At 44.9% G+C, this 72,089-nt stretch overlaps 1 long non-coding RNA gene across 1 annotated transcript; it reads left to right on the forward strand.

The window, feature by feature from the left end:
- Window positions 1–17,520: 17,520 nt before the first annotated feature.
- Window positions 17,521–41,754, forward strand: LOC132811742 (uncharacterized). The gene is made up of 4 exons (XR_009643374.1): window positions 17,521–17,572; window positions 18,208–18,314; window positions 21,811–22,863; window positions 41,011–41,754. It is a non-coding gene; the product is annotated as an uncharacterized LOC132811742 (long non-coding RNA).
- Window positions 41,755–72,089: the final 30,335 nt, after the last annotated feature.

Below are 72,089 nucleotides of genomic sequence, written 5' to 3' on the forward strand. Positions count from 1 at the left end.
AGTAACACCGTCATCAATAAGGCTACAGGTTGACCTTGTGAAGGTTTATGAAACAATGTAGGGCCTAACTAACGTGAATTGCCAAGGGTAGGTGCGTCCAAAGCTAGAGGCATAAACGTGATGTGAGAGAGCAAGAATTTAAAGAGGGAGCTGAGAGGCAATATTTTCCACAGAGAATGGTGCATAGACGGAATGGACTGCCAGAGAAAATGGTAAAAATAAGTACAATTATAACATGGAAAAGACACTTGGGCAGGTACATGGAGAGGGGAAGGTTTGAAGGGAAATGGGCCAACTCATTCCGTTTAGGAAACCTCGAACAAAGAATCATGCAGCACAGAAACAGACCCAATGTCTTCGGTTGTTGGAGGAGGAGACTATCGAGACAAGGCATGTTGTAGAAACTGACGCAAGTTACAGCGACGTGGATGGGATCTGGACTGGACATTTCAATTATGTCAAGAAATTCGTGAGAGGAGAGGACATGACAGAGATAGGAACTGTTATAGGTGTTAGAATGATTGAAGACACTGATCCACAAGACGATACATAGATACAGTGTTGGAGCGGGATTAGGGAATAGAAAGATCCCAGGCAGCATTCCCACCATCTATTTGCAGGCCTGCATTCCCCTCTGTTGTCCTGGTGCTCACCAAGACAGCACACGTCTGGATTGAACACTGGGAACTCCAGATGCTGTCTCAGTACAATAAAACTTAAAGTAGGGGTGGTGATTGAGCCTGAGGGGAGTCTGTACTGTGCTCCCCCTCCAGCACTATATCTGTGTCATGCCCAGTTCGCTGATGTTTGGAGCCCTCTCACTGCTCTTTGCTCTGTGCACTGTGAATGATCTTACCTCACTGCAGGATTTATTGAAGGCTCCCGACCTCCCTGACCTTTGTCTCTCTGGCTGACCAATCATCTTCCCAACCAGCAGTTGGCAAGTCTCTTGAGTCACGAACTCCCTGAGTATCTGTAGAAGACACACAAATAGTCAGAATGGGAAATTAGACTGATATTTGTGAGGGTTACACATGTAGAATGGCACTGAGCCCACAGAGATGTGGAAAATCCCAGTCTCCATTCCGTGCCTGCACTGCCTCATCTCTCTGGCTTGGAAAATTTTGTTGGCTCAGGAGCTAGAGTAGCTGCAAGAGTAAGAGACGTTGATAGAGGCAGTAATTAGACCCACACGGTGAGGGACCCCACATGGAGGGATACTGAGTGATATCACCAGGGTTCAGGATCAAACAATTGTGCAAAAAGATAGGGTTTCGATTCGTGTTGCACTGGGATGTGCAACCTGTGAACAGGTGAAGTGATGGCCTAGTGGCATTATGTGAGGCAATTTATCCAGAAACTCAGCAAATGTTCTCTGGACACAGGTTCAAATCCCACCATTGCAAATGATTGAATGTGAATTAAATACTTCAAAAAAGATATAATTAAAAACAAGTAAGTGAGTATTAAACAATTGCTGATGTTAAGAAAAATCCCTCGGGTACATTCCTGTCTTTAGTGAAGTAATCTAAGATGGGACTGGGATATCACAGGGATTACAGAACAACAGCGGAGGGAGGGACAGGACAGGCAGCTAAATGCCCCAGGGGACAGATGCTGCAGGAAGGACAGAAGGGGAGCTGAGAGAGGAGGAGAGCTGCTGGTTCTGATTGGGCGAAACATCACAGCAGGGACTGAGAGAGGATATTCCTGCGGGACCGCCCAGTGACGCTGTGTTCATGGAATTAATCAATGACAATGGGTCTTCCCTTTCCTCTGATTGTTCTACAGACCCCGATAGCTTAGCCCTCCTGCACCTTGACCTTCTCAAGATGGCGGCCCTCAGGCCCGCGCTCCCTCTTCCCTCAAACAAATGGCGGCTGTGACCCTGGGCCGCTTCCCTGATCAGAGACCGCCACCTCCTTCCCCGGGCCTGGAGGGGCTTTTTCGGTTTTTTTTAACATTATCGGGGACTTGTGAATTCTCTCCGCTCCTTTCTCCCAGCGAGGCTCCCACACACCGGCTCTGAGCGCCGCTCTCTGAAGCCGATCGCAGCCGTTGCCGGAGAAAGCAGCTCCATGTCTCTCTCTCCCTGTCCTGATCAGTGTGACACTGCGCATGTGCCACATAGGAACCAAACTGCGCGTGCGTCTGAGGTTATCGGTGAGTTTATAGAGAATATTCATATCTGCACGGAATCATGGGAGAAATGTTTGTCATTAACAATTGTTCTGTCGAGTTAGAGATGTACAGATATCTAGCCTGCAAGTAGGTTGTTCAGTCCAACTTAACCATACCGGCCAGGTGTTTAAATTCCCAGTCGTTCTGGGAGTTTGATATGAAGTTTCTTACTCGATTTGTGTAAATCGATTGGAAATATGTACGTTATCAGATTACTACTCAACTATTTCTTAAAATCTCACATTGATTTATGAGAGAGGTTTAATACTCTACTATGTAGTGAGGACGATCAATCTGCAAAACAGTTTGCTTTCTGACCAATCCTGAAGCGTTCGCTCCCGACAATGCTTTGGCCCCGCCCCTCACTCACTCTGGTTGGAGGACCGGCAGCTGCTTGGTCCTCCAGTTCTGCCCCTCCCTCCCATTTGCAGAGTTGATTCGGGCGTGACTCAGCAGCTAAGCACCCGAAATATTCAGGGACAAGGGAAGCTAGAGTCGATGAAAATATCCCGAATCTTGGAGCAGGAGGCTTGGGTTCAATTCACAGCTAGTGCAGATGTCTCAAATAACTTTGAACAGGTTCATTCGGAAAAAAACAAGGGAAGTCAGAAACAGAGTAAAAACAATAGAAACTGCATACAATTCGGTGGGGCTCTCAATGCTCAGATGATTTTAGTCTTTACCAAGTGTTTCAGGGCCCTAATGGCTCCCAGTGCAGACTGTTCCACTCTAATTGTGCACAGCCAGGTACCACCATTGTAGGGCAAAGTGTTGTGGTAGGATAAAGAGGTGTTTTTTCTGGAACTCCCTCGGTTTTGGAGGTGAAAATAGGTGAGAAGGAGCAGGGTTTTGTATGGAGTTACCTGTTCCACTCCAGTTGCAGTATCTTAATCTTGCCCTGACTCTACCTCGTACATGTTTGGTAGAGATCAGTGACATTTCGTACGCCCACAATACAAGATCTGTCACTCTGTTTTAGACAGCAGAAATATCTTGTAGCACAATAATCAAAGAACAATATAGAGCAGAACAGGCCCATCAGTCCTTGATGTCGCGCTGACTTGTGAACTGTTCTCAGCTCGTCCCCCTACACTCGCCTAAATCACCCATTTGTTTATCTGAGGATTGTTTTAATCTTACTGATGTGGCCGAGTTATCTACATTAGCAGATAGTACATTCCACGCCCTTACCACTCTGAGTAAAGAACCTGCCTCTGGCCTCTGTCTTGAATCTATCACTACTCATTTGTAGTTTTGCCCCCTCATGCACACTGACGTCATCATCCTAGAAAAAGACTTCCACTGTCTACCCTATCTAAGCTCTGATCATCTTATATGTCTCTATCAAATACCCTCTTAGCCGCCTTCTTGCCAAGGAGAACAGGTTCAAATCTCTCAGCCTTGCTTCATAAGACCTTCCCTCCAGACTAGGAATCAACTTGGTTAATCTCCTCTGCACCTTTTCCAATTCTTCCACCTCCTTCCCGAAATATGGGCACCAGAACTGCACACAATATTCCAAGTATGGCTGCACCAGCGTTTTGTGTAGTTGCAGCATGATATTGTGGCTCCGGAACTCAATTCCTCTACGAATGAAACCTAACACGCCGTATGCCTTCTGAACAGTAGTATCCACACGGGTGGCAACTTTCAGGCATCTATGTACATGGACTCCAACATCCTTCTGCAAATCCACGCTACCGAGAATCTTTCCATTGACCCAGTACTCTGCCTTTCTGTTATTCTTCTCAAAGTCCATCACCTCTCATTTAACTGCATTGAGCTCCATTTGCCACCACTCAGCCCAATTTTGGAATTTATCCAAATCCCCCTGCAACCTGTAACATTCTTCCACACTGTCCACTACTCCACCGACTTTAGTGTCTTCGGCAAATTTACTAATCCATCCACCTAGGCATGCGTCTAAGCCATTTATAAAAATGACCAACAGCAGTGGTGCCAAAACAGATCTTTGTGGCACACCACTAGTAACTGGACTCCAGTTAAATATTTTCCATTAATCAACACTCGCTGCCTTCTTTTACAAAGCCAGGTTCTAATCCAAACTGTGAAATCTCCCTCAATTCCATGCCTTTGCATTTTCTCCAACAGCCTACCATATGTAACCTTATCAAAGGCTTTACTGAAGTCCATGTATATCACATCAACCGCCCCACCCTCATCTACATGCTTGGTTACCTCCTCAATAAACTCAATGAGGTTTGCGAGACACGACCTGCCCTTGACAAAACCATGTTGATTATCTGAAATCAAACTGTTGTTTGCAAGATGATTAAAAATCTTATATCTTATAATCCATTCCAAAACCTTTTCATATAACACATGTAAGGCTCACTGGTGTATAATTACCTGGGTCATCTCTACTGCCCTTCTTGAACAAAGGCACAACATTTGGAATCCACCAGTCCTCTGGTACCAAACCTGTAGACAATGACGACTCAAATATCAAAGCCAAAGGCGCTGCTATCTCTTACCTAGCTTCCCTAGCTTCCCAGAGAATCCTCTGATGAATCCCATCCAACCCAGGGGACATGTCAACTTTCACTCCTTCTAGAATTGATAACACCTGTTTTGAACTAATCTAGATCCTTTCTAGTCTAATATCTCCTACCTCACTCTTCTCCTCTCCAATATTCTCCTTTTCCTGAGTGAAAACCGATGAGAAATATTCATTTAGCACCTCTCTGATCTCCACAGGGTACACACTCAACTTCCCACCTCTGTCCTTGATTGGACCTATTCCTACCCTAATCATCCTTTTATTCCTCACGTACCTATAGAAAACTTTAGGGTTCTCCTTGATTCTATTTGCTAAAGACTTCTTGAGTCCTCTCTTTGCTCTTCTTAACTCTCTTTAAATCCTTCATAGCTGATCTGTAACTCTCCACCTCCCCATCTGAACCATCTTGCCTCATCAACACATAAGCCTCCTCCTTCTTCGTAACAAGAGATGCAATTTCTGTAGTAAACCACGTGTTCCCTTACCTTATCAATTTCTCCCTGTCTGACAGGGACATACCTACGAAGGACACACAATATTTGTTCCTTAAACCAGCTCCATATTTCCATTGTCTGCATCCCGTGCAATTTGCTACCCCATTCCATGCATCCTAATTCCTGCCTAATCGCATTATAATTCACCTTGCCCCATCGATAACTCTTGCCCTGTGGCATGTAACTATCCCTTTCCATCGTTAAACTAAACGTTTGTGAATTATGGTCACTCTCTCCAAAGTGCTCACCAGAACTAAATCAAACACCTGGCCTGGTACATTACCAAGCAGCAGATCCAATGTGGCCTTCCTTCTTGTCGGCCCTTCATCATACTGTGGCCGGAAACCCTCCTGTACACGCTGGACGAAAACTGATCCATCCGACGTACTAGAGTTATAGCATTTCCAGTCAATGTTGGGGAAGTTAAAGTCCACCATAATGACCACCCTACCCAGAATAATTTTGCTGATCCTCTCTTCCACTTCCTTGCAACTCTGTGGAGGCCTATAAAAAACTCCAAGCAATGTGACCTCTTCTCCGCTGATTCTAACCTCAGCCCACATTACCTCGGGAGACGAGTCCTCATAAAAAGTTCTCTCAGCCGCCGTTATACTATCCTCGACTAACATGACATGCAAGGACCCATTGCAGTGCTTCAAACTCCATGAGGCAGCCATACTCTCTGTGACAGACAGACTCAGTCTGGAACCTCCTCTGTCCTTAAAACCTTATATACTGCCTGCGTTCCTCCATTTCCCTTTTGCATGTTCCCTTTCCAACCCACCCCACATGCATCACTCCACAATTGGAGCTGTCAAGGGCAGAAGTATGTGGAATAGCCTCCCTAACCTTCTCTATTCTCCTTTAAGATGTATTTTAAAATCATTCTCTTTATTCGATGTTTTGATCATCCATGAAGCACCTTCGGAGATTTGCCATTGTGAAAGATTCCATACAATGCAAGTAGTTATTGTTTTTGCCGTACATTAGGAGAAACAGGAATGATGCATTCAAAATTCTAACAAGGAAGTCACGGATAGGCATAGTGTGCAGGCCACCAATTAATAACATCACATTGGGATGGGCAATAAACAAAGAAATAACTAATGCCTGTAAAAATGGTATGGTTATTATCATGGGTGATTTTAATCTACATGAAGATTGGTCAAACCAGCTCAGTCAGGGTAGCCTTCAGGAGTTCATTAAGGTATCCATGATAGTTTTTATTTGACCAGTATGAAATGGACCTAACAAGGGAGCAAGCTATCCAAGATCTGGCCCCTGTGCAATGAGACAGGAATAATTAATGACCTCAGAGTTAGGGATCCTCTTGGAAGAAGTGATCACTGTATGGTTGAATTAGAATACATATGGAGAGTGTGAAGATATAACCTAATACCTGGGTCCTGTGCTTGAACACGGGGAACTAACATAGAATGAGGGAGAACCTGGATAAAGTAGACTGGAAACAAAAACTTTATGGTGGGAAGTGGATGAGCAGTGGAAGATTTTCAAAGACATTTTATAAAGTGCTCAGCAAAGGTATATTCCAGTGAAAAGGAAGGACTGTAAGAAAAGGCATACTCAGCGATGGGTATCCAAGGAAAGTGATCAAATTGAAAGAGAAGGCATACAAAGTGGCCGAAAACAGCATGAAACTAGAACTGAAAAGCCTTTAAAAGGTCAACCGAAAGTCACAAAAGAGCTATAAAGAAAAGTTAGATATAACATGAGAAAAATAAACTAGCACAGACTGTAAAGACAGATAGCAAAAGTCTATATAAATATTCAAAGTTTGTTATATATATATATATATATATATAACGAGAAAAGAATGGCTAAAGTAAATGTTGGTCCTTTGGAAAATGAGAAGGAACATTTAATTATGGGATATCACAGTGGAGGATGCTAATATCTTGCCAGTAATTAACAAAGAGACAAAGGTAGGTGAGGATTTGGAAAGTATCATTATTATGGAACGGGTAGTTTGAGACTGTTCGGAAGTAATTGAGCTAACGATAGAAAAGTCTCCTGACCCTGATGGAATGCATCCCAGGGTACTAAAAGAGATGCCAGGAAAAATAGCAAATGCACTGGCAGTAATTTTCCAAAATTCACTGGACTCTGTGGCAGTCCCAGCAGATTGGAAAGCAGCAAAACGCTGTTTTAAAAAGGAGGTGGACAAAAAGTGGGGAATTATATACTAGTTGGTTTATTCCCTGCAGTGGAAAAGATGCTTGGACCTCTTATCAAGGAAGAAATAGCAGGGTGTCTTAGTAGAAATTGTCCCATTGTACAGACACAGCATGGATTCATGAAGGGCAGGTCATGCTTGACAAATCTTTTGGAATTCTATGAAGACATTTCGAGAAAGGTGGACAACGGGGACCCAGTGGACACAGTGTACCTGGATTTCCAAAAGTCCATCAATAAGATACTGCACAAGAGGTTGTTGCATGATATAAGGGTGCATGGCATTAGGGGTAGAGTATTAGCATGGATAGTAGATTGGTTGACTAATAGGAAGTAATGTGTGGGGATAACTGAGTATTATTCTGGCTGGCAATCATTGACAAGGAGTGTGCCTTAGGGATCGGTGTTGGGACTGCAATTATTTACAATTGATAGAGATGATTTGAATTTGGGACCACACGTAGGGTGTCAAAGTTTGCGTATGACACTAAGATGGTTAGCGGAACAAAGTGTGCGGAGGAGTGTGAAACTTTGCAGAGGAACATATATATATTGGGTGAGTGGGTAATGGTCTGTTAAATGAGTTAGAATGTTTGTCAAAGTAAAGCTATACACTTTGGTTTGAGTGACATTAAAAAAAACTTGAATGTTAAAAAGTTGCATCATTTGCTATGCAGAGGGACCTGAGTATCATTCTGCATGAAGATTGGTCACCAGGTACAACAATCAATTCAGAAAGCAAATGGATTTTGTCCTTCTTTGCTGAAGGGGTTGTGTTTAAAAGCAGAGGTTATGTTCCAGCAGTATTTGGGTGCTGGTGAGGCCATACCTGGAGTACTCCATTTAGTTTTTAATCTCCTTAGTTGAGAAAGGATGTACTGGCACTAGAGGGGGTGCAGCGGAGGTTAACAATGTTGATTCCGGAGTTGAGGGGGTTGGCTTAACAGAGACTGAGTAGATTGGGATTATATTCATTGGAATTCAGAAGAAAGGAAACATGTAAAATAATGAATGGAATGGATAAAATAGAAGTAGAGAGTTGTTTCTACTGGCAGGTGAATCTAGGACAAGAGGGCATCACCACAAGACTAGAGGCAGCAAACTTAAATCTGAATTGAGAAGGAACTTCTTGACCTCTATGGAATTCATTGCCCAGGGAAGTAGTTGATGCTAGTTCAGGAAACGCTTTAAAAGCTAAGTTAGATTTTTTAAAAAATAAATAATTAATTAAGGAACTCGGTGAGAACATGGGTAAATGGTTCTGCATCCATGAAATGATCAGCCATGATGTTATTGAATGGTAGAGCAGGCTCCGAGGGCAGGATGGTCTTCTCCTGTACCTAGTTCTTTATGTTATACATTCCTCCCTCACTCCTGACTTGGAGGTGCTGGTGTTGGATTGGGATGAACAAAACTAAAATTCACAGAACACCAGCATATTGGTCAACAGATTTTTCTGGGAGCACTAGCTTTGTTGTTTCTTCATCAGGTGGTTTTGAGATGGTGTCGTGTCATTTATAACTTTTGTCCCTCACTCTTGTAACTAATGAACAGCAACAAAATCCGCGAAGCAGTGCGCATGCTCCAGGCAACAATGGGCCCCGGGGATTGATGTTAGTGGTGGACCAATGGAAAGCTGAAAATGTGTTGCTGGTTAAAGCACAGCAGGTTAGGCAGCATCCAACGAATAGGAAATTCGACGTTTCGGGCATAAGCCCTTCATCAGGAGTTCCTGATGAAGGGCTTATGATGAAAACGTCGAATTTCCTATTCCTTGTATGCTGCCTAACCTGCTGTGCTTTAACCAGCAACACATTTTCAGCTGTGATCCCCAGCATCTGCAGACCTCATTTTTTTTCCCGTGGACCAATGGAAAGGCAGGGACAGAGCTGGAGGGCCTTGCCGGGCAATTATTCCTTTGACCAATCAGAGTGAACGAGGGGCGGGATTAGACGTGATCATGCTCGAGGTCGGCGCGGTTGGTGCAGCATGTGCGGGCGAAGAGCTGTCGGTAAGGAAAGAAATAAACAGCCGGAAGCGGTGGAGGGGGAGAGAAGCATAGTGCTGGTATGGGCTGAGAGGTTTCAGAAACATTTGGTGCACATCGTAAAATACAAATTTGAAACTTAGTCCCATTTTTGCAGTAAACGGGAAAATGTCTCATCTGGCGATTGACTCGAGTAAGCGCCGCCATCTTTATTCGGGGCAACGATTCACTGGACACGTGCAGCCGCCAGCTTTGTAGGGGGCAAAGTTCAGAGGGGAGTATGTGCAGCTCTCCCTGATAGAGAGTCATAGGACAGGATTTGCACAGAGCACATTCAAACCCAGAGAAATGGATTTTTTTTCTGGATTTGTTTCGTTATTCATTTAATTGATTTGGATACGAATAGAGGCGGTACAGTTGGTAAGTTTGCAGGTGACACCAAAATTGTTGGTATTATGGTCAGTGATAAAGGTTGTCTCAGAATACAATGGGATATTGATCAGATGGACCAATGGGCTGGGGAGTGGCAGATAGGGTTTAATTTAGATAAATGTGAGGTGCAGCATTTTAGTAAATCAAATCAGAGCAGGACTGACACACTGAATTGTAACATCTTGGAGAGTCTTGCTGAACAAAGAGACCTTGGAATGCAGGTTTATAGTTCCTTGAAAGTAGAGTCACAGGTAGATAGGATAGTGAAGAAGGCATTTGGTATGCTTCCCTTTGTTGGTCAGAGCGTTGAGTAAAGGGGCTGGACAGGACATTGGTTAGGCCACGTTTGGAATATTGTGTGAAATTCTGGTCTCCCTCTTATCAGAAGGAGGCACTGAAACATGGAAGGTTTGAGAATAGATTTTCAAGGATGTTGCTGGATTTGGAGGATTTGAGTTTCAAGGAGAGGCATAATAGGCTGGGGCCATTTTCCCTGGAGTGTCATAGGCTGAGGTGTGATATTACAGAGGTTTATAAAATCAGGAAGGGCATGGATAGCGTAAATAGACGAGGTGTTTACTTTGGGTTGGTGGAGCCCAGAACTAGAGGATACAGGTTTAACGTGAGAGGGGAAAATTCAAAAGGGACCTAAAGGGCAACTAAAATAGTTATATTTAAACATGATTTGAATAGGAAGAGTTCAGAGGGATGTCGGCCAAGTGCTGGTAAATGGGAATAGATTAGGTTAGAGTATCTACTTGGCATGGACGGTTGGACGGAAGAGTCTGTTTCGGTGCTAGTCATCTCTGACTGTGGGATCATAAAAGTGAACACGGCTCTAATTCCTCTCTGGTCTCCTTGATTTCCACTTGTTCATTAGCTTCCTCAGTCTCTCATGAGTGTATTTTTGCTCTGTTTAGTAATTTACTATTACGTTCACAGACCCTTTTGTAAATGAACTGTACACTGCTGCCCGGCTCGTGACCAGATGCTGCTCATTATCAAGTTTTTTTCCCACAATATCTTTTACAGTCAAGAATTTTTTTTTTCCCAATAAGCGAGTGTATTTTCCTTCTATTTCTGACAGTCAAATTCTGCACCATTTTCTTTCCCTATAATTCATATTGCACTCCCTGAAACATCGTGTGTATTTCTCCTTCCACAGTTACCAGTGATCAATGCCAAAGTCATGGTGCCTGTGGAGAGTGTAATGTTTGACTTCCTTGTACTGTTGCAGTTTTTATGATGAAGGTGCTCCCACAACGTGGTTGGGTAAGAGACATAACAGTTTATTCACTCAGCTATAGTGAAGAGTAGAAAATGTCTGTGCAAATCAACATGTTTTTAATTTCACAAAAATATTATTGAGGACTTTTGACATAAGACCAGAGATGGAGAATATTCTGTCCGGTGATCACAACCATTGCCAAATAATCCGTTTTCAGGAATGCCTTAAAGGAAGAAAGCAGGTCTTAGAGGGTTAGGGTGGGAATTCCAGACCATATTGCCTTGGAAGCTATAGAAACAGTCACACAGGTGAACTCAAAAATAAAAACATCGTTGCGCATCTGAACTAAAATGAGTTATTCAGATATGAAAGGGTATGTGTGTGCAGGGAGATAGGAATGATTACAGCCAGGAATTAAATCAAGGGTGTGCAAGTAAATGGTTGTTGCTTATAAATGGGAGCCTTTTGGTGGATCAGCACGTTTTGGTACAAGTGAGCACTTGGCCCGTAGCGTTTTCAATATTCTTGAGATTAACAGGACAGTGAATGTGGGATGCTGGCCAGGAGTGGGTTTACATAATGAAATCTAGAGTTAACAAAATGAATGAATGAGAGTTTCAGCAAATGTGGTGAGGTCAGATGATATCACTGAAGTCTAAATAGTGGTCTTGGAGTGGGACTGGCTATCACCCTCGCCTCACCTCCGGAATTCATCTGTTTGTCACTTTGTCAATCAAGTCTGTAATAAGATCAGGAACTGAGTGGCCCTGGCAGAACCCAAACTGGGCGTCACAGAAGGTTATTGCTGAGCAGCTGCTTGACAGCATTGTTGATGACACCTTCCACCACTTCACTGCTGAGCGAGTGTGAATGCATGGAGGGAAATTGGCTGAGTTGGCTCTGTCCTGTGTTTTTGTGTTGAACATCCATAGGCAATGTTCCACAATGTCGATAGATCCCAGTGATGGAGCAGTACTTGTCTTGGTGGGCAGCAATTTCTGGAGCACAGCTAACAGTATTATTGCCGCGATGTTGGCAGGGCCCATAGCCTTTACACTACTTGTCCATTTCTTGATCTGATTTGATATAAGTTTTCCACAAATTCGATTCACATCTGTGACGTCAGGAACCAATGTAGAAGGCTCATCCACTTGGCACTGTTGGCTGAAGATTGCTGCAAATGCTGTTGTCTTGTCTGTTGCATGAATATGTAAGACCCTTCCATCAGTCAGGTTGGGGATATCTGTGATGCTTCCTCCAGTGAATTGATTAATTTTCCATCACCATTCCTGACTAGGTGTGGAAGAACTGCTGAGCTCAGATCTGATCCATTGGTTTTGGATCATTTAGTTCTATTTGGTGTTGCTTGCACTGTTTAGCATGCAGGTTTGGAAGCTGCACCAGGTTGGCACCTCAATTTTTGCTATGCCTGGTACTGCTCCTGGCATGCCCACCTGAATTCTCCATTGAACAAGGATTGATCCCCTGGCGTGATGTTAATGGTTGAGTGGGGGATATACCAGGCCATGAGATTTCAGATTGGGCTGGAGTACAGTTCTGCTGCTGTTGTTGGCCCACAGTGAGGCAGAATTTGCAGTGTCAAGAGGGCTGACTTTGTGGTTGTAGTTGCCAGTGCATTGGGAAATGTAATGTGGTCCATCCAGTTTCATTCCTTTGTTGAGACTGTTCAGTGATTAATGCAAAGAGTGTTTGGGTGGGCTACTGTCAGGAATGCAACTTTTAAAACCAGGTTTTGTGATTGACACATGAAAGAAATGAAACTATTATGGTATTCGAACAGATGAAAGACTCAACAGACAATCAAGGTATTTTTCAATGTATAATTTCAGTACATCACACTGTAAATTTTTTGCCATAAATTCTGTGACTTAGAATTGTGCCCTCCACAATCACCTGATGAAGGAACGGGGCTCCGATAGCGAGTGTGCTTCCAATTAAACCTGTTGGACTATAACCTGGTGCTGTGTGATTCTTAACTTTGACAGCACTACTAACAGGGCTGCATGTAAACAGGCTCAGTCCAGTTAATCAATACATTCGGAAGGATTTCCTCCAAGTTTGATGATGCAATATTAGTCAAAAGCGTCAACTTCAACCTGCAATGTTGCTCTTAACAAAAACTTTAGGCTGACACAAAGCTCCCCACCCCATTGCAATGTGGTAACTGGGCCCGGCCCAGGAACTGGAACTGGGACATTTGTGGACTGTGATCTCAAAGGAAGCAAGCAAACAGAATTCTGACAGATTAGTCCTCAAAGATGAGTAGCAAGTTTGAGACAAGGCAGGTGGTATGCCTTCTTGCACTTAGCTTAATTGCAAAACACGACTGTAAGTAAGAAATGCAAAGTATAAAGAACTGTTGTTTTTTCCACGGTTGGGGAGTTTTATCCCAGTTGATCACAGTTGCTGCCTCTTGCTCCCGAAGTCAAATCATAGGACCTATAACAAAACAATAAACTGCAGGTGCTGGAGATCTAAACCCCAGAAACAAAGTGCTGGACAAACTCAGCAGTTCTGCGGGCATCGGTGAAGAGAAAAAAATGTTACATTTCAAGTTCACTGACTCTTCGTCTGAACGGACAAAAGATCATGAGACTTTGAACTTACAATGTTTTATTCCCCTCAGAGATGCTGCTGGACCTGCGGTTCTCCAACATTGTGCTTTTTATATTGAACTTTATTTACAAAATAGATTGGAAAATACTAATCTGCAAAAGTGAAAGGTTCATTGCAAACATGAGCATAGTGTCCACACTTGAGTTCCACAAGAAAGCCTCAGTTTAAAAACAAAATTTAACTAAAAGTAACATTCCATCTCAAAACTAGCCGAGTTACACCAGTAATAAAACTCATCCACCCAATGAGGCACAACATCCTGCATTGTTGTACACAGTCATCTTTACCAAAGAAAGATCACATTTCACAAAATTGAAGGCCAAGAGCATGTCTCTTTAAAGGAGCTGAAGTCAAACTCTCAATTTTTTTGGAAGGATTTTTATTAAACCTGATTGAACATTTAAATCTCAGAGCATAATCTTTGCTTTTTTAAACAAAGTGTATGCGAAATATTTCACATCTTGGTAAAGGTTCAGTTCGGTCTGATACAAAGAGCCAAAGGTCAAGCAAACATCACACTTTCCATTCACTTCTACGAATTGTTTGTAAAATCATGTCACATTAAAGAACTGGACAATAAATGTCACTGTATGCAATAAGAGTGAAGCCTGTGACAGCAGATTTAGCTTTGGAGGGCAGTGTGTGTGCTTTCTAAATTCTGAGAGCGCTTTGGGAGACTGCTCCCAGATGGTGATTGTGAGCATATCTGGAATGCACTGTTTAGATTTGGGAATCCTTGGGAGACAATCTGTGGCTTCAATAGTACTTGGCTTGTGTTGTTGGTGTACAGTAAGCAATTCATAAAGTTACTTATGTATTGTTGTTGACTACCTGAATGGTATTCAAATCTGCCAGGTTGCCTTCAATAGTGTGAATGCATCTATTGTAAATATTTGGAATATTCCAGAACTGCCCAGTGCTTGGCAAATTCAGGGGGGACAGAAAAATCACTGTAATTTGAAATTAAGAATCCAAGAGGACTTAACCACTGAAGTATTCCATTTAAATAGTTAAATGGAGTGCTCACATTTAAAATGCCTGTTATCCATCGGAATGGATGGACTGACAGAATTGGAACCAAATTCCTAGCTGGGGAGTGTAAAATGTGCTTTGATAAAGTCACCTGCATTTACCAACAACAATTTTGCAAGCTCGGAAATTTAAAAAACAATACGAGCTTCATTGCTGCTCCAGTCGGGTCCCAAGCTCTGTGAAAAAATAACCATGTTCAGGTTTATTGCATACACTCTGGAACACGTGTTTCTTCTACAGATCCTGCAAATTTCCCCAATGAGCATAGTCCATCCAAATGGTGTTGCTAACTTTGGCCAACTCATTTCTTTCCGAGTCTTTATAGCCTGAAGAGTGACCAGAAGCAATTACTCCACATATGTGGGAACATTACCGACGAGGATGTTTTCCTTCAGAATTGACTTCCATATATTCAGTGTCCGAACAGATAAAAAGCTTGTTATCTTTTATAGAGCAATGATTCAGTGGGAGTAAAACGCTAACCTTTTTTTGCTTAACAATCAAGCTGCCTAAATTTTAAACATGAACACTTCTTAATAGTTCACTCGATCCTAACGAAATATTTTGTGCGAAACAAATCACATGATACATAGTTATTCAGAGAACAAAACAAGTTTGTTCATTGAAGAACCCAGAGGAAGAGGTCATGAAACAATGTAAGTTTGATATACCTCAATCATCATTTCAAGTGCATTCTCTGCATAAATTCTCCTTTTCCTCCTTGAAGTTTTCAACTGCTTGAATAATTGAGAGAATGAAGTCACAGTTGTACAATGCATAAATCAGACCCTTCAGTCCAACTTGCCCATGCTGACCGGATATCCAAAATTAATCTAGTCCCTTTGCCAGCATTTGTTCCCTATCCATCTTAAACCCTTTTTCCTGATTATCAGTTTATTTGACTTTATCAGCAGTTGAAATATTGACATTTATTTCTCCCAACATTGGTTTAAGAAATCATAACTTCATTCATCCAAGTTAATTTTGTAATCTTTCACAAAGAAACAAGTGAGAACAACACATAGGTGAGTGCAAACCAAAATACTGCAGCTGTGTGATATCTGGGAACACTCTAAAGGTGAGCCACTGATACTTTGGTGTAACCTGCAGTCTGGCCAAATTGCAGCAAAAAGCTGTTCAATTTTATCGCAAACTATTGAATAAAATCCTCCTTGCACAATAATTAGGCAGCATTTTGGGATGTCATTTTTAAAATATATTAGTTTCAAAGTTTCGCACAATTAAGAGTGATCATTTGGTCCTGTCTGCATAACACAGTACGAAAAGGAATTAACAGAAAAAAAACATTATATGCCAAATTCAGAGTCATGAATTCATTGATATTGTATGGGTCCAGCATTTTATAAGTAATTGATTTTTAAAGATAAATAGATACATTTACTAACTATATTGGAGCACAGTCAAGTTTCTTACTGAACAGTGACAGGATTGGACAGAGTCCACATGGATTTAAGAGAGGAGAATCATACTTAGCAAATCTACTGAAAGAATCCACATAGTCAAATATTAAAGTAAGAAATTGCAGGACATTTAGAAAAGCTTATCATTAAACATGGTCGACTGGGTTTTGTGAAAGAGAAACTATATTTGACAAATTTGCGACAGTTCATTGAGGAGATAACAAGCAGGGCTGATAAAGGGCAATCCAATGATGTTCTGTATTTGGATTTTAAAAATGCATATGATAGTGTGCTACATAAAAGTTAATTGCACAATTTAGGAGCTCATGGTATCAGTATAATGTATTAGCATGGATTGAGGATTGGTTAACCACGCTGGCTGTTGCTGAGTCCTCACTTGCAGTGCTGTATACAATGTTAGCTCCCATATTTAATAAAGGATAAACCAACATCGGAGACCATTCAAAAAAGATTCACTTAGCTGCTTCGAGCATGAAAGGGTTGACCTATCAAGTATAGATGAGCGGGGGTGATCTTATGGAAACAAGATTCTGGGGAGCTTGACAGGGTGGATGTTGACTAGATCTTCCAGCACCAGTGAAGTCTCAAACCAGGGGACATTACACAAGGGAACATTCATTTTTGAAAAATTAAAGACTTTTTTCTCACAGTGAATGGCAACAATTTTCTCACACAAACAATTGTGAAAGTTAAATGTAGGAGGGGAATGGTTGGGTTACTCTTTGGAGGGTTGTTCTGGCTTGTTGGGCTGAAGGGCCTGTTTCCACACAGTAGGGAATCTGTGATTCTACCTCAAATTATTTTAAAAGGAGGACAGATAGATTTTTGAAATATTGAGCAGTTGGGGACTTTGCGGATCAAGCATAAAAGAGATGTTGGGGTCTGGGTTGGCCCAGCCATGATCTGATAGAATGGGGGAACAAGCTGAAAGGGATGAATTGCCTACACCTGCTCCGATTCCTGGAGGCTCCATTTCATGTTTTCTTTTGTCTCCAAAGAAGAGCGTGATACAATGTGCTAAAGATCTCAGATGTTGTGAAAATGGGGTGTTTATGTACTGATTCAGATGGCATTGATTCATCAATCACAGCTATACAGTCATGAGTAGGAAGGCAATTCCCTCCATGAATAAAGGAAATCTACTGCAGAGCTCATTCTTATCCGCAGGAAACATGACCCGACATCTCAGCAAAAGCAGGACACACTGCGCATGCTCTAGCCAACAAAGGGACCCCGGGTGATCGATGTCAGCACCGGACCATTGAAAGGACAGTGGGCGGAACTGGAGGTCCGAGCGGGAGGTTGGTCCTCCAACCAATCAAAGTGAATCAAGGGCGGAGCTAAACTGAACCACGTGATCGCCCTCGCGCGCGGCTCAGAGTCACTGTAATGAATGCTTGGGAAGTTATGGAGAGAAAGGATACGGTAGGGAAAGAAATAAACAGGGAAACGGGAGAAAAACTGTGTTGCTATGAGCGGAGAGGTTTTACAAACAAACTGTGCACGTCGGAAAACTCAAGTTTGAACGTCCCAGTCCCGTGTTTGCAGTAAATGAGAAATTGCCTCAGCGGCTGCAGGCCTGAGTGAGGCCGCCATCTTTATTTGGGACAACGATTCCCTGGACACGTGCGGAGCCGCCATCTTTGTAGGGGGCAAGGTGCAGCCAGGCGCATGTGCAGCCTCTCTCTGGTATAGTGTCATTGTGACGACAGCAGCCAATCCTGCTCTGATTCACCTCTGGGCTCCCTCAGGACCACTTTGTCAATGTCTAGCTTCCTCAGTCTCCAACCATGGGGGTATGTTTGGTCTGTTTAATACTGTATTATTACTTTTATAGACCCTTTGTAAACGAGTTTTTCACTGTGGCCCAGCCCCTGACCATGTGCTGCTCTATTATCAGATTACTTTTATCTTGAATATTTTTGACTGTCAAGAATTCTTTTTTCCAATAAGCAAGTGTATTTTCCTTCCATTTCTGACTATCAAATTCTGAACCATTTTCATTCCTTGTAATCCGTTTTGCACTCCCTGAGACATCAACTGTGTTTCTCCTCCCACAGATCCCAGTGATTAATGCCAAAGCCCTGTTGCCTGGGGAGAGGGTGATGTTTGACTTTCTTGTACAGCTGCAGTTTGTGTGGTGAAGGTGCTCCCACAATGTGGTTGGGTAAGAGACATTACAGATTATTCATTACAGCAACAGTGATGATTTGAAGATAATGTCCAAATCAAGAACAGTTTGTAATTTTATTATCATGCTTATAATTTCACAAAAATACTGTTGAGAACTTTAGATATAAGGCCAGAGATGGAGATATTAGGTCAGGTGATCAAAAGCATTGCCAAAAAGCAGGTCTTAACGGTGGAAAGCAGACCTGTGAGGTTTTCTCTGCAAATTCCAGACCATAGTGCTGTCGCAACTGTAGAATCAGCCACATAGTTGAAGTAATGAATTAACAAGTCGTTGGGAGTCTCAAAGAAAATGGTTGTTGAGGCCTCAAAGGATGTATGGTGCAGGGAGCTAGGGATGATCACAGCCAGGAATCAAATCCAGAATGAGAATTTTAAATTGTTGTTCCTTATGAATAGGATCCTATTGACAGATGAACATGTTTGGGGAGAAGTGAGCACGTGGGCAACACAGCTTTCAATTTTTCTTGAGATTACAGGGTGGTTGAATTTGGGAGGCTGGCCAGGAGTGTGTTTGGACAATTAAGTCTGGAGATAACACATGATGAATGAGAGTTTCAGTATATGAGCTGAGATGAGGTTGGAATCAGCTAGAAATAGTTGTGTTGGAGTGGGACTGGGCTCCACTGGGATTCAGCTGGAGGTCAGGTTGTGAATCAGGCAGTAACACAATCGGGAGCTGAGTGGCCCTGGTGGAGCCTAAAATGAGTGTCACTCAGCTGGCTGTCGCTGAGCAGCTGCTGATGGATAGCCCTGTTGATGACGTCTTCCATCACTTTACTTCTGATTGAGTGTGGACTGACAGAGGGAAATTGCCGGGGTTGGATTGCCCTGTGTTTTTGTGTTGAACATTCCTGGGCAATGTTCCACATTGTCGGTAGATGCCAGTGCTGGAGCAGTATGTGGCTTGATGGGTGGCAAGTTCTGGAGCACAAGCTGTCAGTATTATTGCCGAGAATGTTAGCAGGACCCATAGCCTTTACACTACTTAACCATTTCTGGATATTGTTCGAACTAAATTGAACTGGCTTATAGCTCACATCTGTGATGTTAGGAACCACTGGAAAAGGCTGAGATGTTTCATCCCCTTTACATCTGGCTGAAGATTGCTGCATATGCTGTCATCTTATCTTTTGCATGGATGTGTGAAACCCCTCCATCAATAAGGGTGGGGATATCTGTGGTGCTTCCTGCAACAAGTTGTTTAATTGTCCATTACCATTCACAACTGGGTGTGGCACAATTGCAGAGCTCTGATCTGATCCATTGATTGTGGGATCACTTAGCTGTGTTGCTTGCTGCTGATGCTGTTTGATTATGCAGATGGTCCTGTTTGGTAGCTTCACCAGGTTGGCACTTCATTTTAAGGTATGCCTGGTGCTGCTCATGGCATGCCCTCCTTACCTGTCCATTGTGATGGGTGTGCGGGATTTACAAATCCATGAGATTACAGATTGTGCTGGAGTACAGTTCTGCTGTTGTTGTAATCCCACAGTGCCTCAGAGATGTCCAACTTGAGTTCCTACATCTGTCCCATTTAGCATGATGATAGAAGAACTCAACACAACGGAGGTTTTTCTCAACTTTAAGGTGAAGCTTTGTCTCCAAAAAGACTGTGGGATAACAACAGTTATCGCTCATACCGACACTGTCATGGACAGATACATTTGCAGCTGGTAGATTCATTCTGATAAGATCTAGTATGTTTTTCCCTCTTGCTGGTTCGGTTACCGCCTGCTGCAAACCCAGTTGAGCAGCTATGTCCTTGAGGACCCGACCAGCTCAGTCAGTAATCCTGCTGCTGAGCTACTCTTGGTAGAGGAAATTGAAATCCTGTACCCAGAGTAGGCTTGTCACTATGTTATTGTCTCAGTGCTTCCTCCAAGTGTTATTCAACATGGAGGAGAACTGATTCATCAGCCGTGGGAGCACGGTACGTGGTAATCAGCAGGAGCCATGAGACTTCCTGGTGTCCAAAGTCAATGCTGAGTACTCCCAGGGCAAATGGTTCCTGTGTGTACACTACTGTGCCATCACCTCTGCCTGGTCTGTCCTGCTGGTGGGACAGGACATATCCAGAAATTTCAGGAGAAAGTGAAGACTGCAGATGGAGATCAGAGTCGAGAGTGTGGTGCTGGAAAAGCACAGCAGGTCAGGCTGATGAAAGGCTTAGGCTTGAAATGTCGATTCTTTTGCTCCTCGGATGCTGCCTGACCTGTTGTGCTTTTCTATCACCACACTCTCGATATCTAGGGATGGTGATGTTGGTGTCTGGCCATTATCTGTAAGGGATTACTCTGTGAGTATGACTGTGTCAGGCTGTTCCTTGACTAGTCTGTGAGACAGCTCGCCACGTTTTGGCACAAAAAAACAGATGTTAGTGAGCAAGATGTTGCAGAGTCGAGAGGGCTGATTCTGTGGTTGTATTTCCTAATGCCCTGTTCGATGCCAAGTGGTCCATCCAGTTTCATTCCTTTGTTGAGACTTTGCAGTGATTAATACAGTGAGTAGTTGGCTGGGCCACTGTCGGGATGGCAGGATTTTTTTCGCTATTGACAATGGTTCCATGGAGATCAGGAGATTCCTAATTCCAGTTATGTTTTCCTTGAATTCAGATTCCACCATCTGCCGAGCTGGGATTCGAACGATGACTTCAGTTGTACATTTTAATATTCTGGATAAAAGTTAAATATATTAGTTTTGTTCATTCATTTTAAATATCACTAACCCCGGTTTTGTTTCTCTGTAAAACACTGCCCATCATCCTGTCTCCTTCATCCTTCTCTCCAACAACAGGAGCACACTGAGTTTCTCTGTCACTAAGACTGAGACAATCCGACCAGCTGCCTCTGCTGCTTCCCTCCCTCCCACTAGCCCACTGAGACAAACTGCCTCACATGGTGTTCCTGATTTTTGTCCCAAACTTACATCTTTCTCCAGTCTCTTGTCAAGCCTTATCGGAGCTCATCTTGATTTTTTACTAGTCTCACTAAACTACAGACATTCCAACTCTGTTTCCTCCTCATCACTCCCCCTCGCCAAATCACAGGTATTGTTCCTTGTTCTGTCTGTCTGTCTTTCCTGGTTATGTCCTTCTCATCCATTCTGCAAAAAAACTAACATTTGACCTCACCATCATTTGTAAATTCTGCTCCATCTCCACAATCCCTTTCCTTTCTGAATTCCTTGTATTTGGTGTCCCTCAAGGATCTATCCTTGGTCCCTCCTGTATCTCACCGACATACTGTCAGGAGGTGAAATTGTCCAAAAGCACAGTGTGAGGTTTCACATGTACACTGACGATGCCCAGCTCTCCCTCCCCATCATCCCTCTCCATTGCTCCACTGTTGCTCAGTTACCAAACTGCTTATCACATTCCCACTACTCGATTAACTGCAATTTCCTACAATGAAACATTGTAATGGGTAAACACATTACCTTCAGATGCTAATACAAATTTCTTTCCCTTCCAGCTGAGCCCCTCCCTCTCGCTGGGTGCAGTCTGAGGTAGAACGAGACTCTTCACAACATTCTTGTCATATCTGGAACCCCAAGGTGACCTTCTGAGCAGACATCTGCACAATCAAAAACACCAGGAATTCCAATCTCTAAAATGTTGCTTGTCTCCACCTCACCCCAGCTCCATTGCTACTGAAACCCCTTACTCGTGTCGGCGTTGCCTTAAACTTGGTGAATCTGAAACAGAACCCTTGATTTCGTGACTGACCCAGAATCTGCTACCTTTCAGTGTTTCCTGCACAATGACCCCCCGGTCCCTTTTTGGTGCAGCTTTCTACAGTTTCCACCATGTAAATAGCACTCTGTTCTCTTATTATCCCCTCCCAAATGACCGACTTTGCATTTTCCTAAATTATACTCCATCTGGCAACTTGTTGCCCCCTTCTCCTATGTATCTCTCTCTCTTCACAATCCTCTTAGAACTTTACAGTTATGCCTTTTCCAGGAGTTCCCCCCTACCCCCATTCTTCGAAGAATTTACTGGGAACACTGGGCAGTGTGAAGCATGCAGAGTTGCTCTGTTTTTAGAGATACTCTATGGGAGGAGCTTGCTGCCCATTGGTCAGAATGGAGACAACTTGCCCATCGAACTGCATGAGCCTTTCACACCCCATGTCTTATTGATGAGGCACAGCGGCAGCACGGAAGGAAATAAAACAAGCAAATCCTGCTCTCCACATCTCACTGATTCTTGGAATATTCGGTCCCATGTGTCAAAGATCTGCCCTGTTCAGTCACATGAAATTCCAAGGTGGAAACTCCGAGAAACCAACATAGATTTCCACCTGAACTGACTGCTGACCTCCACAAGGAGTAATGTGTCCAGTCATCCTGGGCCAGGAGGAGGGGATGGTGCGAGTTTCTAACCTGAACTGACAGTGATGGCTTTTATAAACGTGTATTACAGGATACTACAGGTGGACATTCAGATGGTAATCTCAGTCATTGTAACACCAAACTCTGATTGAATTAGTCAGTTCATCAGGACCTGGATGTTCGCATTGTGTGTGAGTATTGTATTCCATCTGAATCCCATTTGCTACATAAAAGTTCTCCTTTGAAACTTCCCAAACATTTAATGTGTGTCTTGTAAGCCTTGTATAATGAGCTGATGGGTGTAAGGTTGATTATTATAACGTGTAACTTTTCTAAACCCCTCTGTCACAGCTCCTCTCAATTGCCTTTGCTACAAGGAGAACGACCTCAGTTTCCCCAAACCCCTGATTCCCCAATGTCTGTTTGCTCTCTATAAGGTACACATCAGGATTGTGTTGGAACATTCTCCACTTGCCTCCATCAGTGCAGCCCCCAACAATATTAAAGAAAGTGAACATCCTCCAGGACAAAGCACTGTGCCTGAGTGGTGTCCCATCCCCCACCTTCAGCATTCCCTCTCCCCACCCCAGAGACACAGTGGCATCACTGTGTAAAAGGTAAAGGCAGCATTGTCCTCCCAGACCATAGGGCTGCTCTCTCATTAGGGAGGAAACTGGAGCCCCTGGAAGAAACCCATGCAGACACTGGGAGAATGTGCAACTCCCACAGAGACAGTTGTCCAAAGCTGCAACCGAACCTGGGGCCCTGGCAGCAGGGCTAATCACTGAGCCACCGTGCCACCCTCAAAATGTAATTTGATTCACAGCTACCACTTCCTCTGATAGTTCATTCCACACATAAACCATTACCTGAACAAAAATAAAAAAAATCCCAAACGACTTTTTAAAGCCATTCTGCTGTCACCTTCAAAGGTATGTACCCAGTCTTGAATCGTGTCCCTTCCTGGAAAGGACACCTTCTGTTCACATTACTGAAACCACCCCTCCGTGATTTCAGAAACATCTAATAAGGTCACTCCTCAGCCTCCTGCGCGCCAGTGAAAGAAGTCGCAGCCTATCCAGCCTCTGCTTAGAATTCAAATTATTCATTCCCATCAACATCCTGGTAAATCGCTTCTGAATCCGGTCCAACTACATAATGTCCTCCCGATATCAGCATGACCAGAACTGGACACAGAATTCCCGAAAAGGCCTTCCCAATATCCAAAATAACGTCCCAACTCTTGTACTCAAAGATCTGAGCAATGATGGTAAGCGTGCTAAGCACCTTCTTAACCACCCTGTCTACATGTGGCACAGACTTGAAAGACCCGAACTCCTCAGCCTCTTTGTTCCATATCACTACTCGAGGCTCTGTTTTTAATTAGTGTAAGTCTGCCCTCGTTTGTTTTATCAAGATGTAATATTTTGCATTTATTCCAATCCAAAAATACCAAAAAAAAACCCTGAGCATTAAAGACAGTAGGAGTATACTTAAGAGGGAAATCAGGAGGGCAAAAAGGGGACATGAGATAGCTTTGGCAAATAGTTATGAATAATCCCAAGGGTGTTTATAAATACATTAAGAACAAAAGGGTAACTCGAGAGAGAATAGGGCTCCTCAAAGATCAGCAAGGTAGCCCACACGTGGAGCCGCAGGAGATGGGAGAGATACTAACTGAATATTTTGCATCAGTGTTTACTGTGGAGAAGGACATGGGCAATATAGAATGTGGGGAAATAGATGTTGAGTATGTCCATCTTACAGAGGAGGACGTGCTGGGTGTCTTGTAACCCGTACAGCTTGGTTAATCCCCAGCACCTGATCAGATGTACCCTAGAGCTCTGGGAAGCTGGGAATGTGATTGCTGGGCCTCTTGCTGAGATATCTTGTATCATCGATTGTCACAGGTGAGATGCCGAAAGACTGGAGGTTGGTTAATGTGGTGCCGTTATTTAAGAAAGGTGGTAAGGACAAGCCAGGGAACTATTGACCCGTGAGCCTGACATTGATGCTGGGCAAGTTGTTGGGGGGAATCCTGAGGAACAAGATGCGCATGTATTCTGAAAAGCAAGGACTGATTAGTGATAGTCAGCAAGAATTTGTGCATGTCTCTCAAACTTGATTGAGTTATTTGAAGATGTATCAAAGAGGATTGATGAGGGCAGAGAGGTGGACATGATCTATGGAATTCAGTAAGGCACTCGACAAGGTTCCCATGGAAGACTGTTGAGCAAGGTTAGATCTCATGGAATACAGGGAGAATTAGCCATTTGGATACAGAACTGCCTCAAATGTAGAAGGCAAGGTTGTGGTGGAGGGTTGTTTTTCAGATTGGAAGCATGTGACCAGTGGAGTGCCATAAGGATCAGTGCTGGGTCCACTACTTTTCGTCGTTTATACATATGATTTAGATATGTGCATAGGAGGTATAGTTAGTAAGTTTGCAGATGACACCAAAATTGGAGGTATAGTGGACAGCAAAGAGGTTTACCTCAGATTATAACAGGATGCTGTTCAGATGGGTGAGAAGTGGCAAATAGAGTTTAATTCAGATAAATGTGACGTGCTGCATTTTAAAAAAAAAGCAAATCTTAACAGGACTGATACACTTAGTGGCAAACTCCTAGATAGTGTTGATGAACAAAGATATCTTGCAGTGCAGGTTCATGTTTCCTTGAATGTAGAGTTGCAGGTAGATAGGATACTGAAGAAAGTGTTTGGGATACATTCCTTTATTGATCAGAGCATTGAGTATAGAAGTTGGAAGGTCATGTACAGGACATTGGTTAGGCCTCTTTTGGAATATTGTGTGCAATTCTGTTGTCCGTCAATCGGAAGGATGTTGTGAAACTTGAAAGCGTTCAACAACGATTTACAACGATACTGCCAGGGTTGGAGGGTTTGTGCTGCAGGAAGAGAGCAAAAAGGCTGGGGCTTTCTTTCCCTGGAGCATCAGAGAGTGAGGGGTGACCTCCATAGAGGTTTATAAAATCATTGGGAGCATGGATAGGGTAAACAGACAAGGTCTTTTCCCTGAGTAGGAGAGTCCAGAAATAGAGAGCATAGGTTGAGGGTGAGAGGGGAAAGATATAAAAGGGAACTAAGGAGCAACTTTTTCACGCAGAGTGTGGTGCGTGTATGGAATAAGCTGCCAGATGAAGTGGTGGAGGCTGACAATTATAGCATTTTAAAGGCATTTGGGTACTTCACATGAATAGGAATGATTTAGAGGGATATGACCCAGGTGCTGGCAAGAGGGATAAGATTAGGTTCAGATATCTGGTCGGCATGGACAAATTTGACCAAAGGTTCTGTTTAGTGCTGTTCATCTGTGACTCACAAGGTTTTGGTCTCTTCAAAGATAAATGTTAGTTTGTTTTATTTAGGTAAAGCTACAACATTCAGTTTGGTGACGGTTTACTTCTTTAAATACACATCTTATATTTAAAAACTTAGTCAATGTATCATAAAATATTGGTACTAATTTATTCTAGAGTAGAGTTTTATAAAGCTGTAAGACTGTGCACCTTTTTCTGTGTTAAGGCGCAGAGATGGCCATTCGTACAGTGATGTGCTCTTCCTGTTGGATGTAGGAGATTAAGGAAAGTTTCAATGATCCTGATTGTCTGCAGGAAGTGAGGACGTAAATCCTGTAGGGTTTCATGGATCAGATGGAGCGATAGTTAAAGGTAATGAAGAATTTACAGGAGCCGGGGGGTGTGATAGGTGTCAGTTTCAGAAAGGTAGGAAAACTGCCGATCCAGTCAGGTAGATGGGTTTCCTCTCGGAAAGGGAGGAGTGGAGGGCAAAGTAGTGCAGGAGTCTCCTGTGGTTATTTCCACCTCAAACAAGTATACTGTTTTGGAAAGCGTCGGGGGTCACACTCTCAGGGGAATATCACACTGACAGCCAAGTTACTAGTGTAATGAATCTAGTGTAATGTGAGGTATATCTGTTTTCATGCGATCGATGGTGATAGGGGGCTGTCTAGTCTGCAGCACAGACTGCAGTTTTTGTAGCTGACAGTGAGACATCAGAATGGGGTGGTGCCTCCCTACTGCCTGGGTGAAGGATGGCTCCGAGGGTGCAGAATATTCTGAAAGGGGAGAATGATCAGTGGGAGGTCGCTGTGCATTGATACCAATGACATCAGAGAAAAGGATGAAGTCCTGATGAGAGAATATTGCAAACTAGCCTGGAGGATAATAAGCAGGTCCTTGTGGGTAGTAATATCTGGATTACTCTCTGTGCCACATGCTAGTGAGAGTAGGAATAGCAGGGTAGAGCAGATGAATGCGTGGCCGAGGATCTGATACAGGGGAGAAGGATTCCCATTTTTGGATCATTGGAATCTCTGCCGGGGTAGAATTGACGTGCATAAGAAGGATGGATTACACCTGAATTGGAAGGTGTCTAATATCCAAGCAGGGAGATTTGCTAGTGCTACTCGGGAGGCATTAAACCAGTGAGGGCGTGGGGGTAATCCTAAAGAGATAGTGAGAAAGGAGGTAACCCTGAGGCTGGTACCGTTGAGAAGTTAGACAGGCAAGGGCAAGGCACAGAATGAGGTCGGACTGACAAGGTACAATAGACAATAGGTGCAGGAATAGGCCATTCTGCCCTTTGAGTCAGCACCACCATTCATTATGATCATGGCTGACCATCCACAATCAGTGGAATCATGAAAGTATCCAGAGACTTGGCCTCCACTGCCTTCTGGGGCAGTGCATTCCATGTGTCCACTACTCTCTGGGTGAAGACGTTTCTCCTCACCTCTGTTCTAAATGGTCTCTCCCTTATTTTTAACCTGTGTCCTCTGGTTCTGGACTCACCCATCATGGAAACATGCTTCCTGCCTCCAGAGTGTCCAACCCTTTAATAATCTTGTAGGTCTCAATCAGATCCCCCCTCATTCTTCTCAACTCAAGGGTATACAAGCTCAGTCGTTCCAATCTTTCAACATATGATCATTCCGCCATTCCAGGAATTATCCTCGTGACCCTATCCAACACTCCCTCAATAGCCACAATGCTCTTCCTCAAATGTGGAGCCCAAAACTGCACACAATACTCCAGGTGCGGTCTTACCAGGGCCCTGAATAGCTGCAAAAGGACCTCTTTGCTCCTATACTCAATTCCTCTTGTTATGAGGGCCAGCATGCAGTGAGCTATCTTCACTACCTGCTGTACCTGCATGCCTGCTTTCATTGACTGATGTACAAGAATACCTAGATCTCGTTGTACTTGACCTTTACCAAACTTGACTCCTTTTAGATAGTAATCTGCCTTCCTGTTCTTGCTTCCAAAGTGGATAACCACACATTTATCCACATTAAACTGAGTCTACTATGCATCTGCCCACTGACTTAGCCTGTCCAAGTTAACCTGTATTCTCATAACATCCTCCTCACATTTCACCCTGCCACCCAGCTTTGTGTCATCAGCAAATTTGCTAATATTACTTTTAGTATGTTCATCTATATTATTAATGTATATTGTAAACAGCTGCGGTCCCAGCACCGAACCTTGTGGTACCCCACTAGTCACTGCCTGCCATTCCGAAAGGAAGCGTTTATCACTGCTCTTTGCTTCCTGTCAGCCAGCCAATTTTCAATCCAATCAGTATATTCCCCTTTGTAAATCCATGCTAACTCTGACGAATCCTATTACTGCTGTCCAAATGAGCCATAATTTAATCTTTTATAATTGACTCCAGCATCTTTCTCACCACTGACATCAAGCTAACCAGTCTATAATTCCTTGTTTTATCTCTCCCAACTTTTTTTGAAATGTGGGATAACATTAGTCACCCTCCCATCTGACTCTACATCCCCTGATTCGTGTCTCCCCCTTCGCAAGGGACTGAACGTCATCCTTCACCAATAGGGCCATCCCACCCCCTCTGCCCATCAGTCTGTCATTTTGATAGCACTGCACTGCATTTATTTCAATGCAAGAGGTTTTACAGGGAAAGCAGTTGAGCTTAAGATAGGATTTTGAACATGGTACTGTGATATAGTGGGTATTACAGAAACATGGCTTAGGTTGGAAAGGATAGGTAGCTTCATGTTCCAGGGAATAGATGTAAAAGGAAAGATAGAAAGGGGGATAAGAGAGAAGGTGGGATGGTGTGTTTGATTCAGGATAACATCATTGTTGTGCTTAGGGAGGATATTCATGGGGGTTCGCCCATTGAAATTACTTGGGTGGAACTGGGAAATAAGAACAGGATGATCACCTTATTCAGGTTGTCTGGGTTTCGTCCGGGTGCTCTGGTTTCCCCCCGCAGTCCAAAGATTTGCAGGTTTGGTGGATAATCCAGGCTGAATTGCCCATATTGTTCAGGGATGTGCAGGCTATGTGGATTGGCCTTGGGAAATGCAGCGTTCCAGGGGTAACGTAGGAGACTCTGAGGGTCAGTGTGGATGTGATGGGTCGAATAGCCTGCTTCCACACTTGGGATTCTCTGACGATAATTCTACTAGTTTTAAAATAGTTCCAGAAAATAATAGATCAGATCTAAAAGTTAGTGTTCAAAATTGGACAAAGGTGAATTTTGACAGTACAAGACGAGAACTTTCAATATTTCTTTGCAACCCCCAGATAAAGGGACGGCTGGAAAGTGGGAAGAGAAGAACAGAAGGAATAAGAGCAGGAGCAGGCCTGATCTCTGTCCTAAATCTGATACCACCTTACTTTGACGCTATGCTCTCGAGCATCCTGTATAGCTGCAGCATAACCATCCCTCTAGCAAGGAAGGACAATAGACCCTTCACAATCTCTTTTAGTCCCCTGGGATGCATTCCATCACGGCCAGGAGACCCATGTACTTTTGGGCTGTTATCTTTCCCAACACTACCTATTTACTGAGAATGACTGTTTCCATGTCCTCATCTGCGATTGCCTCCATAGGCCTGTGAAAATGAGGCAACAAGAGTACATGGACAGTATGTTCCTGTTAAAGCCAAGTCTGGTAGGTGTAGAGAATGCTGTGTGTCTAGAGAAATTGAGAGTCTGGTCAAAAAGATGAAGGTGGGATAGGGCAGGTACAGACAGCTGGGTTTGAGTGAATCCCTCGGAGTATAGGGGCAGTAGGAGTGCACGTGAGGGAAAACAGGAAGGCAAAAAGGATACGTGAGAGAGCTTTGGGGGGGAAGGAGGTTTAAGGACAATCCAAAGAGATTCTACAAAACACTAAGGACAAAAGAGTAACCAGGCAGAGAATAGGGACCCTCAAAGATCAACAAGGCTGTCTGTGGAACCACAGAAGGTGGGAGAGATACTATCCGAGGATTTCATGTCAGCTTTTACTGAAAGAGGATATGGAAGCTAGAGACTTTGGAGAAATAAATAGTGATAACTTGACAAATATCCATATTACAGAGGAGGTTGTACTCGATGTCTTATACAGAAAGCTGAGTAAATCTATGGGACCTGATCATTATTTGAGAAAGGTGATGAGGAAAGGCCTGAGAACAATACACAGGTGAGCTGAAGTTGTTGGCAGACAAGGTGTTGGAAGGAATTCTGAAGGACAGGTTTATATGTAATTTGAAAGGCAAGAAGTGATTAGGGATAGTCAGCATGGCTTTGTACATACATCACTAACTTGGACTTCAGAAAGACATTCAAAAAGGTTCCACATAACAGACTGGTTAGCAAGTTAGACACCATGGGATACAGAGAGAACCAGCTATTTGGATACAAATTGGCGGGAAGGTTGGAAATGGAGGGTAGTGCTTTTCGGACTGGAGGCCTGTGATGAGCAATATGGTGTAAGGATCAGTGCTGGGTCCACTGCTTTTCATCATTTATATCAATTATTTTGATGTGAATATATGAGGTATAGTTAGTAGGTTTACAGTAGGCATCAAAATTGGAAGTGCACTGGACAGTAAAGAAGGTTACCTCGGAGTACAATGGGACTTCAATCTAATGGGCTGAGGATTGTCAGGTCGAGTTTATTTCAGATAAATATGAGATACTCAATTTTGGAAAAGCAAATGAGGGCAGGAATTATACACTTAATGGGAAGGTCCTGGGGAGTGTTGCTGAACAAAGAGACCTTGGAATGCAGGTTCATAGTTCCTTGAAAGTGGAATCATAGGCAGGGTAGTGAAGAAGGTGTTTAGTGTACTTGCCTTTACTGGTCACTACATTGAGTAGTGAAGTTGGGATGTCATTTTGCAGTGGCACAGCACATTGATTCAGCCATTTCTGGAATTCTGCTTTCAGTCCTGGTCTCCCTGCTATCGGAATGATATTGTGAAACTTGCAAGGGTTCGGAAAAGATGTGCAAAGATGTTGCCAGGTTTGAGCTATATAGGTAGAGGGTGAATAGGCTGGGGCTGTTTCCCCTGGAGCATCGGATACAGTTGTGAGGGGCAAGGATAGGGTGAAATCCCAGGGTCTTATTCCCAGGATATGTGAGTCCAAAGCTTAGGGCACAGGCTTCAGGTGTGAGGGAAAAGATTGAAAAGAGATCTAAGGGGCAATGTTTCCAGCTGAACATGGTACGTGTGTGGAAGGAGCTGCCAGAGAAAGTGTGGAGGCTGGTACAATTACCCAATTATGCCTTTGAGATGTTGTATGTGATTAGCAAAAGTTTAGAAGGATATACGCCAAGAGCTGGTGGATGGGATGAGATTAATTTAGGATATCTGGTCAGCATGGACAAGTTTTGGATCGAAGGGTCTGTTTCTCTGCTGTACATCTTTATGGCACTACTAAAATTAAGATGGGTTTCTATTTTATGGAGAGTTAGCAGAAGATCAACTAATTCTTCTTGGAGCTGAGAAGGTTAGGCAGGAATTTCGACCAGGAGCAGATTTCTTTCCAGGATATTTAATTTACAGAGAGACAGAGGGAGAAATTATTAACGTCACAATTTTGAGTAACTACCTTCAGGTAAATGGCTAATAAAACAGGTTAAAAATGTGAAGATTATATTACTCACTAAGTTCTGAGCATCTGGAACAGTTTGTCCGCCAGCTGGATGCAGATCCAGTAGTTATTGAGAAAACGAATTTAGAATGTAACTTTTTTAAGGAAGGATTTGGAGGTCTACAGACAAATGGGAGGTGAGTTGGGATAGACTGGCACCATCTCCAGAGCGGCCAGTACAGCTGAATAGCCCCAAACCCTTGTCCTCTGTGTTACTGCCCCATTCACTGTGAATGATGAAGCTTATCCCAGGGCAGAGTCATAGAGACATACAGCATGGAATTAGACCCTTTGGTCGAACTGGTCCATGCCGACCAGATATCCCAACATTTGGCACATATCCCTCTACACCCTTCCTATTCACATGCCCATCCAGATGCCGAATGGTGTAACTGTACCAGCCTCCACCACTTCCCCAAACAGAAGATTCCATACAGGCACCCATCTCAGTGTGAAAAAAGTTGCCTCTTGGGTCCCTTTTAAATCTTTCCCCTCTCACCTTAAACCTACACCCTCTCGTTCTAGACTCCCCCACCCCAGGGAAAAGCCCTTGTCTATTTTTCCCATCCATACTCCTCATGATTTTAGAAAGCTCTATGAGGTCACCCCTCAGCATCCGATGCTCTTGGGAGGAGCCCACTCATGTCACAATGGGGCCCAGGTGATTGACAGCAGCTTCAGACCAATAGGAGAACTGGCGTGATCCTTCGGCCAATGGGAGTGAATTGGGGTGGGTCCAGCAGGCCAACACATGGCCATGAGCTGTGCAGGCGCAGTGTCACGGTGAGGGGGTGGGGGGGACCTAGTGAGTGTGAAGGGAGTGGGAGAGACTGCAAAGTCTGGGGAAGAAATTGAGTTATTGTGGACTCGGAGGGTTTATAAACGCACAGTTTTAGGCTGCTAGACCTGAATTAGAAATTCCTGGTAAATTAGAACCAAAAGAACTGCGGATGCTGTAAATCTCACTCAACAGCCAAAAGATACTGGAAAAGCTCAGCAGGTCTGGCAGCATCTGTGAAGAGAAATCAGAGTTAACATTTTGGATCTGCTGACCCTTCCTCAGAACTGATGCTACTGAAAAAAAATGTTGGTATATATGCAGAAGATCGGGGTTAAGGAGTAAATGATAGGTGGTGATAGAGTCCAAAGAGATGGGAGCAGTTGGACAAAGGAGTGGATAACGATCTGGCTGGGGGAGGGTGAATAGCTGTTTATGGGGACTGTTAGTGGCTAACTATAGCTAATGTGTAATGGTAGGTTATGTACTAACAAGGCCTGGTGTGTGGGTTAAGAGGCTATGGCGCTAGGACACTGGAGAGTTCAGGACCTAAATTATTGATTTTGATACTGGGGCTAGAGGGGTGCAGGGTCCCCAAGTAGAAGATAAGGTGTTGTTCTTCCAACTTGCGTTAACATGTGGCGCTGGAAAAGCACAGCAGGTCAGGCAGCATCCCAGGAGAAGGATAATCGACGTTTTGGGCATATTCCATTCATCAGGAATGCCGGGATTGGGAGTGGGGTGGGAAGTAAGAGGGCTGAGAGATAAATAAGAGGGATGTGTGGTGTTGGTGGGAAGTGGGCTAGGAAGGCAATGGTTAGATGTAGTTAGAGGGTAATGGAGATAGGGTGGAGTGGATAATTGGAAAGGAAAGTGGACAGGTGGGACAGTTTAAGGGCGTGGTGTCGAGTTGGAGGGTTGGATCTGGGATAAGGCAGGGGAGGGGAGATGAGGAAACCTTGATTCTGTGGTTAAAGGGTCCCAATTTCTTCCTCCAGGCGTCGGGTAGCTGGGATTTGGTGGTGGAGGTGGCCCATGACTTGCATGTCCTTGGAGGAGTGGGTAGGGAAGTTGAAGTGGTCAGCCACAGGATGGTGGGGTTGGTTGGTGCATGTGTCCCAGAAATGCTCCCTGAAACATTCCGCCAGTTGGTGTCCCAGGAGACAACATCGAAAGCAAAGGCCATAATAGGTGAGGTGTTTGGATGTGCAGGAAAATCTCTGCTGGATGGGGAATGGTCCGTTGGAGGTGAGGGGGAGGTGTAGGCACAGGTTTTGCACCTCTTGTATTGACAAGTGAAGGTGCTGTGAGTGGAAGGTGGGTTGTTGGGGAGCATGGCTCTGACTAGGATTCACAGGGAATGGTCTCTGTGGAATGCTGAAAGGAATGGAGAGGGAAATATATCTCCGGTGGGATCTGATTGTAGGTGGTGAAAATGGCGGAGGATGATGCGTTGTATCTGGGTGGAAGGTGAGGACTGGGGGGTTCTATCCTTATTGCAGTTGGAGAGGTGTGGTTCAATGGCAGAGGTGCGGGAAGTGGTGGAGATACACTGGAGGGTATTGTTGACCACGTAGGAGGGGAAATTGCAGTCCTTGAAATATGGTGTGTTTTGGAATGTTCTGCCAGCTTGCATCAAGCTTCACTGGAACACTGCAGTAAGCATGAGACAGAGATGTTGGCCAGGGAACAGGTTCGTGTGTTAAAGTAGCAGGCAGCTGGAAGATCGGGGTCTGGTTTTGCAGCAGAACGTAGATCATCAACTGCCATTTCCAGCATCTCCACTGAGCTGCTGCCAGACACAGGTTCCTGTCCCCTCCATTCACAGCTATTCACCCTCCCAGCAGATTGTTATCTACTCCTTTCTTTCCAAATGTTATTTTTTTCTTTTGGGCTCTGTCCCCACCTATTATTTACTCTTTACCCCCTATCTCCTGCAGTCCAAAGATGTGCAGTAAGGTGAATTGGCCAAGCTAAATTTCCCGTAGTGTTCAGGGATGTATAGGTTAGGTACATTAGTCAGGGTAAATGTAAAATAATAGGGTCGGGGAATGGGTTTGGTTGAGAAACTCTTCAGAGGGTGGATGTGAACATGTTGGGCCGAATGGCCTGTTTCCACACTGTAGGGATTCTAATTTTCCCAGCTGCAGTCAGTTCTGAGTGAGGGTCACTGGACCTAGAGTGACCCTTAGTGTGTGCAGGAGGAGGAAAGGGGAGTTGGATCAGTTTAGACTGGAAGGGTTTAATTACACTCTGTACAGGTAGTTAGGCCTGAATTAGAAACTCTTGGTCCCACGTTTACAGCAAATGGGAAAACGGCTGTGGGCCTCAGGCGGTGATGTGTTCTGGGTTATGGCCACCATCTTTATTGGGGACAAGGTACAGCGAGGCGCATGGGCATATCCTCTTCCTGGGTGGGGTCGGGGTGATTTGAAGAGGAGCATTTACACATCAAACACATACCAAGGGAAGTATTTGTCTTTACTGTTCAGCCTGCACTGACTGTGAGTTTTATTTTGTGAATTCATTTTATAGGATTTTATTTGAGAATAATTGAGACAGGGATCTCAAAATCAACTTTCTATCGTTAGCAGGGTCATCAGGATCGGAATACCATTGACATTTAACTGGGGAAGGAGAAAGGTGTGTCTGTTCTGTCTGTGGGAAAGTATCTCTTTTTTTCAAGCAAAAAGCAGAAAGATGTTCGAAGGGATCACCCTTTGGGTTTGTGCTCAATTCTGGGCCCTGAGAGGGAACACAGATTTGTCCAAATTACACCTCGTCTCTACATAGGAACTGTCAGATTTAGACCCAATCACCCACTTTCTGATGTTAACCTGTAAACTCCTCATTTTCAATTCCCTGCAAGCTTCCGATTAAAATTCCTTATGGACTCAAATTCCAGCACCATTTCGGGTGGAATGTTCCAGGTTTTGACAACTGTCTGTTCATTCAGAAACTGCTGAGGTCCGTATTGACTCTGGGGTTACAAAGGGCTGAATTGAAAGATGAGATGCAGTTCTTCAGCTCCCATTGAGATGCATTGGAACAGGACAGGAGGCTGAGGGCAGTGTAGGTGTGAGCAGGCAATGAAAATGACAGGGCTGCACCGTGAGGGCTGCTTGGTTCAATGAGAGTGTTTTGGAGTTGGGTGTAAATAGAGCGAGGGGAGACAGGGAGAAGGTGAACCACAGCTTCAGTTTTAGTCCAGGCCATTCAGCAATTCACATGTTCCCAAAGGGAACAGCCAACTTGTAAGCGATACCTGCTGAGTGTTTTCTTTTAAAACAGTTTTTAAAGTGTAAAATGTCAGCTTAAGTAAAGATCGGGGCTTTTGATGATAATGGAAATGTTGGAAGAGAAGGAAGGTTTTTGCTCATTTAAATTCTCCTAATGGGAGTAACTAGCTGAAACTAGAGACACATTGTTACAGGAGCCCTCAGACCCGTGGGGCGCTCCTCTTGTACAATGTGGGAAATAAGGGACACTTCCAGTGTCCCTGACGGCTGTGTGTGCAGGAAGGGTGTCCATCTGCAGCTACTGGGAAACTGCTTTTCAGACCTGGAGCTGAGAGTGGACTCACTGTGGAGCAATACTGAGAATGTTATGGACGGCACGTTTAGTGAGATAGTCACACTGCAGGTGAGGGTTACACAGGCAGAAAGGGAATGGGTGACCATCAGATCAAGCAAAAGGCTCAGGAAGGGAGTGCAGGACTCCCCATGATCATTCCGCTTCTCATACAGATATTGTGCACCGCTTGGGATTCTATAAGGGAGGGAACAGGTGGGGTTGCCTCTCAGGGGAAATCAGCAACAGCCAGGTTCATGACCCCACAGAGAGCTCCGCTGCACAGAACGGGAGGAAGGAGAATGGCAGAGCTATAGTGACAGGGGATCCAGTACTCAGGGTCAGAGACAGGCGTGTCTGTGGCCACAGACATGAATCCAGGACAGTGGAATTGAACCCAGGTCCATTTATTGATAAAGTGCACAGACTAATAAAGGTCAACGTCCCAAATGCAACCTTCAGCACTTGGTCACCCGAAAGCTCTATTTTCCAGGGTCTGTGCACTTACTCTGAGCCCTTCAGAGGGATTGAAGGGGATGGGGAGAAAACAGGAACAGAATTGTGTTGTAGATCTACAAACTAACCGTCACCCTCCCCTCTCGGTCTCCCCCCTCTGTCTCCCACCCCCATCGTACCTCCTCCCCACCGCAGGGAAAAGACTTTGTGTATTTACCTTATCCATGCCCCTACTCATTTTATAAACCTCTATAAGGTCACCCATCAGCCTCTGACGCTCCAGGGAAAACGGTGTATTCATCCTCTCCCTATAGCTCAAATCCTCCAACCCTGGCAACATGCTTGTAATACTTTTCTGACCCCTTTCATGTTTCACAATATTGTTTTGAGAGGAAGGAGACCCGAATTGCACGCAATATTCCAAGCATGACCTAACCAATGTCTGTATAGCCGCAACATGACCTCCCAACTCCTATACTCAGTGCTCTGACCAATAAAGGAAAGCATATTAAACACCTTCTTCACTATCCTATCTACCTACGATTCTGCTTTCAATGAGCTGTGAACCTGCACTCCAAGGTCTCTTTGTTCAGCAGCGCTCCCGAGGACCTTACCATTAAGTGTATACATCCTGCTAATATTTGCTTTTCCAAAATGTAGCACCTCACATTTATCTGAATTAAACTCCATTTGCCAATCCTCAACCATCTGACCAAGATCCCGTTGTAATCTGAGATAATCTTATTCACTGTCCACTACACCTCCAATTTTGATGTCATCTTACTAACAATACTTTCTATATTCACTTCCAAATCATTTATATAAATTATGAAAATTAGTGGATCCAGCACCGATCCTTTGTGACACCCCACTGGTCACAGGTCTCCAATCTGAAAAGTAACCTTCTGGCACCACCCTCTGTCTTCTACCTCTGAGCCAGTTTTGTATCCAAACGGCTCGTTCTCTCTCTGTATTCCGTGAGATCTAACCTTGCTAACTAATCTCCCATGGGGAACCTTCTTGAACGCCTTACTGAAGACCATGTAGATGATTTCCACCCTTTTGCCCTGACTTAAGTTCATGAGACGTGATTTCTCACACACAAAGCTGTTAATAGTATACAGGACTTAACTCTGTACATTGGAGTCTGCGTCACCCAGTTATGGGTGTTCATATTCTGGATAAAGTTCACGTACACCAGCTTTGTGTTAGTGACTGTGTATCGAGTCTTATTAATATCACCAACACAGTGAGTTCCTTTTCAAAGGCAGTCCCTATATCCCTAACCCTGCTCCCATCTGCTCTGTCTCCTCCATCCCCACCAGAGACAGTAAGTGGTAGGAGCTCATGGAGTTTCCATGTGAGTGAGACGGAGAACATCTTCCCTTCTTTCCTCTAGTCCACTAAGAAATGGTGGTAGTGTCCTTACCTCTGGACCAGGAGGATCAGGTTCAAAGTTGAGTGACAGCATCTTTGAAGTGGCTGATTGGAAAACCTGCCCAAGCCACCAGGCCATACTGTCTCCCAGCTGTCCCTGCCTGAGCCTCTAAACAAAACCTTCCTGTAGTTTCTCTCCTGTTAGACTCTCCCATTGCTCAGTTTGTCCAGGATCCCCTCCTGCTGCTGCACTGCTCATGTCCCTCACTGACCTGTCCATCCCCCAGTGTCCTCCACATTCATTCATTGTTTACAATCCCATTGTCCCAGTCCTCCAGCCCCGCCCCCTCCACCCTATTGGGCAGTGGCTGCTGTCAATCACTCAGGCTCCTGTGTGATCTGGAGCATGCTCAGCAGGAGGGGAGACCAGTGCATGGGTGCATGGGCGCAGTGCTGGGCAATTGTTGGTGTATGTGCAAGGTGGGTCAGTGCCAGGGAGAGCGGCTGTGGGTGTGTGGGATTGATCTTTCATTGGCAGCTCACTCCCTTCCTCCCTCTGGGAACAGGTCCCAGGGGAATGGCCCCTCCCCTGGTATCGGGACAAGTGGTCGGCGTATCAGTGGGGGAGTATTTTGCAGAAAGTTATCAGAACTCGGGTGAAGATTCAGGGATGTTACGGAGAGGAACATTCATTTTAGTTCATTTTTATTCAACCAGATATGATTTGGCCAGTGTGTGCAGGATGGTTCTCATCAGAGGATCGGAGTAGGGGAATAAATAAGAGGTTCCAGATTGGTGGGGAAAAAGTCAGTCCGTTCTGTCCCAGAAGGAAGCCCTGGGAGGTGTAGGGAGGATTCACCAACACCCAGGAGGCTCCGAGTCAGACTCATTGATTTGATTAGATTAGATTTCCTACAGTGTGGAAACAGGCCCTTCGGCCCAAACAGTCTACACCGACCCTCGGGTTACCCACCCAGACCCAGTTCCCTCTGATTAATGCATCTAATATTATGGGCAATTTAGCCTGGCCGATTCACCTGACCTGCGCATCTTTGGATTGCTGGAATCGAACCTGTGACCCTGGTGCTGTGGGGCTGCCGTGCCATCGTGCCACCCCTTTTTTTGGTTTTTAGTCTGTAGGCAGGAGCTAGGAAGCTGAATTGAAAGAGAGGAGAGTGTTAGAACTAGGTGTGGAGGGAAGGAGTGAGGAGATTATTTTGGATTTCAGTTCACAGAAGAGAGAAATTGTGAGACTGAGATTTAAAGCTTTGGGGGAACAAAGAAACTGCAATTTAATACTATAATTGTCTTATGAATTTCCATCCTGTGTTAACGGTGGTGACTTGTTTTCTCTGTTGTAGAGAACTGAAAGGGCAGATTTGCAGATGAGAAATTTAAATTGAACTTCATTTTCAGTTTTGATAGTTACTTGATCCGTGCCGATCTGAATATCATTGGCCTTTTTCATGTGGAAGGGAAGGTGTGTATTCTGTCCGTGGGTGAATATTTCAAATTTCAATGTATAATTTCAGTTACATCACACTGCAAATTTTTGCTATAAACTCTGTGTTATGATCGAGCCCTCCACAATCACCTGATGAAGGAGCGTCGCTCCGAAAGCTAGTGTGCTTCCAATTAAACCTGTTGGACTACAGCCTGGTGTTGTGTGATTTTTAACTTTGTACACCCTAGTCCAACACCAGCATCTCCAAATCATGACTCCTTTGGGGAGGGTGGTGAGTTTTGGATTCAGCTTTCCAGTTATTACCATAAGAAGATGAGCACTGGGTACAGGAGAGGCAATGCAGCCCTTCGAACCAGCCCCACCATTTAATACGGTGATGATTGAGCTCACCTCGGTCTCAGCTGGGTTTTCCTGCCTGCTCTCTCTCACCCTTCATCTCATTGCAAATTCAACATCTGTATCTCTTCATTAAATCTGCTCATTGTCCTGGCATCCACTGCATTTTGAAGAGGGAATTCCACAGATTCACAGCACATTGAGATAGGTACATTCTTCTTCATGAAATTAGAATAGAACCCCTACAGTGCAGAAACAGGGTATTTTTCCATGGAGTCCACACCAACCCTATAATGAGCATCCCATTCAGACTCACCCATTCCCTGTATTTCCCATGGTTAATGGCTTAACCTGCACAGGCATGGACACTGTGGGCAATTTAGCATATCCAATCCTCCTAACCTGCACATCTTTGGACTGTGGGATGAAACGGGAGCACCCAGAGGAAACCCGCTCAGACACGGGGAGAACGTGTAAACTCCACACAGTCACCTAAGGCTAAAATCAAATCCAGGTCCCTGACACTGTGAGTCAGCAGTGCTAACCATTGAGCCACCTCTGCTTAAAATCTGCTCCTCCTATTCACTTCCCACGCCCCAGTTGGCTGAATCTATATTCCTTACATCAGAAAATCAGGTTGTGGAAGCAGGTGTCTCAGTAAAACCCAGTGACAGCCCATATGTCCTGTGTGTCTGAATGGGGATCCTATACACAACACCCTCCAGTCCACATTTTTCATACACTTTCCAGAGACAGGGCTCCAGTGGCTTCTTGGGGACTACAACACCCACAATCCCTGTGGCAGGGACCACACGTGTGTGGGGAAACCCCGCACTGTACATGTACAGAATGTGGGCGGGTTTTGGAGCATGTGCTTTAGGTAAGTATACTTTGCAGAAAGTATTTCACACTGTGATTGGCTGGGCTGAAGGGATGCATCTGCTTCTGGTATTGATCTGTTAGGGGGTCACCACACCCATGTGGGACCACTCTCCATCCCCAATTCATTGTAATGCTGGGAATCAACAAATGGGAAACAAAGAAGGATCTGACCCATTCTCCCAGACTGAAGGTTCCTCTTCTGTCCAGGATCTGCCACCTCCCTTTCTGTTTCCTTTTGTTTCATTCTGCTGTTACATTATTGACTTGCAGCAACTGAAGGGAAAGGAAGTGAACCCAGAAAGGGTGCAGAGTCTAACCAGGGACGGGAAGTGGTGGCATGGATCTGTTTATCAGTAACTCCATGACAATGGGGAGGGTGTACACTAGGGGGTAGCAGAGTCAGAATGGTGGGAGAGAGTAAGTGGGCTGGAGGGTAACAGCTTCGGGGGAAGAAAGGGGAAAAAGATATTCCAGAGAAGCTAGAATTGTCTGCTCTGAATTTCTAACCTGTACATATTCCTTTATACAGGGTGCTACATGGTGAAGGTTTGCAGACTGAAATCTCAAAATCATGTGCAGATTGTGATTATGTTAACCAGCATTTGAAGAACCAAAGATAGAGAATCACTCGGCCAAAATCCTGCAACACTCCCTCACAGCATTGTTGGTCTATCTGCACCAAATGGACTGTGAATGGTTCAAGACAGCAGCTCACTCCCATCTTCTCAAGGGTAACTAGAGATGGGGAATAAATGCTGGCTGAGCCAGTGATGCCCATATCCTGGAAATGGTTTCTATCTCTAGTTGTTGAACCCCAGTTGATGTTACTGCAGGATGATGAGGGACACTGAGTGCATCCTCCAGGAGGCAGCACCATCACATTACCCCTGCCTACACCCACACAGTAACACAGCAACGTCACTGGAACAAAAGGCAGTGAAACCAAAGGAGGACTGAGATATAGCTCTTCGAGGTAAAGTCATGAAAGGGGATTGGAACACAGCAGGCACAGGAGACTGAGCTGGATGGTCAGCTGTTTCCCATTGAATGTTGGAGCAGGATTGAAAGGCTGAATGGTCTCCTCCTGCTGCTATCTCCCAGGTATGTATATAGCCATGGAGCCCGGGTAGGAAGGAGTGGGCAGGGATTCTCCAGGAGATTGCACTTCCACAACAGGTTTCAGTGAGGGAAGGTTTGATGGATTTTATTTAACATTTATCTTTAACACAAAGTTTGTAAATTTTGGTTTTAAAATGTTGTAAAAGTTTTTTGCACAGCAAATAAAATTAAAGAAAATCAATTAAACTGTCTGAATATAACAGTTTTAAAACTTTCAACCACTGTAAAACAAAATCCCTTTTGTCACGGACACCATCACTTTCCAGTTACTCAAGCTCCAGGGAAATATTCCCTCCCTGTCTGAACCTTTGGTTTGATGTAATTGCTTTTCAGGTCTCCTTCTGTGAGCTGCGACGCGTTCTTTTTCCCCATTTCCCTGACACAGAAATGTTATCACAGCAACCTTCCCACCATCAAAATCATCATTATGCCATTTAGCTTTTGGTTAACATATAATCACCAGCAGTGCAATAGTGAGGACTGCAGATGCTGGAAACCAGAGCCGAGATTAGAGTGGTGCTGGAAAAGGGCTTTTGCCAAAACGTTGATTTTCCGGCTCCCCGGATCCTGCCTGACCTGCTGTGCTTTTCCAGCACCACTCTAATCTAGACATATCATCACCAACAGTAAACCATTTGTGTAACCAATTGAGTATTTCCAAAGAAAGCCCATTACGGGCCAAGCAAACCATTACAAGTGACAGAGTGAGAAGGGACTAAATCAAAGTAGAGTTGTGGGGAGGGGGCAGCGGTGGGGATAAAGCACTGTATCCCCTGCGGTGCCCACCTCTATCTAAAGGCATCGAGAGAATTGATACACACCACATGGTCCTTCTCCAAGGACACCCGGCTGTGTAGCCTTTATCCTCAATCATAGAATAGAGTCCCTACAGTGTGGAAGTAGAGCACTGGCCCATCAAATCGCGCCGACCATCCAAAGAACATCACACCCAGAGCACGCTATCACTGTAACACTGCATGACCCATGGCTGATCCACCTCGTCTGCACAATCCTGGATACTGTGGACAATTTAGCATGACTGATCCACCTGCACATCTTTGGACTGTGGGAGGAAACCAGAGCACCGGGAGGGGACCCACACTATCATGGGGAGAATGTGGGGACTCCACACAGGCCGTTGACCAAGGCTGGACTCCAACCTTGTACCTGATGCTGTGAAGCAGCAGTGCTACAATCACAATTTAAATCAAAACAGATGATCCTTGCGCATTGTCACATTACTGTTTTTAAGAGACTTACTGCCCAGAGAGACAGCCTGAGGTTCAGAAAGTGGCAATGTAAGATCAGTCAACTCCAGCCCAGTTAATGTGGTTAACAACATCAATACTCCAACAGTGTCATCATGTAAAAGGTCAGAGAAATTGATCCATCAGCCTCAAACTGACTGACCACGTGGCTGTCAGTGACTCCAACACAAGTGAATGGAAACATTGCTCAGAGCCTGTTTCTGTAACATTCTACACAACCAGGAAATAAAAAAACGAATAATTAGCTGAAAACAAGGCAACTGCTCTGTTAGAGTCAAAATCATTCAATGTTCAGTTATTGACCATTACTGACTCTCAGAATATTCTAATCTGCAGAATCACAGTAAAAGGGGAAAGTAAACAACATTCTTGGCAAAGACTTAATGAACCAACTGCTTGTATAAAAACAGCTTGGAACAAAGGGGCTGAATCCTCCACAAACTGACAAACACAGATACCATCAGATTTATAGATAAAGATTGGAATTCTTTGGAAAAACACTTCCCTGCTTATGGTGTGCGGTAAAAACCATTCTCAGTGAAAAGAATATGTTTCCCCTCAGAAAAGCAGGTGTGTCGCGCACTTACAGACTGACTTACAGACAAAGGAAACCTGATCTGAGACTCGCAGGTTAATGAAGCTATTAGTGACAGCCCATTGCACACAACAAGAGCTTAGACCACAACAGATTCTAGTGAAACCAACAATGCAATGAAAAAGGTGAAATAGTCTTTAAAATCATGCAGCCTCTCTCAATCAAATAATCCTAGTCGACTTCCAAACATTTTAAAACTATTAATACCAATGTATATGTATTTATTTACTTTCCTAATTTCCTCCAAAAAATATATATGATTATTCTCTTCACAATATATTTTAAATGGTCAATTAATAATCTCAATTCATTTCCAATTATTCTTAGTATAAAACAACTTGCAAACTAAAATAGTTTTCATGTTAATAATGACACTGGAAGCATTGTTATGTAGTTTAACCATATTTCCAAATATTGTTTTGGTTCATTATTGCAGTGAAGCTAAACATAAAGTCTATTGATTTTCTCTGATATCCTTCCATTACTTTATTCCCTAATAACAATGCCCATGGTGTAATGGGTGACAAGCATTAAATAAAATTGAATTTTCATTGCAAGAACTTGTGCAAAGATTCACATATTATTCAGTTCATTCACTGTCGTTGATTATCAGGGTTATTTTCACTGGATGATCACATTAAATTTACTTAAATAAACACAGTAGAATTTTCACCTCTATAGATATGTAAAGTGAATGTCGAATTACTAATATTTCAAGTCAAACCAAATTTACATTTTGTTCTGTTTTATTCCAGGAATGACAGGATGAGTTACATTATTGTGGGAAACAGGAACAAGTGAAGGTGGTGGCTCTCAGACGTGAGGCCTAAAGGAAGCCTGAGGTGTGGAAGCCTGAGGTGTGTAAGGACCATGGGGGTTTACCAAACCCCAACCTGTGATGATGAAATAGGTTTGATGTATTTTAAAGATGACATGGGACCCCATTTAACTGTAATCATAAATATGGGACTCCCAGTGGGAGATAATTTTAACCACATTCTGAATTGGGCCATGACAGCTGAGGCAAACTCCGAAACAAAGGGGAATAGCTGAAGTGCAGGGAGGGTAACCAGACCCACAATGTTACAAGTGAAGCAGGAAAGGGCACACAGCCAAGGAACGTAGGCAGAGAGAGGGAGATAGATGTTCACATTGTGTGTGTGCATGAGTTCACGTAGGCACATGAATATTCATTGATGCTGTGTTTGGGAACTAGTAGAACATATTATTAATACAGGAACACCTGTATCAATTACTGATACGGATTTGCCCCTTACCCCTCAATTACTAAAATGAGAGCAGTTGGAGAGGGAATCGAGGAAACTGGATGAAATAAACCTGTCCCAATGCAGATCATGGATATGGAAAAATATATTCAGATATGGGAGTGTGAAACTGAGGAAAGGACCATTCTGGGAGTTGCCATTTTAGAACAGTTCCGAAGAACTATTGACGTAGAGACACAAACTGTAATATGGGAACAACCTGGCCAGGCCCGGGACAGGAAGCAAAGGAGAGGCAACATCTCCAGAGTAGTTACCTTGCAGGGAGACTGGAGCAGTCAGAGAATCTGGGGAGTTATAGCTAGGACCCAAACAGCAGTGTGGGGAACTCAAACAGGAATGTGGGTTATTATCTGCAGATCCTGTAAAGATCGAGGGTCCTCTCACTCCCCACACACACAGGATCCCATTAAAGCTGGGGCTGAGGAGGCAGTAATTGAGACAGTAACAGATTGAGAGAAGCAGGAAATAGTCAGACCAACAGTATCACAGACGAACTCACAGAAGCCGAACGGCTCATCCCACCTCACTATTGATTGTACCTCCCTCAGTAAATCCGCCACTAAACAGTATCCTACAGTAGCGAACCACACCACTTCAGTTAATGGATTAAAATTGCAACAGGATACAGTCTCAGCCCTTGATATTGTGAATGGGTTCCTGTGGACCTGGAATGGCAGAATAAGCTAATATTTACTGTCTGAGGAAAGCAGTAGACCTGGATCCAGTTACCTCAGGGATCCCGTAATATTCCAGTATATCCCACTGATATATGGCTGATGGAGTTAGTCAATTTAATCTTACCAACATCTCATCACCTCAGTTGAAGAGAAAGAACATATCCAGATATCACACAGAGTATTGTGTCAGGTCAGGCAGGCCGAGCTTAAAATTAACCCACAGAACGTGGGAAGGTAGGGGGAGATGTACCTGGGACATCACATCAGGGAGATCAAATCAGGAAGGGAGGGGGACAATCCCAGTGTAACGAAAGATCATGATTTCAAAACTATACACCCACACACCGTGAAGGGGATAAGGCAAACTTTAGGATTGTTTAATTATTGGAGGACTTTTGTGGAGAATTACCCAGAAATGGCAGAACCATCACGAGCCCTGACAGAAGCACGGACATTAGCCAGGGGTCAGGGAGTCAGCATATACACAGACAGACAGCATTCCTTTGGTATAGTTCATGACCAAGTGTTGGCCTGGGCTCGGTGAGGGTACATCACCCTGTCTGGGGGCATATAGAGCATGAAGGACAGATCAGAGAGTTTGTGGAAGCAGCTACCTTTCCCAGAGAAGCAGCAATAATGAAGAGTAGAGCTCACAGGGAAGTAGAAACCCCACACCAACAGGGCAGTGAGTATGTGGGGAAGGCAGGTGAATAGACAATAGGTGCAGGAGTAGGCTGTTCTGCCCTTCGAGATAGCACCATCTTTCATTATGATGATGGATGATCATCCTCAATCAGTATCCTGCTCCTGCCTCATCCCCATAACCCTTTATCCCACTATCCTTAACAGCTCTATCCAACTCTTTCTTGAAAGTATCCAGAGATTTGGCCTCCACAGCCCTCTGGGGCAGAGCATTCCATACATCCACTACTCTCTGGGTGAAGTAGTTTCTCCTCAACTCTGTTCTAAGTGGCCTACTCCTTATTTTTAAACTGTGTCCTCTAGTTCGGGACTCACCCATCAGCGGAAACATGCTTCCTGTCTCTAGAATGTCCAATCCTTTAATAATCTTACACGTGAAATACTGACTGAAACAGTGAAGACATTTGAGGAGATGGCAATGGGTGTAGCTACAGAAGTGAGAGAGGAAGGTTTAAAGATATTCCCAGAAACAGTCCCACAACAGGAGAAACAGGAATGGGAAAAGGGTGGGACAATAATAGGACAAGACAAAGTCTGGATGATCCAGCAGTGTCACCACACTGTATAAGACAAACAGTATTAAAATCATATCATGGACTGGTCCATATTGGGCAGGATAAAATGCAATATCAGATGATCCACTACAATCCTTGCCTGGAACAGGGAGAAATACAGCAAGGTTTTGTCGAAGGTGTGTAATGTGTTCACAGTGTGAGCCAGGGAAAGCAATCAGGATAAAATGGAGGCAGCCCAGGGGCCCATGGGAACAATTACAGACGGATTTTACACACACACACCCATCCCAATCCCAGGAAAGGACGTCCTACTGGGTTTTAATAAATAGGTTTACTCAGTGGGTGGAAGCATTCCCCTGCAGATTATGACCAAGGGTCAAATGTTACAGGGAACATAGCTCTTTAGCTATGTGCCCTGTTTGGTACTGAACAGAAATCCCATCCCCCATACCACCCCCAGAGCTCTGGGACAGTAGAAGGAATGACGCAGACACTGAAAGCTAATCTGACTAAGGCTCTCTCAGAGACAGGCAGCGATGGGTTAGAGTACTCCACACCAGCCTAGTGAAACTGAGGACAACCCCAGCAAAGGGGACAGGGCTGTCCCCTCTTGAATTAGTGACTGGATGGACTATGCAGATGCCACAGGGTATGGTAGTGGGAGGGCCGGAGATGTGTGGTAGTGGGAGGGCCGGAGATGTGTGGTAGTGGGAGGGCCGGAGATGTGTGGTAGTGGGAGGGCCGGAGGTGTGTGGTAGTGGGAGGGCCGGAGATGTGTGGTAGTGGGAGGGCCGGAGATGTGTGGTAGTGGGAGGGCCGGAGATGTGTGGTAGTGGGAGGGCCGGAGATGTGTGGTAGTGGGAGGGCCGGAGATGTGTGGTAGTGGGAGGGCCGGAGATGTGTGGTAGTGGGAGGGCCGGAGATGTGTGGTAGTGGGAGGGCCGGAGATGTGTGGTGGTGGGAGGGCCGGAGATGTGTGGTAGTGGGAGAGCCGGAGGTGTGTGGTAGTGGGAGGGCCGGAGATGTGTGGTAGTGGGAGAGCCGGAGGTGTGTGGTAGTGGGAGGGCCGGAGATGTGTGGTAGTGGGAGGGCCGGAGATGTGTGGTAGTGGGAGGGCCGGAGATGTGTGGTAGTGGGAGAGCCGGAGGTGTGTGGTAGTGGGAGGGCCGGAGGTGTGTGGTAGTGGGAGGGCCGGAGATGTGTGGTAGTGGGAGGGCCGGAGATGTGTGGTAGTGGGAGGGCCGGAGATGTGTGGTAGTGGGAGGGCCGGAGATGTGTGGTAGTGGGAGAGCCGGAGGTGTGTGGTAGTGGGAGGGCCGGAGGTGTGTGGTAGTGGGAGGGCCGGAGATGTGTGGTAGTGGGAGGGCCGGAGATGTGTGGTAGTGGGAGGGCCGGAGATGTGTGGTAGTGGGAGGGCCGGAGATGTGTGGTAGTGGGAGGGCCGGAGATGTGTGGTAGTGGGAGGGCCGGAGATGTGTGGTGGTGGGAGGGCCGGAGGTGTGTGGTAGTGGGAGGGCCGGAGGTGTGTGGTAGTGGGAGGGCCGGAGATGTGTGGTAGTGGGAGGGCCGGAGGTGTGTGGTAGTGGGAGGGCCGGAGATGTGTGGTAGTGGGAGGGCCGGAGATGTGTGGTAGTGGGAGGGCCGGAGATGTGTGGTGGTGGGAGGGCCGGAGATGTGTGGTAGTGGGAGAGCCGGAGGTGTGTGGTAGTGGGAGGGCCGGAGATGTGTGGTAGTGGGAGGGCCGGAGATGTGTGGTAGTGGGAGGGCCGGAGATGTGTGGTAGTGGGAGGGCCGGAGATGTGTGGTGGTGGGAGGGCCGGAGATGTGTGGTAGTGGGAGAGCCGGAGGTGTGTGGTAGTGGGAGGGCCGGAGATGTGTGGTAGTGGGAGAGCCGGAGGTGTGTGGTAGTGGGAGGGCCGGAGATGTGTGGTAGTGGGAGGGCCGGAGATGTGTGGTAGTGGGAGGGCCGGAGATGTGTGGTAGTGGGAGAGCCGGAGGTGTGTGGTAGTGGGAGGGCCGGAGGTGTGTGGTAGTGGGAGGGCCGGAGATGTGTGGTAGTGGGAGGGCCGGAGGTGTGTGGTAGTGGGAGGGCCGGAGGTGTGTGGTAGTGGGAGGGCCGGAGGTGTGTGGTAGTGGGAGGGCAGGAGATGTGTGGTAGTGGGAGGGCCGGAGGTGTGTGGTAGTGGGAGGGCCGGAGATGTGTGGTAGTGGGAGGGCCGGAGATGTGTGGTAGTGGGAGGGCCGGAGATGTGTGGTGGTGGGAGGGCCGGAGATGTGTGGTAGTGGGAGGGCCGGAGATGTGTGGTGGTGGGAGGGCCGGAGATGTGTGGTAGTGGGAGGGCCGGAGATGTGTGGTAGTGGGAGGGCCGGAGATGTGTGGTAGTGGGAGGGCCGGAGATGTGTGGTAGTGGGAGGGCCGGAGATGTGTGGTAGTGGGAGGGCCGGAGATGTGTGGTAGTGGGAGGGCCGGAGATGTGTGGTGGTGGGAGGGCCGGAGATGTGTGGTAGTGGGAGAGCCGGAGGTGTGTGGTGGTGGGAGGGCCGGAGATGTGTGGTGGTGGGAGGGCCGGAGGTGTGTGGTAGTGGGAGGGCCGGAGATGTGTGGTAGTGGGAGGGCCGGAGATGTGTGGTAGTGGGAGGGCCGGAGATGTGTGGTAGTGGGAGGGCCGGAGATGTGTGGTAGTGGGAGAGCCGGAGGTGTGTGGTGGTGGGAGGGCCGGAGATGTGTGGTAGTGGGAGGGCCGGAGGTGTGTGGTAGTGGGAGGGCCGGAGATGTGTAATGACAAGGATAGGGTTAAACCATTTGTGAAAGAACTGGCAAAGCAGCTGCATGAGCTGAGAGAATCAGAGACTGTGGAAGGGAACACGGAAATATCCGAGTGACATTCCAAATCCTGGAGTTCAGGTCAGGGGGAAAATATTACTGGAACATATGAAGTAAACACATCAAAATGCTGGAGTTATCTGGGGGAGCCAGAGAGAGACCTCTCCCATCTTGTATTAGTAAGGAGCTCTGAATAAGCGTTGGTCATGCTGCTCATCACAGAACTCAAGGCTCCTCTTTGATATTTCTCCCAGCAACAGTTGTGCAGGGGCATGTTGCTGGCTGGAGGTCTGTGGCTAGTGCTGTTCCACAAGGATCAGACCTGGGCCATCTGTTGTTTGTAATGTATATAAATGAAAAGTTTGAAAATGTAAACAATTTAATTAGCAAGTTTGTAGATGGCACAAACTGTTGAAGTTGTGAATCATGAAGAATGATGTCAAAGGATACAGCAAGAAAGAGATGAGTCAGAAAGTTTTGTGGAGAAATTGCAGATATATTTTAATTCAGACAAGTGTGAGGTGATGAGTTTTGGAAGACACATAGCAAGAGGAATGTATACACTAAACAGAAGGGCCCTGAGCAGCATTGGTATACAGATGGATCTTCAGTTGCAAGCTGAAAGATCCCTGAAAGTGGTGAAGGAGGTGAATGGCAGGGCTTGCCTTCTTCTGTCAGGGGAGTGAATATAAACCTAGAATCAGGCCACCTTTGGGGTATTGTATGCCGTTTTGATCACCACATTATAGGTAGAATGTAAAGGCTTTTGGGAAGGTGGAAACAGGTTTACCAGAATGTTGCCTGGATTGGGATAGGTTGGAAAATCTTGGATTGTTGTCTTTGGAAAATCAATGGCTGTGGGGTGACCCAACTGGCATAGACAGAGTTTGTAAACCATGGTTTACTCCAGAAATTGCATCTGTTGTTAAGAAGAAGAAAGAGGCTTATGTGTTGATGAGGCAAAATGGTACAGATGAAGCAATAGAGACTTACAGATCAGCTAGGAAGGATTTAAAGAGAGAGTTAAAAATAAACAAAGGGAGGACACGAGCAGTCTTTAGCAAACAGAATAAAGGGTAACCCTGAAATTTTCTATAGGTATGTGAAGAATAAAAGGATGATTAGGGTAGGAATAGGGCTAATCAAAGACAGAAGTGGGAAGTCGAGTGTGCACCCTGCAGAGATCGGAGAAGTGCTAAATGAACATTTCTCAATGGTGTTTACACAGGAAAAGGGGAATACTGTAGAGGACAAAACTTGGTACGAGATATTAGACGAGAAAGGATTGAGGTTAGTTACGCACAGGTGTTATCAATTCTAGAAGGAGTGAAAGTAGACAAGTCCCCATGGGGTTTATCCGAGGATTCTCGGGGAAGCTCGGGAGGAGATAGCAGAGCCTTTGGCTTTGATATTTGAGTCACATTGTCTATGGGTTTAGTACCCGAGGACTGGAGGATTGCAAATGTTGTGGCCTTGTTCAAGAAGGGCGGCAGAGATGACCCAGGTAACTATAGACCAGTGAGCCTTACTTCCATTGTAGGAAAGGTTTTGGAAAGGATTATAAGAGATAACAGTTATAATCATCTAACAAGCAACAATTTGATTTCAGATAGTCAGTATAGTTTGGTCAAGGGCAGGTCGTGTCTCATAAACTTCATTGAGTTTTTTGAGAAGGTGACGAAGCATTTAGATGAGACTAGGGCAGTTGACATGGTATACATGGACTTCAGTAAAGCCTTCAATAAGGTTCCACATGGTAGGTTGATGGAGAAAATGCAGAGGCATGGAGTTGAGGGTGATTTAGCAGTTTGGATTAGAACCTGGCTTTCTGAAAGAAGGCAGCGAGTGGTGGTTGATGGAAAATATTCAGTCTGGAACCCAGTTACTAGTGGTGTTCCACAAGGATCTGTTTTGGGACCACTGCTGTTTGTCATTTTTATAAATGACTTAGACGCAGGCATAGGTGGATGGATTAGGAAATTTGCAGACGACACTAAAGTCTGTGGAGTAGTAGACAGTTTGGAAGGATGTTACAAGTTGCAGGGGGATTTCGATAACCTGCAGAATTGGGCTGAGAGGTGCAAGTGGAGTCCAATGTAGCTAAATGTGAAGTGATGCACTTTGGGAAGAATAACAGGAAGGCAGAGTACTGGGTCAATGGAAAGATTCTTGGTAGTATGGATGTGAAGAGCGATCTTGGAGTCCACGTACATAGATCCCTGAAAGTTGCCACCCAGGTGGATAGTGCTGTTAAGGCGGCATACGGTGTGTTAGGTTTCATTGGTAGAGGGATTGAGTTCTGGAACCGCAATATCATGCTGCAACCATACAAAATGCTGGTGCAGCCACAGTTTAATATTGTGTACAGTTCTGGTCGCCCCATTACAAAAAAACATGTGGAACATTGGAAAAGGTGCAGAGGAGATTTATCAGGATGGTGCCTGGTCTGGAGGGAAGGTCTTATAAGGAAAGGCTGAGAGACTTGGATCTGTTCTCATTGGAAAGAAGGCGGCTAAGGGGGGGATTTGAAAGAAACTTGCAAGATGATCAGAGGATTAGATATGGTAGACAGTGAAAGTCTTTTTCTTAGGATGATGACGATAGCTTGTACAAGAGGGTACAACTACAAATTGAAGGGTGATAGATATAAGACAGATGTCAGAGGCAAATTCTTTACACACAGAGAGTGTGAACTGTGTGGAATGCTCTATCAGCTAAGGTAGTCAATTCAGCCACATTAGGGTGATTTACATAATCCTGAGATAAATTCATGGATGACTTTGGGATATATAGGGGGACGAGTTGAGAAAATTCCACAGGTCGGCGCAACATTGAGGGCCGAAGGACCTGTTCTGCACTGTATTGTTCTATATTCTATGTTCTATAATCTGAATCTTTTTCCAAGGCAGAAATGAGAAATTCCAGAGGCCATAGATTTCAGGGGATAGGGGGAAATTTAAAGAAAATAAAAACCGAGAGAACAACAGATGCTGTAAATCAGAAATAAAAACAGAAGCTTCTGGAAATGCTCAACAAGTCTGGAAGCATCTGTAAAGAGAAATAAGAGTTCACGTTTCAGATGAAGAACCAGAAACATTAACGGATTTTTATTTTCTCAGATGCTGCAAGACCGGCTGAACCTTTCCAACAACATGTGAAAGTTTAAAGGGAGTTATGTCAGGCAAGTTTCTAATGCAAAAGGTGGTAGATGACTAGAATGTACTCTCCTGGGAGGTGGTATAAGCAGAAACAATCACCATGCTTAAGAGAAATTTGGGCAGGCACATAAGCATGCAAGGGGTTGGCAGGGATATGGATCATGTCCAGGCAGGTGGAAGTAGTTTAGAATGGCATCATGGTCTGCACAGACACGGTGGGCCGATTATTCCGGTGCTGTCCTGTTCTGTTTTCCAGGGGGTACAATATGTGGAGCGAGAGATAATATTTTGAGTGGAATATGTCTCTTCTTTAGAACACACAGTAAGTTGATGCATTTTGAGAGAAACAATGCAGAAAGGGAATATATATTTGAATGGCACAGACACAGAGAGCAGGACAGCGGGAGTGGGGACAATGTGCACCAATCGTTAAAACAGAGGCAACATATAGTGTCTTGAGTAAAAGAAATGGGATGCTGGGCTTCATTAATGGGAGAATGATAACAAACTCACGGAAAAGATGCTGACCCTTGACAAAGCTCTAGTTAGGTCACAGTCAATCATTGCATCCAATTCTGGTCAACAGATTCCTGGTCAGAATGGGAAGTTAAAATACCATAGAGGGGCCACTTCCATACCTTTTGCTTCTCTTTCAGGACACCGTGGGGTCTCAAGGGTTAAACATTCCCTTGCCAAAGGCCTTATTGCATCAACTGAAGGCCTGTACTCTTATAATACAGACAGGACACCTCAGAAGGGGGGAGGCTGACAGTATCTCAAAATAGAACCTCTTGCAGCCATACATGTGGATTCCCCCGTAACCCCAGAAAGAGGAATTTGCCCTTTCCAGACAAGACTGAGTGCCCTGGGCAAAACCCTGTTAAACTGCCTCCCGCTCCCATTGTCTTACCTCCCCTCCATATTAGCATAGGTAAGTGAATCCCCATTTACTGAAGGAAGAACCCTTCTGCCTTAATCTCTTCCCATCAACACATAATCATGAACAATGTGATAATCAGTTTCTGTAATCCATCACACGTTATCACAGGACATCGTCATTCATCAAGCTTTGTAAGGTCATAATTACCTACTTTAAACTATGTAATGGCAATCGCCCATGTGACTGATATGCCTTTGTCTAATTCCTATTAAATATACTGTCTCTGTGGGTAAGGCAGAGATTCGTGAAGAACAGTCTCTGCAAGTAGACACTCGGCTACTTTAGAGACACTTTGAAACTCTCGCCGGCTGTCCAATAATAAAGCTACTGCTGTTGTGCAGAAAACTTGCATCGTCTGGATTTGTGGAACAAAATAGGCACCAACAATGAAGGATATGAGTGATCTTCAGGGTGTGGAGTACAGACTTACTGGAGTGGTTCACTGATGAAGACAATGCAGTCACTGGATTGATTTGAAGAAATTGTGATTTTCTTTGAAGTAAACAAGTTGAATATATTTTTGATAGAGCTGTATAAGATTATAACAGACCTAGATATAGCAGACAAAAATATCTGTATTCGATAGGTGATGGCACAAGAATTAAGGTCAGATGTAAGGTTTTGAGACAGCCGGAGATGAGCAAGTGTTTCTGCTGTCTGTATTGGCTGGAAATATGCAGAACATGCTGCCTATTATGGTGGTACAAGCAGAGAAGATCAATGATTGATAAAAACAATTAGATCAGATCAGAGGGAAATAAACTTGCAGAGTTTGGGGGACGTATGGGGAGTGAGAATATTGGATTCGGCTACAGAGAGCCAGCTTGGATTTGATGGGCCTCTCTCTGTGCTGTAATGCATTTTATTTGGACTTGCTTAAATTGCTCTGGTCACCGATTAAGTTGTCATTTAGGGAAATCTGCTCAGTGATCCTACTCAGTCCAATACAGACTGTCCCTCCACAGCAGGAGATAATATTTACTGCTTTATACTGGGTTCTGGGAGGGGGGGGAGGAGGGGTTGTGGTGGGGGGTGGGGGGCTAACGGTGTGTGTAACAGTCTGTTAGCATTTATCTGAAATGGCAAAACACCAGTGCAGCCACACTAGGGACCGACTCTGGAAATGTGAGGAATGCCAGAAGGGAATTCTTTACCCATTCCCACCTGGAAACTGGCCAAACCAGTCAGACTGGGGAGAAGCTGTTCACCTGCTCTGTGCGTGTGTGGGGGGAAGGGAGTCACTCAGGCATCCATCCTGGTGGGACACCAGTCAATTTACTGATAGCCACAGTTGAAGGATTTTTTTTCTCTTTCTCACGCCAAGTAATGAACAATGGTTTTGGCAGCTCATAAAGATTTGCACACAGAGAACTTAGCTTTGGAAATGTTCACAGCAGTGTTGAACATGTACAGATTCACACTAGGTATTTTTATTTTCCTTTATTCATGCACAGGATGAGGGTGTCGCTGGCCCGGCAGCATTTCCTGGCCATCCCTAATTGCCCAGAGGGCAGGTAAGAGCCAACCACATTGCTGTGGGTCTAAGGTCACAATGTAGGCCAGACCAGGTAAGGATGGCAGCTTCCTTCCTGAAAGGGCATTAGTGAACTAGATGGGCTTTTCTGACAATCAATTAATGGTCAGCATTAGACTCTCAATTCACAAGTTTTTTTTATTGAATTCAAATTCCCCCATCTGCTGCAACAGGCTTTGAACCCAGGCCTCCAGAACACGATCTGGGGTTTTAGATTAACTGTCTCGCGACAATACCACTAGGCCAACACTTCCCCACATCGCTGTCCATCTGCACAGAGTGAACAGTGGTTTTCTGGTTCATCAGAACAGGTTAATCACATGTAAGTTTGCTCAATGATTGCAGGAGTTGGATGTTGATTGGCAATTGACATCCATCTCCAAACCATGTATTCTGGGGTTTGTTTCTGGTGATGATTGGAAGCATCATCAGTCTTGTTATCTTTTGGGGATAAAAAGAGTTTCAATTAGCTTTCTGTTAAATGCATGGCAATCAATTCTATTTCACAACTCTCAGGCAGATTAGTTTCTTTAGAAGGGCTCTCGGTCTCCCCAACCTCGTCCATCCTTACCCCCAAGAGTGCAATCATCTCATAGAGCCTCTTTATGACAATGAATGAGACAATTTGATCAGTTGCTTCTTTCCCTACTCCTATGTCAAGTTGGATCTCAAACTCCCCTTGTTGCAGTTGTGATCCTGCATCATTGTACAGTGTTGCTCGTATTTCATGTCTTGGCCTATCAGTGTTCATGATACTGCATGTAGTATATGGGGCCAACAGTGTAAGAGTTTGGCTCTTTCCTTCCAACAACAGCAGTAGAATTGTACTCCAACAAAACTTACAGAATCATAGCCCAGCATATCCCCCAATTTACCTCTTACCATCGAATCAGAGGATCAATCCTTGTTCAACTGAGAGAATTCAGGAGGGCATGTCAGCAACAGCAGCATGAACACTTAAAAATAAGGTGTTAACCTGATGAAGTTACCAAAGAGGACTGCTTGTGTGCCAAACAGCATAAGAGGCAAGTGATAGATACAGCGAAGCAATCCGGTAAACAACGGAACAGATCTAAGATCTGCAGTCCAGCCACACCCTGTTGTGAATGAAGTCAGAGCACAGCTGAAGTTCTGAGGACAGTTCTCTTCAAGATATTAACCAACAAGAACATCAGACTGGATTAATTATCATAAAACTCAAGTCCGTTTGATATTCATATATTTACAATCAATGTTGAATTCACCAATGTAGCTGAAGGTAAAGACAGTCTTCAAGTGATTGTAACAGTGGAGACATCTGAATACTTGATCAGCAAATTTAAGTCTGTTGTGTTTAGAAACTAATAATTTTAAAGAGATTTTTAAAAAAGTAAGGTGACGAGTATAATGGAAGAAATTGGTTGGTGGGTAGCTGATAATCGTGTTTTAATCTGAAGTTAATTTAGGATTTGTTAACAAATAAACACATAGTAAGGAATCCCAGCCCCATGGAGTGCACATCCAGTTCCATGTGGGAAAACCAGGACACTTCTTGTCTGAGCGACAACCGCAAGAACACAGAGGTGACACGGGAAATGTCAGGAACACTCGTTAAAGTACTGCACACACTTCTGATCCCCACATTCTAGGATCCCTCACACCAGAGAGGGTACAGAGGAGATTGATCAGAATGTTTCTACAATTGGAGAATTTCTGCTGTGAGGAAAGGTTGGATAGGTTGGGGATGATTCCGAGGAGGATGAGCTGAGATTTAATTGAAGTGATAAAATGCTGAGGAATCGAGATTGAGTGGATAGGAAGAAGCTATTCATTAACAGAGAGGTCAGAAACTGGAGGATTTAGATTGAAACTAATTCTCAGAAATAAGGGGAGGGGAGAATTCATTTCACTCGGAGATGGTGAGGAACAGGAACTCACTGATGGGGTGGCAGAGGCAGAAACCAGCATCACATTAGAATAAAAGGACATGGATGTAACTGAGATGCTGGAACATGCAGGGCTGTGGACTAAAGTCTGCAGAATGGGATCATTGTGATTTATTTAACATTTCTCCAGAATATTAAACACAAGTCCAATTTGAGAATTTATGAACATCATCTGACCTGAATTCCAAATGTTAGAATAAATTTATCAGAAAGTTACAGCACAGATCGAGGCCACTTGGCCTATCCTGCATGTCTTGGCTGTAATAGAATGACCCAGGCTTTACAGCGTTCTGTACTCACCAATGAGAGCAACAATTTCAGACTGCGTACTCTGCCCTCTATGTTACTATAATGTTTTTTCAATGTATTTCTTTGACAGCTGCTCACCTTGTTTCCTGGTTTCTTTCCCAGCCCTAACTCCATTCCCCGTGGCCTTGAGGGACTACGATTTCTGCAATTTAATCTCTCCTGCCTTCCCCTGTGTGACAGACTGCCTTTTTGTCCTTGTCTCACCCCAACCTTGCTCACACAACTTGTTATATTTCTGATGGTTCCCAGACCTCTGAGACTTCACTGCACCCCCTGGGTCGGTGGCATGAGTTTTGAATTCTCTTCCTCATGAGACAATCGGAAATCTTTCTGGCTGCAGTTGCCCCCAGATTTTATTTTGAAAAAAAAGAGGATTTCCGTCAGAGTCAAGTGTTTGTGAGCCTTCATCCACAATCCTGAGCACTTAGACATAATCTGTGACCCTCCCACAGATGTGCAGGTTTGATGGATTGGCCGTGCTAACATGGCCTGTAGTGTGTAGGTTAGGTGGGTTGGTTTAGCCATGCTAAATGTGGGGTTATGGAGGTAGGATGGGACAGCAGGTCATTGCAGACTCGATGGACTGAATAGTCTCTTTGTGTGCCTAAGGGATTCTGTAATTCTAACTAGTTGTGATTGTTGTCACATTTTCCTAAGGCCAGGTTGATTCAGCTTAAGTACACATGCTGCCTTTTGTGTTTCTGTGGGTGCTCACTCAATCCTTTACTTCAGTTTTCCATCAATTTCACACTGTATGTGAGGGTGGGAATGAACGTGTAAATATAAATACTCCAACCGAAACCCCTCACAAGTTAGGAACTGTTTCTGCTACTAGCATCACTCACAAGGAACAGAACAATAAAGGTTCACTCACAAATCTGACAGAAACAGAGATTATAATCACCAGGAAAGGCTTAACAGCTTAAACCTCTTTTCTTAAGAAAAGAGGAGGCTCAGAGACACCCTGGTACAAGTAGGAAGCGTTGTGTCTGTATTTTCAGTGATTTGAGTTTGAAATCATTGGGTTGGAAGCATGTTTCATTGCCCAAGGTCAACAAAGCTGCTATCTAAATGTGCATCTTTCCTTCTGCCTATCTGTCTGAGTCAACAATCAGACGGATATGTCATTGTCTGAGTGTTTTCCCGAATCCCTGATTGAATCTGCCTCTCCCCACAATCTCAGGTGCCAGCTGCCTCGAGTCCACCCACATGGGCATGTTGAAGAGCATGACAGGAGAATGGATTGAAACCGAGAGTTCTATGCCAGAATGAAATAGGAAGAAGAAAATAAACGGGATTTTTGGATCCCGGGGATACAGACTCCAAGATTACTCCTTGTGGGCATTCCCGCAGTTAAATGAGACAGCATTCCATGATCAGAGTTAAATCCGGGTGGCAGTAGAGCGAGCCACAGAACATTAGCAGGTTTAATTCAAACACAGGAGGTGTGTTCAGTCAGTAACAGTGTGTTAGACATGGAGGTGAAGTGAGCAGTGAGGGGAAATGTTACCACAAGCTGCAGATGGATAACTTTCATTGGAACAGGAGGAGGCCATTCAGCCCCTTTACTTTGCTCTGCCATTCAATAGATAATGGCTAATTTGTGGCCTAAGTTGCAATGTTCGAAACTCTCCAAACTCATCAATAAACTCCTCTGCAACAGACAAGATCAATATTCAAAAATGAAACATCTGCAAATGCTGGGAAATCAGGAAGTAAAACAGAAATTGCTGGAAAAAGTCAGCAGACCAGGCAGCATGTGGAGAGTGAACCTTTGGGTCCAGTGACCGGTCAGGTGACCAGCTGCAGCTGACCATTCTGCCTTTTCTGTAATACTCTCTGGAACAGGTTCTGGTGTGAGGGGGATGAGACTGTCAATAACAACTGAGAGAAACAGGAGGATGTGCTCAATCAGAATAAAACCCATTTTGGTCTTGCACTTTTAATCAAAGGCAAACATTATTCATTATCATTTCAGAAATAAGCTAGTAGGCCAGAAATCAACTCTTCATGTCATTGGGCCTGGGAAACTGTGTTAATTCTGACCTGGTACAGCCGACATGTCAATCCAGACCCTGAATAATGGGGTTGACTCTGAACCATCTCCTGGGCAGTTAGAATGGATGACAAATGCTGCCCCAGCAAGTGATGCTGTGATCCCATGGTGTTATTGGAAGAGGATGAATGGAAAGGTTTATGGGGTAAAGGGAGAAGAATGGCATTCAGTGAGGTGATCCTTTGGAGAGCTGATGAGCCAAATCAGCCTCCTTTTGTACAGTAACAATTCTGTGAATAATTAATTCTGAGCCCTCTAAGGAAACATCAGGGCAGGGTTTGCAAAGAGGTCAGATTGAACGAGTGTCTCGGTGAACACAAGTGAGACACAGGTACAGAGAGGCTTTGGGATGGATTAAATTAAATTTTATACATTTGCCCAGTCATCAACATTACAGCAGTGAAAAATGGGAGTGATCGAGAGAGTGGCATTAGAGCAGCAAATAAATCTTCAACATTGATGCAGCTAAAGAGGATGCTGGGTAAAGATACTGTAGTTAGTGCTTATTTTATTCCAGGCACACCAGCCTAGGAGCACATCCTTCCTGTATCTGTCCTATCGAGCTCTTGAAGATTTATGTTCATTTGAAGGGTTTCATGTTTAGATACTCCAGAGAAGACAGCTTCAAGCTCCTCAATCTCTCCTACCAGTGCAATGCTGCTACTAGAATTCAATTCACTGCGGCATGTAACTGGCTGCTTCATGGACTAGAAATGGCAATTGAGACTGAAAGGTTACTGTATGAAATACCTTCAATGGAATTGCCAGATGTGAGTGGTTTTAGGAAAATGACCTTGCCTTACGGGCATTGAGTGTCAGAGCACTTCCTGTTGTGGGCATCCTGTTTAGATACAATCTATTTATAACTATCAGAACTGACTAGCACTGGCTCTGTCAAAGTGGTCAGAGCATTATGGCTGTCAGCGAAGCTGGTAACAAACTTCCCATGGGGTAAAAATCGTAAATGTTAGAGTAGGTACGAGTTCTGATGACACTGCTGGAGTATTGATGTTGTTAATCACATTAACTCAGCAGGAGTTGACTGAATTCATATTGTCTCTTTCTGAATCTCAGGATGTCTCTCTGGGCAAGGAGAATCCACAAACAGCAATGAACAGGGGTCATCTATTTTGATTTAAATTGCTCTATAGCACTGCTGCTTCACAGCACCAGGTACAAGGTTGAAGTCCAGCCTTTGTCAACAGTCTGTGTGGTGTTTGCACATTCTTCCCAGCATAGTGTGGGTCCACTCCAGGTGGTCTGGTTTCCTCCAAAGATTTGTGGGTTAGGTGGATCAGTCGTGCTAAATTGTCCACAGTGTCCAGGATTGTGCAGACTCGGTGGATCAGCCATGGGAAATGCAGTGTTACAGGGATGGAGTGGCTCCAGGTGGGATGCTCTTTGGATAGTTGGTGGGGTTGGATGGGCCAATGCTCTCCTTCCACACTGTAGGGATCCTATTCTATGATTGAGGATAAAGGCTACACAGCCGGGTGCCCTTGGAGGTGAATGTGGTGTGCATCAAAGCTCTCGATGCCTTCAGATAGAGGTGGGCACCGCAGGGGCTTTATCACCATCGCTGCCTCCTCACCCCCAACTCTACTTTGATTTGGTCCCTTCCCATTTTGTCATTTGTAATGGTTTGCTTTGCCTGTAAGGAGCGTTGATTATAAATATTCAATTGGTTACACGGGTGGTTTACTGCTGGTGATTATATGTTAACCAAAACCCAAATGGCGTAATGATGATGTTGATGGTGGGAAGGTTGCTCAGCCGTGTGAGATAACATTTCTAGGTAGGAGAAATGGAGAAAAAAAAGAAAGCTTCACAGCTCACAGAATGAGAACTAAAAATCAGCTCAAACAAACCAAAGGTTCAGACAGGGAGGCAATATTTCCCTGGAGTTTGAGTAACTGGAAAATGATGGTGTCTGGGGATAGACAGGATTTATCTTACAGGGCTATTGAAATTTTAAAAAACTGTTACATTCAGATAGTTTCAATTCATTTCTTTTAGTTTTATTTATTGTGGAATAAACAGCTACAACATTTTAAAAACAAATTCACAAACCTTGTGTTAAAGATAAATGTTAAATAAAATCCATCAAACCGTCCCTCACTGAAAACTGATGTGGAAGTGCATTCGCCTGCAGAATCCCTGCCCTGCCCACTTCTCACTACCCAGGCTCCATGGCTGTATATATACCTGGGAGATAGCAGCAGGAGGCTATTCGGCCTTTCAATCCTGCTCCACCGTTCAATGGGTAACAGCTGACCATCCAGCTGTCTCCTGTTCCTGCTGTGTTCTAATCCCGTTTTATGACTCTACCTCGAAGAACTATATCTGAGTCCTCCTTGAGCTTCACTGCCTTTTGTTCCAGTGATGTTGCGGTGTTACTGTGTGGGTGTAGGCAGGGGTGATGTGATGGTGCTGCCTCCTGGAGGATGCACTCAGCGTCCCTCACCATCCTGCAGTAACATCAACGGGGTTCAGCAACTAGAGATAGAAACCGTTTCCAGGATATGGGCATCACTGGCTCAGCCAGCATTTATTCCCCATCTCTAGTTACCCTGGAGAAGATGGTTGTGAGCTGCTGTTTTAAACCATTCACAGTCCATTTGGCGCAGAGAGACCGACAATGCTGTGAGGAGAGGGTTGCAGGATTTTGGCCAAGTGATTCCCCATGTTTGGTTCTTCAAATGCTGGTTAACTTAATCACAATCTGCACATGGCTTTGAGATTTCAGTCTGCAAACCTTCACCATCTAGCACCCTGTATAAAGGAATATGTACAGATTAGAAATTCAGAGCAGACAATTCTAGTTTCTCTATAATATCTTTTTTCCCCTTTTCTTCCCCCAAAGCTGTAACCCTCCAGCCCACTTACTCTCCCACCATTCTGACTCTGCTGTCCCTAATGTACCCACCCCCATTCTCATGGAGTTACTGGTAAACAGATCCATGCCACCACTTCCCGTCCCTGGTTAGACTCTGCACCCTTTCTGGGTTCACTTCCTTTCCCTTCAGTTGCTGCAAGTCAATAATGTAACAGCAGAATGAAACAAATGAAACAGAAAGGGAGGTGGCAGATCCTGAACAGAAGAGGAACCTTCAGTCTGGGAGAATGGGTCAGATCCTTCTTTGTTTCCCATTGGTGAATTCCCAGCACTATGACAAGTTGGGGATGAACTTGGGCCCATGTGGGTGTGGTGACACTTTGAACCCCCAACCCATCAATACTACAAGCTGATTGGTTCCTCCTCCAGCCAATCACAGTGTCAAATGCTTTCCGCTAATTCCTCCAAAGCACATGCTCCAAAATCCGCCCATATTCTGTACATGTGCAGTTCTGGGCTTCCCCTCACACGCGTGCTCCCTGCCTCAGGGATTGTGGGAGTTTTCGTCCCCATGAAGCCACTGGAGACAAGTTTCTGGATAGTGAATGAAAAGTGGGCTGGAGGGTGTTGTGTATAGGATCCCCATTCAGACACACAGGACTTGTGGGCTGTTACTGGGTTTTACTGAGACATCAGCTTCCACAACCTGATTTCTGACGTAAGGAACATAGATTCAGCCAATTGCGGGGTGGGGAGGTTAATAAGGGGTAGCAGATTTTAAGCAGATGTAGCTCAGTGGTTAGCACTGCTGCCACACAGCGTCAGGGACGCGGGTTTGATTTCAGCCTTAGGCGACTGTGTGGAGTTTACATTTTCTCACCATGTCTGCATGGGTTTCCTAGGGTGCTCGAGCTTCCTCCCACAGTGCAAAGATGTATAGGTTAGGAAGATTGCCTATGCTAAATTACCCACAGTGTCCATGTATGTGCTGGTTAGGCCATTAACCATGGGAAATGCAGGGTTACAGGGACAGGGTGGGTCTGAATGGGATGCTCATCATAGGGCTGGTGTGGACTCGATGGATAAGTACCTTGTTTCTGCAATATAGTGTCTCTATTCTACTCTCATGAAGAAGAATGAATTGGCTCAATGTGTTGCAAATCTGTGGAATTCCCTATTCAAAATGCGGTGGATGCCAGGACAATGAGCAGATTTAATGAAGAGATACAGATGTTGAATTTGCAATGAGTTGAAGCGTGAGAGAGAGCAGGTGGGAAAATCCAGCTGAGACCAAGGTGAGCTCAATCATCACCGTATTAAATGGTGGGGCTGGTTCGAAGGGCTGCATTGCCTCTCCTGTGCCCAATGCTCATCTTCTTACGGTAATAACTGGAAAGCTGAATCCAAAACTCACCACATTCACCAAAGGAGATTTTGGAAAAAGCAGGATAGTCAGGTGGATTCGCGTTCCAAACCTAGATAGTGAGGAAGCATGTGGGAGATAGTGATTTTGCAACTTTAAACTGAGTGGAGACAGTGATTTATGGGTTTAGACTGTGTAGTACATTCACACCGTCCAGAATACTCTGTTGTGAATATCTATCCTATACTTTACTACAAAGCCAAGGTCTTTGACAATGAAACGCAAAGCACCCAGGAAACTTCGCCTCACCTCGTAATCTGATAAAAGACTTCTGATAAATCTGGTTGAACTTAGAACACAGCTGGAAAGCTGGAAGATTAGATCCAATCCCAAGATCCAGTGCTTAAACAAAGGAGACTACAATAGGATGAGGCAGAAATTGGCTAATGTAGACTGGAAGCAAAGACTTTACCGTGGGAAAGCTGACGGACTGTGGGGGAATACCAAAGCAATTTTTCGAAATGCTCAGCAAAAATATATATCAGGGAAAAGGAAGGACAGTAGAAAAAGGCACGAATGGCTCAGGAAATAAGGGGAGTCTATCAAATTGAAATAGAAAGCATACAAATTGGCAAAGACCAAGGAGAAACTAGGAGATTAGAAAAACTTTAAAGATCAACAGAAAGCTAGATGGGATTGGGGGCGAAAAGTGATGAGTAACTATCCTCAGGGCCAGAATAGCAGCTTACACTGCTAGAGGGGAACCTATTGTGTGGGGAACATATGGCCTCTGTAATTGTTGAAGCAATTAATTGTTACCATAGAGATAATCCTGATCAAGTTACAAATCACAGCACACTCCAAAAACTTGTGGTTATACTCTGTTGGATTATAACCTGGCATTGTGTGATTTATAAATTTGTCCACCCCACCCTAACACCGGCTCTTCTACATCAGAATCCTGACAGACAGCCCCACTGAAACTGAAGCGCCTGTCAGATACCTGATTGAGCCACAGGGATGTGGGGTAAGTGCTAAACTGAACTAGACTTTCTAACTGACCGTTGCCATGGAGATAATACTGAGAGATAGTCTCTGTTGAAAGTCCCAAACCACAAAGGTATAAGAAGGGGAGCTTTACATCGGACAGGCGGGGAGTTACCTGATGCTGCCTGGAGGTGTTTTGCATGTACACTATCCAGGTAACTGCCATGTCCCATCAATAAAGACTCTAAGAGGACCTCTCAGAGCTCTGTGCCTAGTTATTCCTATCCAGCAGGGTTCAGGAATATGAGTACACAGCAGTCAGTCTTCACAGTGGAGGATACGAAAGACATGCCAGTAATTGATAAGGAGACTGAGGAAGGTGAGGACCAAGAAACAACCATTATCACGAAAGCATTAGAGCTGGGCAAGCTAACAGAGCTAAAGGTAGACAAGTCTCCTTGCCCTGATGGGATACGTCCCAGGATACCAAGAGTTAGTGGGAGAAATAGCAGATGCACTTAGAGTCATTGCATCCCTGCAGCAGAGACAGGGCCTTTGGCCCAAACTGGCCCATGTCGATCAGAATGTCCATCCACACTAACCCCATTTCCCTGCACTTGGCCCATCTGCTTCTGACCCTTTCCTATCCATGTATTTATCCAAATGTCTTTTACCTGTTGTTAATGTACCCACCTCAACCACTTCCACTGGCAGCTCATTCCATATACATACCACCCTCTGTGTAAAACAGTTGCCCCTCAGCTTCCCTTTTATTCTTTCCCCTCTAACCTTCAACTGATGCCCTCCAGTCCTTGATTCCCTGGGAAAAAGACTGAATGCATTCACCTTATCCATGCCCCTCATGGTCTTATACACTTCTAGAACAGTACCCACTCAGTTTCCTCTGCTCTAAACAAAAATATCCTCGCTCGTCCAACCTCTCGCTATAACTCAGGCCCCTGAGCCCTGACAACATTCTTTTAAATTGTTGTGCACTTTTTTCGGTTTAATAACTGAAACCTACACTGCATTCATCATATTTCCAGTGTTTCCCCACGGCGCTGGAACCGACGTGACGACGCCAATGGATTACAATCCATGATCGAGAATGAACTCCTTTACAATAATCCCGCTTTCATAGTATTTCCCATGGTGCAGGTATCCTTGTGTCTTTCAGGTTGTATGGTTAATTAAAGACTTGTCCTTCTACAAAGCAAAGCTGTGGCTTAATTGTTCCTGGGAAACATGCCATGATTTTTCAGACTTTCAAAAACAAACAAACTCTCCCTCCACAGTCACCACCCTAACATGGACTTGGCTGTGTCTCAGTAGTTTTTCCGGTGACACTCTTATTTGGAATATTCGCCCATGGACAGAATACACACCTTTCCTTCCACATGAAGAGTCCAATGAATATTCAGATCGGCACGGATCAAGTAACTATCAAAACTGAAAATGAGGTTCAATTTGAATTTCTCATCCACAAATCTACCCTTTCGGTACCCTACAACTGAGAAAACAACTCACCATATTAATACAAGATGGATCTTTATAAGACAATTATAGTATGAAATTGTAGTTTCATGTTTCCCAAAGTTTTAACTCTCAGTCTAACAATTTCTCTTTCTTCTGTGAACTGAAATCCAAACCAATCTCCTCACTCCTTTCCTCCACACCCAGTTCTCACACTCTCTCTCCTCTTTGAATTCAGTTTCCTAGCTCTTGTCTGCGGACTAAGAACCAAATCAATGAGTCTGACTCTGAGTCCAGCAGGGTGGGGCGGGGGGTGGGGGGCGTTGTTGGTGAATCCTCTGATGACAACCATCCTGCATACATTGCTTCCTGCACACTCTGGCCAAAACCTGTCTTACTAAAATGAACCAAATTAGAACTCGATATGCAGGCCCATCTTTGTCACTTTCCATTAAAACCCTGAATCTTCTCAAAAGAGTTCTGATAACTTTCTACAAAATGCTGCACCACTGATAGCCTGATCACATCTCAGGGGCGCCAGGAAACGGGCCATTCCCCTGGGTCCTGCTCCAAGGGAGAGGAAGATGCCAATGACAGATTAATCCTTCACAAACACAGCCTCCTTCCCAGGCACTGTGCATATTCCCACAATTGACCAGCACTGTGCCCATACACTGGCCTCCCCTCCTACAGTACGTGCTCCCGATCATACAGGAGTCCGGGAGATTGACAGCAGCTGCTCCCCAATATATCAGAATCCCGACAGTATGGAAACTGGCCCTTCGGCCAAACAAGTCCATACTGACCCTCCAAACAGTAACTTACACAGACCCATTCCCCTACCCTATATTTACCCTATATTTAACTAATATTATGGGCAATTTAAAATGGCCAATTCACCTGTCCTGCACATCTTTGGGATTGTGGGCAGAAACCGGAGCACCCGGAGGAAACCCACTCAGACACAGGGAGAATGCACAAATTCCATTTTTGGCTGGAATCAAAACCGGGTACCTGGTGCTGTGAGGCAGCAATGCTAATCACTGAGCCGTCTCTATGGACGGGAAGGGGCGAGGCTGGAGAACTGGGGTAATGAGATTGTAAACAATGAATGAATGTGGAGGACACTGGGGGATGGACAGGTCAGTGAGGGACAGGAGCAGTGTAGCAGCAGGAGGGGATCCTGGACAAACTGAGCAATGGGAGAGTCTGACAGGAGAGAAACTACAGGAAGGTTCTGTTTGGAGGCTGAGGCAGGAACAGCTGGGAGACAGTATGGCCTGGTGGCTTGGGCAGGTTTTCTAATCAGCCTCTTCAAAGATGCTGTTCCTCAACTCTGAGCCTGATCCTCCTGGTCCAGAGGTAAGGACACTGCCACTATTTTCTGGTGGGCAAGGGATACGGGGACTGCCTTTCAAAAAGGAACTCGCCTGTGTTGGTGACATTAACAAGACTCAATACACAGTCACTGACAAAATGCTGGTGTACTTGAACTTCATCCAGAACATTAACACCTATAACTGGGTAACGCAAAACCCGATATACAGAGTTAAATCCTGGATATTAATAACAGATTTGTGCATGGGAAATCATGTCTCATGAATCTGACTCAGTTTTTTTGAAGAAGTAACAAAGAGGATTGCTGAGGTCAGAGCATGGACATGATCTACATGGACTTCAGTAATGTGTTTGACAAGGTTCCTCACGGGAGACTGGTCAGCAAGGTTAGATCGCATGGAGTACAGAACTGGCCCGAAGGTAGAAGGCAGAGGGTGCTTTTCAGGCTGGAGGCCTGTGACCAGTGGAGTGTCACAAGGATCGGTGCTGGATCCACTACTTTTCGCCATTTACATTCATGAATTGGATGTGAACATAAGAGGTATTGTAAATAAGTAGGCAGCTGACACCAAAATGGGAGGTGTGGTAGACAGGGAAAAAGATTACCTCAGAGTACAAGAGGATCTGGATCAGATGGGTGATGGGCTGAGGAGTTCAGGTTAGAAGAATGCGAGCTGCTGCATTTTGGAAAAGCAAACTTTAGCAGGACTTAGTTTATAATAAGTTCCTAGGGAGTGCTGCTAAAGAAAGAGTCCTTGGAGTGCAGGTTTCCTAGTTCCTTGAAGGTAGAGAAGCAAGCAGATAGATTAGTGAAGGCGGCAGTTGGTCTGCTTGTCTTTATTGGTAAGAGCATTGAGTGTAGGGGTTGGGAGGTCATATTGCGGCTGTACTGGACATTGATTCGGCAACTTTTGTAATATTCCATGCAATTCTGGTCTCCTTCCTGTCAGATGGATGTTCTCAAACTTGAAAGGGGTCCGAAAAGAAGTCCAGGATGTTGCCAGGGTTGGATAGGCTGTTTTCCCTGGACCGTCAGAGGCTGTACGGTGACCTGAAAGAGATTTTTAAAATCAGGCGGGGCATGGATAGGGTAAATAGAGAAGATATTTTCCCTGCGGAGGGGGGAGTACAGAACTAGGGGACTGGGAGGGGAGGGTAGACAGAGAGGGGGTGGGCGGAGGGTCAGAGGGTGGGTGGATCGAGAGGGTTGGGACAGAAATGGGTGGGGGCAGAGGGGGAGATAGAGAGGGGAGGCACAGAAATGGATGGGGACAGAAAGCAGGATTAGAGAGGAGGGGAACAGACGGGGGGTGTACAGCGGGGGCGACCGACGGAGGGGAGAAAGAGACAGGTGTGCGACCGACAGGGGGGGACAGGCCAACAGATTGTGGGATAGACCAACGGGGGGGGGGGGGGGGGGGGGGGGGTGCGAACGACGAGGTGGGGGGGGGCGACAAAGGACTGACCGACAGAGAGCGGGGGGGAACCAGACAGAGTCGGGGGAGACGGGGGAAACAGAGAGGGGGAAGATGGAGAGTTATTTTATAGATCTACAACTCAACCCTGTTCGTGTTTTCTCCTCCTCACCTTACTTCCCTCTGAAGGGCTCAGAACAACTGCATAGTTCCTGGAAAGTGGAGTTTCACTGAGATCAGGTGCTGAATGTGGCATTTGGGAGAGTGACATTTAATGGAATGCGCTGGTCAATAAATGGACTCTGGTTCGACTCCACTGTCTGTGTGGTGTTTGCACATTCTCCCTGTGTGTCTGGGTGGGCTTCCTCTGGGTGCTCTTAATTTCCTCCCACAAATCCAAAGACATGCAGGTTAGCTGGATTAGCTTTGGGTAATGGTAGGTTACAGAGTTAGGGTGGAATGCTGTCCCGATGTTTGGTATGGTCTCATGGGCCGAAAGGCCTTCTTCCACACTGTGGGGATTCTGTCACTGAGTTTAGGGGTTAGGAGGTCACGTTGTGGCTGAGTAGGGCATTGGTCAGGCCAGTGTTAGAATACTGCATTCAATTGTAGTCTCCCTGATTTCAGAAAGATGTTACCAGAAAAGGACTCAACCTCTTAATGGCAAGTTCCTGGGAAGTGTTGACAAACAAACAGACCGTGCAGTGTGGGTTGATAGTTCCTTGAAAATGTGGTTGAAGGTGGACAGGTCGGTGAAGGTGGTGTGTGGTATGCTAGCTGTTATTGGGCAGTGCATTGAGGATAGGATTTGGGAGATCAGGTTTCGGTTGTACAGTTTATTGGCTTGGCCACCTTTGGAATCCCCAGACGGCTTTCAATTCCAGTCTCCCTCTTACAGGAAAGATGTTGGGAAATTTGCAAGAGTTCAGAAAAGATTTACAAGGGTGTTGCCAGTATTGGAACATTTGAACCATAGGGAGAGGCTGAATAGGCTGAGGCTATTTCCCTTCAGCACTGGACACTTTAGGTGGCTTTATCGAACTTTATAAAATTATGAGGAGCTATGATATGGTGACTAGTCATGGTTTCTTTTTTCCCAGGGTAGTGGAGAACAAACGAATAATGTAAATCTTTTTCCAAGGTGGAAATGACAAATTCTAGAGGAGAGATGGCTAGTTTAAAGGATATGAAAACCGAACCAACTGCAGATGCTGTAAACCAGGAAGAGAATCAGAAGTTTCTGGAAAAGCTCAGCAGGTCTAGCAGCAGGTGTGAAAAGAAATTAGAGTTAACGTATCTGAGGAAGGGTGACCAGACCCGAAACTTTAACTGAGTTTTCCTCACAGATGCTGCATGACCTGCTGAGCATTTCAACATCTGTGCAAGTTTAAAGGGAGTTGTTTGGAGTATATACCCGAGAGGAACTTTATGGAGTTTATAAATTGAAGCGAGACCACATCGGGGAGTAATGACAGAAGTTTTGGTCCCTTTAGTTAAGGAAATACATCATTTCATCAGAGGCATTTCACAGAAACCTGACTGGGATGATCCATCGTTTGCAGGGATTATCTTTTAAGAAAAGGCTGAAGTGGTTGGGACTCCACTCACTGGATTTGGGAAGAATGAGAGGTGATCTCATTGTAACATGTAGGATTCTTAAGGAGTTTGACAGGGTAAATACTGAGAGGATGTTTCCCATCATGAGGGAGTCTGGAACCAGATTCTGGGTCAGTCACGGAATCACGGGTTCTGTTTTAGATTCGTCAAGATTAAGGCAACACCGACACGGGTAAGGGGTTTCAGTAGCAATGGAGCTGGGGTGAAGTGGAGACAAGCAACGTTTTAGAGATTGGAATTCCTGGTGTTTGTGATTGTGTAGACGACTGATCAGAAGGTCACCTTGGGGTTACAGATATGACAGCAATATTGTGAAGAGTGTGGTTCTGTCTCAGACAGTTTCCAGGGAGAGAGAGGGGCTCAGCAATCAGGGAAAGGAATTTGTAATAGCAACTGAAGGCAACGAGATTAACCACTACAATGTTTCATTGGAGGAAACTGCAGCCAATCGCCTAGTGGGAATGTGATGAGCAGTTTGATAACTGAGTAATGGAGAGGGATGATGGGGAGGGAGAGCTGGGCATTGTCAGTGTACATGTGAAACCGAACACGGTGCTTTTGGACGATGTCACCTCCTGGCTGTATGTAGGTGAGAAACAGGAGGGACCAAGGAGAGATCCTTAAGGGACACCACATACAAGGAATTCAGAAAGGAAAGGGAGAGTCGGGATGGAGTATGTGTTTGCACCAATGGTGGGTCAAATTTTTTTTGTAGCAGAATGGGAGAGAAGGACATAAAGAGAAAAGACAGACAGATAGAACAAGGAACAATATTTGTGAATTGGTGAGGGGGAGTGGTGAGGAGGCAGTGCAGCCCAACTCCAAAAACACTATTTCTACATCAGTGACATCACCCAACTCACCCTAGTCTCAGCTCATTTACTGAAATACTCGTCCATCCCTGTGTTATCTCCAGACTTCGTTAGAAAACACACTCTTGGCCAGCCTCCCACATTCAACGTACATGCAATCTCAAGAGTATCTAAAACCCTACTGTCCAAGTGCTCACTTGCACCAAAACTTGTTGATCCACCAACAAGCAACAATTTAAAATACTCACCCTTGATGTAATTCCTGGCTGTGAACATCCCTGTCTCCCTGCACCACACAACCTGTGAGGCCCCGACAACTCAATTTCTTTCAGACTCCCAACGATGTGTTTATTCATTGCTTCACCTGTCTGGCTGTTTCTACTGTTGCCAAGGCAACACTGTCTGGAATTCCCACCCTAACCCTCTCAGACCTGCTTTCCTCCTTTAAGGTATTCCTGAAAACCTGTTTATTTGGCAATTCTTTTGATCACCTGACCTTATATCCCCATCTGTGGCCTTATGTCAGAAGCTCTCAATAGTATTTTTGTGGAATTGTAAACGTGATAAAAAAACAAACTGTTGTTGATTTACACATACATTGTCAACTCTTCACTGTCGCTGAGTGAATAATCTATAACAGCAGTTACCCAACCACATTGTGGGAGCACCTTCACCACATGAACTGCAGCTGGACAGGAAGTCAAACATCACCTTCTCCACAGGCAATGGGGCTTTGGCATTAATCACTGGAATCTGTGGAGAGAGAAACACACAGTTGATATTTCAGGGAGTGTAAAATGCATTATAATGGAGGGAAAATGGGGCAGAATTTGGATTTTCAAATTTGTGTTGTACAATG

Source organism: Hemiscyllium ocellatum, unplaced genomic scaffold (assembly GCF_020745735.1).
Source record: "Hemiscyllium ocellatum isolate sHemOce1 unplaced genomic scaffold, sHemOce1.pat.X.cur. scaffold_236_pat_ctg1, whole genome shotgun sequence".
NCBI classification, from domain to species: Eukaryota; Metazoa; Chordata; class Chondrichthyes; order Orectolobiformes; family Hemiscylliidae; genus Hemiscyllium; species Hemiscyllium ocellatum.